Source organism: Lissotriton helveticus, chromosome 5_1, assembly GCF_964261635.1.
Source record: "Lissotriton helveticus chromosome 5_1, aLisHel1.1, whole genome shotgun sequence".
NCBI classification, from domain to species: Eukaryota; Metazoa; Chordata; class Amphibia; order Caudata; family Salamandridae; genus Lissotriton; species Lissotriton helveticus.
The window spans coordinates 178,593,220-178,665,308 of record NC_136065.1 but is presented as its reverse complement, the minus strand read 5'-3'; positions in this window follow the sequence as shown (position 1 = coordinate 178,665,308).

The following is a 72,089-nucleotide window of genomic DNA, read 5'->3' as shown; positions in this document are numbered from 1 at the left end:
TCAGCTGATTAAAGTCGACGTCAGGAGAAACCGGTCCGCAGAGACACAAATCAATGGCCCAATCGAAATCACAGGTCAGGCAGTGAAATACAGGCTGGACACAGGTGAAGTAGGAGAATCGAAAAGATAATCCATATGCCGTACTTAATATCGCCAACGGCATTGTGCCATAATATTCAAGCATGCGATTGCGGAACAGCGTCAGCAGCTGCAGGGCGGGACCTTGCACAGGAAGGACATCCATATTTAAAAATGTAAAAAAGCACAAGAGCGTCCGCTGCTAATGCAAGTAAAACTGGGAATCCACCAAACAAAGTGGAAAAAATAGAATGAAAGAAAGCAGGGATGACTCCAAAGATTTTCTCAAATGAAGTCACGAGACCACTGCTAACAACTTTAAAAAAATGTGCCAGGTCCTTTGTGGAGGACGCGTTAAAGATAGTCCGAACCATCTCGCTGAAATGCAAAGGCGAATCAGTATTTAAAAGGGCCTGCACCTCTGTACGGGTGTTCGCTATGTGAAGCACGAAAGTTTCACGGGCCGAACTCAAGGCCACCTCTCTCTGAGACAAAAGAGCCCTTATTCTTGCCATGCCGTTGAAATCTGCACCCAAGGTTGGTATTTGTGGCCAGATTGAAAACTCCCTATGTTCATGTGTGGGAGGAAATAGAACATTTCTGCAGCAAATAACCCGTTCACTTACTGTTACGATAAAAGGAATACTTGTAATTAACCCACAACAATCTTCATTATTGAGCATCAAATAACTACCATTTTCCAACAACTTGAACGTGGGGATGATAGCAGGAACTGGCGTGCCTTGCAACACGCAAGCCATATTTGGTCGGTCTTTGTTGTATGAAGCGTGTAACTGTATGTGCCTACACATTAGTGAATGATCTGGCGTCTCAGTGCATTCCTCTCCATTCAGATAAACTTCTTGGTCATCTTTGAAACATCTGTATGTGTATGGAAGCGACCAGACCTCATGAAGAAAACCACTACCTAAAGGTTCATAACGACCTATTGGTACATAACTCATACAATTTGAAAACTTATATAAAGCAAAAGGCAGCGTTATTAAACCGTGGATAAGGCACGTTGCAGCATTGGCCTCTGCCACTGAAAAAGGCAAAGATTCTAACCTTTCAATATGTAACATAGAAAAGGAAGCATCACGCATTGACAGCAAGCGTTGTTTGTTAGTCAAATTGAATGGGGCAAATAAAGAAGAAACGTTCATGTATCCCCAGGGAACTTTACCATTTTTCAGAGTTTGAAGGGTCCAAGCAAATTGCAAGAATCTGAACTACGTTGCCAAAGCAGCCAACCTTTTGGATTTATACTGGAAATGTTAAAGGAAGAATTACGGAGTAGGGCCTGTAAATCACTAATGGACAACCGAGTAAAATTACTCCAACCATCATATTCCTCTAACTCCGGGATAGTAGGGGTGTTTAATTTTTTAGAAGTAGCCAATCCAAAGCATGTGGTCTGGGAAATTGTTTCATTCAGAAACAACATATGATTTGGGATGAGACATGCACGGTGCAAAGCCTCAGTGCCTTGTACCTGCCAGGTTTGTGAACCCCAAACTGATGTAGATCCTGGATATCTTTACACCGTGTTAAGTTAGCATGGGCTCATTACCGGTTTAAACGCCATTTTTCCTTTTTTGCAACTTCTGCACACGACACTTAGTTGTTGCTTTAGCTTTCAGCCTACGTGCGTCAAGACGTATGCCTGCTTCAACCAGGCGCAGGGTTTTGACGCAGCTTTGTCCTATCTGATTGTAAATACGGCACACCATGGGTGGCAGAGCAGCGGTGCACGTTAACTGGTGCATTCCTGGGGATGTGCTAGTTAACATCAATCTGCCCCTTTACATTTAAGTATGTGCAGGGGACACAGAGTCGGTGAGGCTTATCCAAGGTTAAGAAGAGATGAGTCCTGTTCACTGAAAAATTGGACATAGGCTTCACCTCCTCAGCATCGCTGGACATGGCTAAATAATAGCTGCAAAATGTTACTCTTGTTAAACAATTTTACTATTATAATCTCTGAGATTTGTCTCTTACTCTGCAACATCTCATTGTTGTTATCTTTCTTTAAAGATAAAGACAACATCAACATGAGCGACAATCAGCAATCAGTTGATTTCGACCTCATCATTGAACTCGTAATTGAAACATCAGTGGATGTTGATCCCTTGGATGATTTAAATCCTGAGGATGAAGAAGAACGTGATGAGGATGCAGATTTGTCAGAATTGTATGACATAGGATGGGAAGCTGACGTGCTTGAGCCTATGGAACTATAAACATTTATTTAAAAAATTTATAACAAATAAAAAGTAAAAATGTAAACCGTTTAATTTAAAAATAAAGACACCTTCAAAAACAGGTTATGTGTAGTGTCTTCAATAAAATATTAAAATATGCTCATAAAATTAGATCAGATTCACATATAAAACAGCACAGGTAAAATTAATATAAATTCCATTTCTTTTCTGCTATTTCTGTATTCTAAATTTGCCAAGCACTAAAAAATCTTCTATGTAAAAATGTTAAGTAGTGTGTTAAGTTTTTGATGACTGTTATTGATTTACTGTTGGGTAATAGTGGTTAATAACATTTTTTATTATATTTTACCACAGATTCAACTGCAGATCATTTGAAGATTTCAGCATGCCAACCAAAGAAAGACTGAGAAAGGCTGCAAAACGTCAAAGACAGCAGGTCAATGAAAAAAAGCAGCAGTCCTCTAACAAAAATATTTGTCAAGTCACCAAGAAAGCACCGGGTAAGAGTACAAAAACATTCATAAGAAATATCTGTAGTAAAAAAAATATTACTACAGAAAATGTTTCAGTCCAGAAAAGGAGAAGCAATTCAAACGGAAAGGAAAGGCCAATGAAAAATGTTACTGCTAGAGCAAGAGATAACTCTGTGCATGATAGTAGAAGGAAACAACAGTTTAGGGACATTCGTAAACGAATGTTCCGCAACAGGATAATTGGCAATTTGTTAAAAAATATTAAGAAAGGTGAACAGAAAGTGGTTTTTTATAAGGAAAAAAAATAGTTGAGAAAGTCATTGATCAGGCATTTGAAATTAAACGTAAGTTATTTATTTTGATAATCAATATAATTAGGAAGCTAAACAAGGCAATTTATGATTTCAAAAGAAATAGTAGATGGAAGAGAATAGTTAATCGTAGTAATTTTTGTGAAGTTTTTTCTGGAGAATGGATGCATAGTTCAAGCTCTGAGGCATTTTTTAATGAGGAGAGTTATTTCCAGGATAATGATTTGGTGCATGCAGTTGACACCAGTGGTCGAGCTTATGAAGTGAAAGATGGTTGTCCAGTTGAAAAAGAAAAACTTGTGACAACAGAGATAGAAGAGGTGTTAGGTAATGAGGTTTTAGGAAGACGTCCTAAGGGTCCTGTGTACACCTGGAAGTGTAGTAGTATTTGCAGTGTACGACAGGATTCCATCAATTTGCTTTGTGATTTTATACGGTCATTTAATAAGAAAAGTTTGAAGCAGAAAATGAAGTTGTTGCAAGAATTAGATCCTTGCAGAGTGAGAGAAGTGACACGTTTGCATGGGCATTTACTGGCTTGTCTTTCCAGGAGAGTATGCCAGAGTGTTTTTCATCATTTCAGGATGCTAGCAGTGCATCATAATAAAGTGAGGAAATTACTTAGAATGTTGTATTATGCTAAGAGTCCAGCAATTATGCTTAAACAATTATGCGCTGCTCTTTTGCATGGTTCTGAAATAGATGTGAAGAATATATGTGAAGAAATTGAGTTTTGTTACTTTGGAAGTAAAGAGGAGAATGTTGAAATTGACCAAGAAGAAGAGAGTAATGTGGAAGATAGTGTACAGGTTTCCAGTACAGATAATTTCCAGAGGGAAATTGCAACGTTTGAGGTGAAATCAAGTGAGAGGCCAAATTTCACTTGTGTGTGTTGTCGACGCACTTATTATAAGAATCAGACTAAGTTAGTGGATTTATATGCAAAAAGTGAAAGGGAAAATAATAGTGAATGGAAGGATTTTACAACATACTTGATGGTAGAAAATTGTTTTGATTTGGGATTGGATCAACGTGTGTGTACTTATTGTTGTAACAAATTAAATCAAAACCAGATGCCTGCTAGAGCAGTTCATAATAATCTGGAATTGGTTGAGATTCCTTCTGAATTGAAGGATTTAAATACTTATGAATCTATTTTGATTCAAAGTATCCATCCCTTTCAGGCTATTGTAAGAATGGAGCCAAAGACAGGGAAATTGCCTCCATCAGATTTACAGAGAGGATTAAAGGGAAGAGTTGTTTATTTGCCTCTAGATTTGAAGAAAAACATTAACACAATTGGAGTAGAAAAAGTGGAAGAGGAACCTCTGGTTATCTTAGTTAATGGGGTTCCGACAAAGAATAAGAAAATATGGCAAGATTTAGTGGATGTTAGGAAAGTCAAAAAGGCAACATTGTATTTGAAAAAAAAATAATAAATACTATAAAAATGTATATGTTGCAGAAGAGGAAGTAAGTGAGGAAGAGGATAGCGATTTGTGTGCTGGTCAAATTGAGAAAGTAGAACCCTGTACTAGTGAAGAAATATATGAACATTATAGTGTTCATCCTTTGCATTCCAAGGAAGTCATGGGGAATGCTATTGAGTTGTTTCAAATGAAACAAGCCAAAGGGAGTCCCATTAGTGTTTGGGAGGAAAGTTTGGAAGCTCGGTGTTTCCCACAGCTTTTTACAACAGGTCAGGGAGGAAGATATGATGAGCGACCTCATCAAATTCCTGCTTCTGAATACCGGACTTTGCGATTGTATGCAGGAGATGCTAGGTTTCGACAATGCATTCCCTATTTGTTTCATCTCCTGTTTGAAAGCGATCTGTCTGGACTGTCATATGCAGTGAACCACATCTTGAAAAGTGGTATACACATGCAAAACATCTCGGCAAGTGACTTTATGGATAAAGTCAATGTCCAAGACAGTATTTTGGATTCTCACCTGATTAATCTCATGGCGTGTCAGCGTTGTACTAATGAGTACTGGTACCGTCGTCATGGTGATTTAAAATGTATGCTGAGGAACTTAGGAACTCCCACATGGTTCCTCACTCTGAGCTGTGCCGAGTATGCCTGGGAAGACTTACTTGAATTTCTACGAGAGGCAAATGCAAACATCGAAAACATCGAATTCAAGACACCCGGAGAACTGTGCTCTTTGGATCCAGTCAATGTATGCAGGTACTTCAATCATAGATTTGAAGCTATGATGTCTTTCATCATGAATAAGAAGAATCCACCTCTTGGAGAGGTGTTGGATTTCTTCTGGAGAAAGGAGTACCAAGCAAGAGGTGCTCCTCATATACATATTCAGCTGTGGATCAAGGATGCACCTAAATTTGGAACGGATCCAGAAGAGTCAGTGATGAGTTTCATACAACAGTATTCTACGTGTGCTGTTCCAAACGCAAAGGAGAAGAAAAGCCTAAGAGAAAAAGTTCTACGTTTCCAAAGCCATCGATGTGGAAAGTACTGTCGTCGTAAATTCCGAAACAAGGACAAGTTCTACACCAAATGTCGTTTCGGCTTTCCACGACCGGTGATTTCTAAAGGAAGAGTAAACAGTTTGATGTCTTCGCTGCGACATAATGTGATGAAGAAATCACCTAAAAACACATACAATTTGAAGAGGAACGAAGAGTCCAAGTACATCAACGACTACAACCCGGTGATTTTGTCCATGTGGAATGCTAACATGGATATACAGTTTGTGGCTGATAACTGTATGGCTGTGGCTCGGTATGTGACATCTTACATCACCAAAAAAGAGAAGACAGAATTGAAGGATATGTGGGAGGACATTTCACATGAAAAGAGCCTCAGCAAGAAGTTGTACAGTTTCAGTCTGAAGATGTTGTCGCATCGAGAAATCGAGCTTACGAATGCTCTGACCGGTTGTCTTCAGCAAGTCTCTATGCCAAGTCCAGGAGTATTGTTTGGGCGAGTCTTGGTCTTGCTGCAACGCGTAATCGAGTTCTGAAACCTGTGCGGGAAATTGAGTATTTGGCGGAAAAGGAGCCAAACAGTACCGACATTTTGAAGACCAACATGTTGGATACATATTATCCAAATCGAAGCAAACACCTCGACAATGTTTGTCTGTATGAGGTTCTTCAAAATTACATATTCAAGAGGAACATCAAAGAAGATAAGGAGTGTATGCTGTAATAGGAAGTGAGGGATGTCTGGTCAAGCAAAGAATATGTATTATCAAGAGGGTAGGGAGGTAGAGAGAAGATCCTTTCAGTCTCCGGAGTATACTCTTATAATCAAAGAATGGGAAAGGATCACTTGTCCTGCTTAAACCTTAGGTTTCACAAGTCGAGGAACTGGTATCTCCCAAACAAATATAACTCTCATACACGTGTATTTTAGTTGGTTCTTTAGCGGTATATACTGGGTACCCGCTTTTTTACACGTGTGTGCGTAATCATCGAGTTATTTTTTTTATTGTGCACCCTCCACCAGGAGGTTTTGCCTTTGGTTTAAGGCAGTAGTGATCGTGGAAAGTTGGGGAGGGGTTGTGGTGATGGTATAGTTAAAAAATCCGGACAGCCAGACTGAGACAATTTTAATAGGTCTGGATTCGGACTTGGTTAAAAAAGTTATTGGTGCACTTTTTGAATTTGTAAGGGGTTCAAGTGCATTTCAAGTCTAAAAAGAGGTCAACATGTTTCAGCCTTTGGTAGTCAGAGGATCTTAGGCTTTCGTCAGGACCAATAGGGGTGAATAAATAGTGATAAAGCAAACGATGTGAGAAGAAAAAAGGTAAATTGACCTGATCCTTCGTGATTCAAGGTTTCATTGTACCTGAAAAATAAAGAAACACACACACAAACGACAACAAAAAGGGAGATGGGGTGCGGGAAAACACGTATTGTGTACAATAGTACCTTTTGGTTATTAAGGAACTAATGAATGGCAATGCTTTACCTCATACTCATTTCAGGCGTCAACTCTTCCTTTGTCATACTTCGATAGGTAGGGAGGGCTAGTACTGTATTGTGGTGCCCATACTTTTATCATAGTACTGTCTCAGTGCGTGGTTTATAGTGAGAACTATAAATTGTGGCTGGTTCGTAGTTGCATTCATACTACATTCACACCATGCTTACTATCGCATATCAATCGTGTGGTTTTTAATTTTAAATTGTAATCATGCTCTTTTCATGGTCAAAAATAGCATCTACGAGTCGTTGTTGCGAAGTGCATTGTGCGTGACTGTGATAGTGCCTAATGCGCTGCGTGCGCTTTTGCATACCTTGTTATGGATGAAGAATTACTTCATCGGGGATTGAGGCTGGTCGAGAGAGGTTACTAGGAGGGTATTGAGAACAGTTTGTTACAATGCGTAGTTTATACTTGCAGTTTTGGTTCTCGTGCTCCAGACGGATTACGCGTCGCGTTACCTGAGTGCCTTCTAGCTCGGTCTTTGCCGCATGTGCTGGCTCTGCCTCTAATCCACCGGAACTGCTGGGAGGTGCGGTTCCGGGTGGGATTTTACACTCTGTTGCTGGAAATGGAAGAGTTACTTCCCGCATTACTAGTAACTGGTTATCCTCATCGGATTTCAAAGGAAAAATTGAATTAAAAGTATTTATATGAATGTGATTCTTCATATTGGATTATAATGAACAAAAGCCAAAATGAATTAATAAAACGAGTTGTTAAAACAAATTGGTCAGGTCAGTTCTGTATGGATGTAAATCGGCCGGTTGGCATTGATAAATGAGTGTGACGTCAGAAAATCGTAATTGATGTCATTTTAAGAAATGTTATCATTGATTTTATCCAGATTAGTTCTGGAGACATTACGTGGCGCTGTGTCCACTCATTCCTGAGTAATTAGTTATGCTGAGTGTAGGCTAATTTGGTAGAGAGCATATATTATAAATGGGCATGAGCGTGGCAAACGTATGTGAAGGCACTTGGGTGGTTACTCCTTTGGTAACATGTCGTGAGACTATGAATGAGTTGGTTTGAGAGGGCCACTTGAGTTCTCACTTGAGGTACTATGATCCAATGGGGCTTCGGTTGTGTTTCATCTGTTGAGGGACAACCAAGGGACAGAATCGTTAAGGCCCTGGGTATCTGTTTTGAGCCTATGGACCCAGCGTTGTTCCTTTTCGAATAGTATTCTTGTAGCATTTCTATCTACTGTGTCTAGGCTTTCTAGGATTACCCAGTGCAGGTCATTGGCTGTATGTTGTTTTTCTTTGTAATGTGACGACATCTTTGTCGTTGTTCTCTTGCAGTTCACATTACTCCTGTGTTCACAGAGTCTCTGTTTAGCTTTTCGGCAGGTCATCCCAATGTATCTCATGTCACAGGGACACGTGATCATGTATACAACATGACTGGTGTTGCAATTAGTGTGCTTTCTTAATTTCCATGGAAAGTTTGGGAGTAATTGCAATTCTTTTGTAGGTTCTGTGGTTGCACACATGACACAGGTTCCACATGGGTAGTGACCGGTGATAGGGGGATTGTTCCATAGTCCTGGTTGTTGCTTTTTCTTTTTTGGAGGTGGTCGTGTGTGGACCAGGAGGTCTTTTATGTTGCTACTCCTCTTGTTAGCAAATCTGGGTTTTGACCAGGTCAGGGTGTTAGATGTTATGATTCTCCAATTCCGGTTGATAATCTTTTTCACCTGGTTTGTGATTGGACTGTATGTTGTAACGCAGGTGGTCCTATCGTCGGTCTGTTTTGGGTGGCTTTCAAGGAGAGATTCTCTAGGTTGGTTTCTCGCTCGTTTGGCACAGGAGTTGATAATCCTTTTGGGGTAATCTCTAGCTGTTAATTTTGCACAGAGATCATTCGCTTGCAGTTTGTAGTCTTTTATGGAACTGCAATTTCTCCTCAGTCGCAAAAATTGACTGTATGGGAGATTTTCTCTCAAAGGGCGTGGGTGGAAACTGTTGAAGGACAGCAGGCTGTTCTTAGCGGTAGGTTTAAAATATGTTCTTGTTTTTAGAATGTTTCCTTCAGCAAATATAGTTATGTCTAGGAAATCGAGGCATTGTGCATGGGATGTGTAGGTGAAGTTGAGACATTCATCTTGAGTGTTCAACCACCTGTGAAATTCTGTCAGAGATTCATTGTCTCCTTCCCAAATTAGCAGGATGTCGTCAATATACCTCTTCCAAAAGAGTATATGACGAGAGAAGGGGTTATGTACATTATGGACGTAAGTCTGTTCGAAAGTGCTCACGTAGAGTCCTGCCACGCTGGGAGCAAAGGCACTACCCATAGATGTCCCATGTTGCTGGAGATAGAGGGTGTCTTTATATTGAAAAAAGTTTTCCATCAGGGCCATTCTGCAGCACTCCAGTACAAAATGTCTTGGAGTTCGATGGTGCCATTCATTGTCGAACAATATTGATTCTAGAGTCTCTAAGGTCTTCTGTTGTGGTAGGCTTGTGTAGAGGCTCTCCACGTCTAAACCTACTAAGAGCATGCTGGTCATTGAGTACTCAAAATTCTCCAACTTGTTAATTAGGTCTCGTGTGTCTTTTAGGTAGGTAGGCGTGGCTTGGACCAGTGGTCTTAGGTATTGGTCCGCGAATTGTGACAATGGTTCTAGAATGGAATTTATCCCCGAGACAATCGGTCTTCCTGGTGGGGGCATTTTGTTTTTGTGTGTCTTGGGTAGAGAGTAAAAATAGGGCGTGACTGGTTCTTTTGTTATCAGATAGTCTGCTTCTTTTTTTGATACCCAGTTGTTGCACTCTGCTTCTTCAACCATTAAGGCTATTGTCCTTTGTAAACGTGGAGTTGGGTCTGTCGTGATAATTTGGTAGAATTTCTGGTCTGCTAGTAGGGTCAAGCATTGCTGGTCATAACCTTCTGCTGATAGTAGGACTATGCCACCGCCTTTGTCCGCGGGCTTAATGACTATATCATGATTGTCTTTCAATTCATTTAAAGCGATATTTTCAGCTTTAGTTAGGTTCTGGAAAGGTTTTGGGGGGTGTTGATTTAGTTCTTCAACCTCCTTCATGATGGCTTGTTCAAAAGTACTGATCTCAATGGGTACTTGCGAGTTAAGTGGGCAGAATGTCGACTTGTTTCTTAAAGAAGTGTCCCCTTCTTGAGGTTGTTGTTCTCCTTTGAAAAACGCTTTCAATTTTAGGGTGCGACAGAAATTTGCCAGTTCGCACTTCGTTCTGAAAATGTCTGTTTTTGGTGTCGGCACATAGCCTAGTCCTTTGTTCAGTACACTTGTTTGGTTCTCTGTCAATTCTAGTCCTGTTAAATTGACTATTAGACTGTCGGGCCTTGGTTCGTGTTGGCTTTGGTGACGCTTCTGGTTTGAACCTGTCGTGTCTGATCGGACCAGGTTATTCCTTTCTGCCTGGACCTTCGGTTGTTCTGGCCATTCCCTAAAAAAGGACGGCCTTGTTGGTAATTTTGGGCACCTTGTGGGGGCATTTGGTGGTTCATGGGTATCGGGAAATATGGGTTTGGCCAACCTTGGAACTGGGGGTTGAATGGGTGGAATGGTATTCCTTGTCCATTGTTATGGAAAAAATGGGGGCGCCATTGGTTGCTACGACCTCTTTGTTGTCCTCTTTTGTTCCTAAAGTAGCCACGGCCTCGTGGTGTGGTATCATCCCCACTCTGGTTTGAACTGTTATCTGATGACATGCTGTTTGTATCTGAGTTGTCATTTGATTTGTAGTCTTTGCTACTGTAAGGGTGAATGCGTTCTAGGGAGAATCTCTTTAATTCTTTTGCAAGTTTCTGCAGTTTTGTTTGGGTTAGGTATTCTTGGGTGTCTTTCATTTCTTTATTTATCTCGTCAAGGCGGGTTTTGTAGATGGTAATGTTAATTGTATTGTTCATTTTTGTTTCCAGAATTTCGATTTTGATTGCGAGTTCATCAGTGAGTCTCGTTGCGGTTTTAATTATGAGCACTAGATAGTCTCTGGTACACTTCCATGATATGGAGGACCAGTCTTTTCTGAACGCAAGATCTTTCAAAAAAATGCGTGGTGCATTCGTCACCCAAAGGCCTTTGGGTGCAGCGTTGACTCAGAGATACTCGGTCATGATTATGCCATGTACTGCTGTTCGTACCTGTTCTTTCTTGACCTCTGTTAGTTCGTCCCATTCTGCTGTCGAAGATAGAGTCTGGTTGAGGTCACCTTCCATGAGTAGAGGCGGTCTTGCCAAGATTTCATCGATGTCCTCAGTTGTGTAGCTGAGACCAAAGCTTCCTGCCATAATTGCAATTCTTGTTAGGCAGTATGATGTCACAGGCTTTTAGTACCTATGAGATGTATCTCCCACAGCTGTGCGCTGCTGAATATGTATTATCAAGAGGGTAGGGAGGTAGAGAGAAGATCCTTTCAGTCTCCGGAGTATACTCTTATAATCAAAGAATGGGAAAGGATCACTTGTCCTGCTTAAACCTTAGGTTTCACAAGTCGAGGAACTGGTATCTCCCAAACAAATATAACTCTCATACACGTGTATTTTAGTTGGTTCTTTAGCGGTATATACTGGGTACCCGCTTTTTTACACGTGTGTGCGTAATCATCGAGTTATTTTTTGTATTGTGCACCCTCCACCAGGAGGTTTTGCCTTTGGTTTAAGGCAGTAGTGATCGTGGAAAGTTGGGGAGGGGTTGTGGTGATGGTATAGTTAAAAAATCCGGACAGCCAGACTGAGACAATTTTAATAGGTCTGGATTTGGACTTGGTTAAAAAAGTTATTGGTGCACTTTTTGAATTTGTAAGGGGTTCAAGTGCATTTCAAGTCTAAAAAGAGGTCAACATGTTTCAGCCTTTGGTAGTCAGAGGATCTTAGGCTTTCGTCAGGACCAATAGGGGTGAATAAATAGTGATAAAGCAAACGATGTGAGAAGAAAAAAGGTAAATTGACCTGATCCTTCGTGATTCAAGGTTTCATTGTACCTGAAAAATAAAGAAACACACACACAAACGACAACAAAAAGGGAGATGGGGTGCGGGAAAACATGTATTGTGTACAATAGTACCTTTTGGTTATTAAGGAACTAATGAATGGCAATGCTTTACCTCATACTCATTTCAGGCGTCAACTCTTCCTTTGTCATACTTCGATAGGTAGGGAGGGCTAGTACTGTATTGTGGTGCCCATACTTTTATCATAGTACTGTCTCAGTGCGTGGTTTATAGTGAGAACTATAAATTGTGGCTGGTTCGTAGTTGCATTCATACTACATTCACACCATGCTTACTATCGCATATCAATCGTGTGGTTTTTAATTTTAAATTGTAATCATGCTCTTTTCATGGTCAAAAATAGTATCTACGAGTCGTTGTTGCGAAGTGCATTGTGCGTGACTGTGATAGTGCCTAATGCGCTGCGTGCGCTTTTGCATACCTTGTTATGGATGAAGAATTACTTCATCGGGGATTGAGGCTGGTCGAGAGAGGTTACTAGGAGGGTATTGAGAACAGTTTGTTACAATGCGTAGTTTATACTTGCAGTTTTGGTTCTCGTGCTCCAGACGGATTACGCGTCGCGTTACCTGAGTGCCTTCTAGCTCGGTCTTTGCCGCATGTGCTGGCTCTGCCTCTAATCCACCGGAACTGCTGGGAGGTGCGGTTCCGGGTGGGATTTTACACTCTGTTGCTGGAAATGGAAGAGTTACTTCCCGCATTACTAGTAACTGGTTATCCTCATCGGATTTCAAAGGAAAAATTGAATTAAAAGTATTTATATGAATAATGTACATAACCCCTTCTCTCGTCATATACTCTTTTGGAAGAGGTATATTGACGACATCCTGCTAATTTGGGAAGGAGACAATGAATCTCTGACAGAATTTCACAGGTGGTTGAACACTCAAGATGAATGTCTCAACTTCACCTACACATCCCATGCACAAAGCCTCGATTTCCTAGACATAACTATATTTGCTGAAGGAAACATTCTAAAAACAAGAACATATTTTAAACCTACCGCTAAGAACAGCCTGCTGTCCTTCAACAGTTTCCACCCACGCCCTTTGAGAGAAAATCTCCCATACAGTCAATTTTTGCGACTGAGGAGAAATTGCAGTTCCATAAAAGACTACAAACTGCAAGCGAATGATCTCTGTGCAAAATTAACAGCTAGAGATTACCCCAAAAGGATTATCAACTCCTGTGCCAAACGAGCGAGAAACCAACCTAGAGAATCTCTCCTTGAAAGCCACCCAAAACAGACCGACGATAGGACCACCTGCGTTACAACATACAGTCCAATCACAAACCAGGTGAAAAAGATTATCAACCGGAATTGGAGAATCATAACATCTAACACCCTGACCTGGTCAAAACCCAGATTTGCTAACAAGAGGAGTAGCAACATAAAAGACCTCCTGGTCCACACACGACCACCTCCAAAAAAGAAAAAGCAACAACCAGGACTATGGAACAATCCCCCTATCACCGGTCACTACCCATGTGGAACCTGTGTCATGTGTGCAACCACAGAACCTACAAAAGAATTGCAATTACTCCCAAACTTTCCATGGAAATTGAGAAAGCACACTAATTGCAACACCAGTCATGTTGTATACATGATCACGTGTCCCTGTGACATGAGATACATTGGGATGACCTGCCGAAAAGCTAAACAGAGACTCTGTGAACACAGGAGTAATGTGAACTGCAAGAGAACAACGACAAAGATGTCGTCACATTACAAAGAAAAACAACATACAGCCAATGACCTGCACTGGGTAATCCTAGAAAGCCTAGACACAGTAGATAGAAACGCTACAAGAATACTATTCGAAAAGGAACAACGCTGGGTCCATAGGCTCAAAACAGATACCCAGGGCCTTAACGATTCTGTCCCTTGGTTGTCCCTCAACAGATGAAACACAACCGAAGCCCCATTGGATCATAGTACCTCAAGTGAGAACTCAAGTGGCCCTCTCAAACCAACTCATTCATAGTCTCACGACATGTTACCAAAGGAGTAACGACCCAAGTGCCTTCACATACGTTTGCCACGCTCATGCCCATTTATAATATATGCTCTCTACCAAATTAGCCTACACTCAGCATAACTAATTACTCAGGAATGAGTGGACACAGCGCCACGTAATGTCTCCAGAACTAATCTGGATAAAATCAATGATAACATTTCTTAAAATGACATCAATTACGATTTTCTGACGTCACACTCATTTATCAATGCCAACCGGCCGATTTACATCCATACAGAACTGACCTGACCAATTTGGTTTAATAACTCGTTTTATTAATTCATTTTGGCTTTTGTTCATTATAATCCAATATGAAGAATCACATTCATATAAATACTTTTAATTCAATTTTTCCTTTGAAATCCGATGAGGATAACCAGTTACTAGTAATGCGGGAAGTAACTCTTCCATTTCCAGCAACAGAGTGTAAAATCCCACCCGGAACCGCACCTCCCAGCAGTTCCGGTGGATTAGAGGCAGAGCCAGCACATGCGGCAAAGACCGAGCTAGAAGGCACTCAGGTAACGCGACGCGTAATCCGTCTGGAGCACGAGAACCAAAACTGCAAGTATAAACTACGCATTGTAACAAACTGTTCTCAATACCCTCCTAGTAACCTCTCTCGACCAGCCTCAATCCCCGATGAAGTAATTCTTCATCCATAACAAGGTATGCAAAAGCGCACGCAGCGCATTAGGCACTATCACAGTCACGCACAATGCACTTCGCAACAACGACTCGTAGATACTATTTTTGACCATGAAAAGAGCATGATTACAATTTAAAATTAAAAACCACACGATTGATATGCGATAGTAAGCATGGTGTGAATGTAGTATGAATGCAACTACGAACCAGCCACAATTTATAGTTCTCACTATAAACCACGCACTGAGACAGTACTATGATAAAAGTATGGGCACCACAATACAGTACTAGCCCTCCCTACCTATCGAAGTATGACAAAGGAAGAGTTGACGCCTGAAATGAGTATGAGGTAAAGCATTGCCATTCATTAGTTCCTTAATAACCAAAAGGTACTATTGTACACAATACGTGTTTTCCCGCACCCCATCTCCCTTTTTGTTGTCGTTTGTGTGTGTGTTTCTTTATTTTTCAGGTACAATGAAACCTTGAATCACGAAGGATCAGGTCAATTTACCTTTTTTCTTCTCACATCGTTTGCTTTATCACTATTTATTCACCCCTATTGGTCCTGACGAAAGCCTAAGATCCTCTGACTACCAAAGGCTGAAACATGTTGACCTCTTTTTAGACTTGAAATGCACTTGAACCCCTTACAAATTCAAAAAGTGCACCAATAACTTTTTTAACCAAGTCCGAATCCAGACCTATTAAAATTGTCTCAGTCTGGCTGTCCGGATTTTTTAACTATACATCCACCACAACCCCTCCCCAACTTTCCACGATCACTACTGCCTTAAACCAAAGGCAAAACCTCCTGGTGGAGGGTGCACAATACAAAAAATAACTCGATGATTACGCACACACGTGTAAAAAAGCGGGTACCCAGTATATACCGCTAAAGAACCAACTAAAATACACGTGTATGAGAGTTATATTTGTTTGGGAGATACCAGTTCCTCGACTTGTGAAACCTAAGGTTTAAGCAGGACAAGTGATCCTTTCCCATTCTTTGATTATAAGAGTATACTCCGGAGACTGAAAGGATCTTCTCTCTACCTCCCTACCCTCTTGATAATACATATTCAGCAGCGCACAGCTGTGGGAGATACATCTCATAGGCACTAAAAGCCTGTGACATCATACTGCCTAACAAGAATTGCAATAATGGCAGGAAGCTTTGGTCTCAGCTACACAACTGAGGACATCGATGAAATCTTGGCAAGACCGCCTCTACTCATGGAAGGTGACCTCAACCAGACTCTATCTTCGACAGCAGAATGGGACGAACTAACAGAGGTCAAGAAAGAACAGGTACGAACAGCAGTACATGGCATAATCATGACCGAGTATCTCCGAGTCAACGCTGCACCCAAAGGCCTTTGGGTGACGAATGCACCACGCATTTTTTTGAAAGATCTTGCGTTCAGAAAAGACTGGTCCTCCATATCATGGAAGTGTACCAGAGACTATCTAGTGCTCATAATTAAAACCGCAACGAGACTCACTGATGAACTCGCAATCAAAATCGAAATTCTGGAAACAAAAATGAACAATACAATTAACATTACCATCTACAAAACCCGCCTTGACGAGATAAATAAAGAAATGAAAGACACCCAAGAATACCTAACCCAAACAAAACTGCAGAAACTTGCAAAAGAATTAAAGAGATTCTCCCTAGAACGCATTCACCCTTACAGTAGCAAAGACTACAAATCAAATGACAACTCAGATACAAACAGCATGTCATCAGATAACAGTTCAAACCAGAGTGGGGATGATACCACACCACGAGGCCGTGGCTACTTTAGGAACAAAAGAGGACAACAAAGAGGTCGTAGCAACCAATGGCGCCCCCCTTTTTTCCATAACAATGGACAAGGAATACCATTCCACCAATTCAACCCCCAGTTCCAAGGTTGGCCAAACCCATATTTCCCGATACCCATGAACCACCAAATGCCCCCACAAGGTGCCCAAAATTACCAACAAGGCCGTCCTTTTTTAGGGAATGGCCAGAACAACCGAAGGTCCAGGCAGAAAGGAATAACCTGGTCCGATCAGACACGACAGGTTCAAACCAGAAGCGTCACCAAAGCCAACACGAACCAAGGCCCGACAGTCTAATAGTCAATTTAACAGGACTAGAATTGACAGAGAACCAAACAAGTGTACTGAACAAAGGACTAGGCTATGTGCCGACACCAAAAACAGACATTTTCAGAACGAAGTGCGAACTGGCAAATTTCTGTCGCACCCTAAAATTGAAAGCGTTTTTCAAAGGAGAACAACAACCTCAAGAAGGGGACACTTCTTTAAGAAACAAGTCGACATTCTGCCCACTTAACTCGCAAGTACCCATTGAGATCAGTACTTTTGAACAAGCCATCATGAAGGAGGTTGAAGAACTAAATCAACACCCCCCAAAACCTTTCCAGAACCTAACTAAAGCTGAAAATATCGCTTTAAATGAATTGAAAGACAATCATGATATAGTCATTAAGCCCGCGGACAAAGGCGGTGGCATAGTCCTACTATCAGCAGAAGGTTATGACCAGCAATGCTTGACCCTACTAGCAGACCAGAAATTCTACCAAATTATCACGACAGACCCAACTCCACGTTTACAAAGGACAATAGCCTTAATGGTTGAAGAAGCAGAGTGCAACAACTGGGTATCAAAAAAAGAAGCAGACTATCTGATAACAAAAGAACCAGTCACGCCCTATTTTTACTCTCTACCCAAGACACACAAAAACAAAATGCCCCCACCAGGAAGACCGATTGTCTCGGGGATAAATTCCATTCTAGAACCATTGTCACAATTCGCGGACCAATACCTAAGACCACTGGTCCAAGCCACGCCTACCTACCTAAAAGACACACGAGACCTAATTAACAAGTTGGAGAATTTTGAGTACTCAATGACCAGCATGCTCTTAGTAGGTTTAGATGTGGAGAGCCTCTACACAAGCCTACCACAACAGAAGACCTTAGAGACTCTAGAATCAATATTGTTCGACAATGAATGGCACCATCGAACTCCAAGACATTTTGTACTGGAGTGCTGCAGAATGGCCCTGACGGAAAACTTTTTTCAATATAAAGACACCCTCTATCTCCAGCAACATGGGACATCTATGGGTAGTGCCTTTGCTCCCAGCGTGGCAGGACTCTACGTGAGCACTTTCGAACAGACTTACGTCCATAATGTACATAACCCCTTCTCTCGTCATATACTCTTTTGGAAGAGGTATATTGACGACATCCTGCTAATTTGGGAAGGAGACAATGAATCTCTGACAGAATTTCACAGGTGGTTGAACACTCAAGATGAATGTCTCAACTTCACCTACACATCCCATGCACAAAGCCTCGATTTCCTAGACATAACTATATTTGCTGAAGGAAACATTCTAAAAACAAGAACATATTTTAAACCTACCGCTAAGAACAGCCTGCTGTCCTTCAACAGTTTCCACCCACGCCCTTTGAGAGAAAATCTCCCATACAGTCAATTTTTGCGACTGAGGAGAAATTGCAGTTCCATAAAAGACTACAAACTGCAAGCGAATGATCTCTGTGCAAAATTAACAGCTAGAGATTACCCCAAAAGGATTATCAACTCCTGTGCCAAACGAGCGAGAAACCAACCTAGAGAATCTCTCCTTGAAAGCCACCCAAAACAGACCGACGATAGGACCACCTGCGTTACAACATACAGTCCAATCACAAACCAGGTGAAAAAGATTATCAACCGGAATTGGAGAATCATAACATCTAACACCCTGACCTGGTCAAAACCCAGATTTGCTAACAAGAGGAGTAGCAACATAAAAGACCTCCTGGTCCACACACGACCACCTCCAAAAAAGAAAAAGCAACAACCAGGACTATGGAACAATCCCCCTATCACCGGTCACTACCCATGTGGAACCTGTGTCATGTGTGCAACCACAGAACCTACAAAAGAATTGCAATTACTCCCAAACTTTCCATGGAAATTAAGAAAGCACACTAATTGCAACACCAGTCATGTTGTATACATGATCACGTGTCCCTGTGACATGAGATACATTGGGATGACCTGCCGAAAAGCTAAACAGAGACTCTGTGAACACAGGAGTAATGTGAACTGCAAGAGAACAACGACAAAGATGTCGTCACATTACAAAGAAAAACAACATACAGCCAATGACCTGCACTGGGTAATCCTAGAAAGCCTAGACACAGTAGATAGAAACGCTACAAGAATACTATTCGAAAAGGAACAACGCTGGGTCCATAGGCTCAAAACAGATACCCAGGGCCTTAACGATTCTGTCCCTTGGTTGTCCCTCAACAGATGAAACACAACCGAAGCCCCATTGGATCATAGTACCTCAAGTGAGAACTCAAGTGGCCCTCTCAAACCAACTCATTCATAGTCTCACGACATGTTACCAAAGGAGTAACCACCCAAGTGCCTTCACATACGTTTGCCACGCTCATGCCCATTTATAATATATGCTCTCTACCAAATTAGCCTACACTCAGCATAACTAATTACTCAGGAATGAGTGGACACAGCGCCACGTAATGTCTCCAGAACTAATCTGGATAAAATCAATGATAACATTTCTTAAAATGACATCAATTACGATTTTCTGACGTCACACTCATTTATCAATGCCAACCGGCCGATTTACATCCATACAGAACTGACCTGACCAATTTGGTTTAACAACTCGTTTTATTAATTCATTTTGGCTTTTGTTCATTATAATCCAATATGAAGAATCACATTCATATAAATACTTTTAATTCAATTTTTCCTTTGAAATCCGATGAGGATAACCAGTTACTAGTAATGCGGGAAGTAACTCTTCCATTTCCAGCAACAGAGTGTAAAATCCCACCCGGAACCGCACCTCCCAGCAGTTCCGGTGGATTAGAGGCAGAGCCAGCACATGCGGCAAAGACCGAGCTAGAAGGCACTCAGGTAACGCGACGCGTAATCCGTCTGGAGCACGAGAACCAAAACTGCAAGTATAAACTACGCATTGTAACAAACTGTTCTCAATACCCTCCTAGTAACCTCTCTCGACCAGCCTCAATCCCCGATGAAGTAATTCTTCATCCATAACAAGGTATGCAAAAGCGCACGCAGCGCATTAGGCACTATCACAGTCACGCACAATGCACTTCGCAACAACGACTCGTAGATACTATTTTTGACCATGAAAAGAGCATGATTACAATTTAAAATTAAAAACCACACGATTGATATGCGATAGTAAGCATGGTGTGAATGTAGTATGAATGCAACTACGAACCAGCCACAATTTATAGTTCTCACTATAAACCACGCACTGAGACAGTACTATGATAAAAGTATGGGCACCACAATACAGTACTAGCCCTCCCTACCTATCGAAGTATGACAAAGGAAGAGTTGACGCCTGAAATGAGTATGAGGTAAAGCATTGCCATTCATTAGTTCCTTAATAACCAAAAGGTACTATTGTACACAATACGTGTTTTCCCGCACCCCATCTCCCTTTTTGTTGTCGTTTGTGTGTGTGTTTCTTTATTTTTCAGGTACAATGAAACCTTGAATCACGAAGGATCAGGTCAATTTACCTTTTTTCTTCTCACATCGTTTGCTTTATCACTATTTATTCACCCCTATTGGTCCTGACGAAAGCCTAAGATCCTCTGACTACCAAAGGCTGAAACATGTTGACCTCTTTTTAGACTTGAAATGCACTTGAACCCCTTACAAATTCAAAAAGTGCACCAATAACTTTTTTAACCAAGTCCGAATCCAGACCTATTAAAATTGTCTCAGTCTGGCTGTCCGGATTTTTTAACTATACCATCACCACAACCCCTCCCCAACTTTCCACGATCACTACTGCCTTAAACCAAAGGCAAAACCTCCTGGTGGAGGGTGCACAATACAAAAAATAACTCGATGATTACGCACACACGTGTAAAAAAGCGGGTACCCAGTATATACCGCTAAAGAACCAACTAAAATACACGTGTATGAGAGTTATATTTGTTTGGGAGATACCAGTTCCTCGACTTGTGAAACCTAAGGTTTAAGCAGGACAAGTGATCCTTTCCCATTCTTTGATTATAAGAGTATACTCCGGAGACTGAAAGGATCTTCTCTCTACCTCCCTACCCTCTTGATAATACATATTCAGCAGCGCACAGCTGTGGGAGATACATCTCATAGGCACTAAAAGCCTGTGACATCATACTGCCTAACAAGAATTGCAATTATGGCAGGAAGCTTTGGTCTCAGCTACACAACTGAGGACATCGATGAAATCTTGGCAAGACCGCCTCTACTCATGGAAGGTGACCTCAACCAGACTCTATCTTCGACAGCAGAATGGGACGAACTAACAGAGGTCAAGAAAGAACAGGTACGAACAGCAGTACATGGCATAATCATGACCGAGTATCTCCGAGTCAACGCTGCACCCAAAGGCCTTTGGGTGACGAATGCACCACGCATTTTTTTGAAAGATCTTGCGTTCAGAAAAGACTGGTCCTCCATATCATGGAAGTGTACCAGAGACTATCTAGTGCTCATAATTAAAACCGCAACGAGACTCACTGATGAACTCGCAATCAAAATCGAAATTCTGGAAACAAAAATGAACAATACAATTAACATTACCATCTACAAAACCCGCCTTGACGAGATAAATAAAGAAATGAAAGACACCCAAGAATACCTAACCCAAACAAAACTGCAGAAACTTGCAAAAGAATTAAAGAGATTCTCCCTAGAACGCATTCACCCTTACAGTAGCAAAGACTACAAATCAAATGACAACTCAGATACAAACAGCATGTCATCAGATAACAGTTCAAACCAGAGTGGGGATGATACCACACCACGAGGCCGTGGCTACTTTAGGAACAAAAGAGGACAACAAAGAGGTCGTAGCAACCAATGGCGCCCCCCTTTTTTCCATAACAATGGACAAGGAATACCATTCCACCCATTCAACCCCCAGTTCCAAGGTTGGCCAAACCCATATTTCCCGATACCCATGAACCACCAAATGCCCCCACAAGGTGCCCAAAATTACCAACAAGGCCGTCCTTTTTTAGGGAATGGCCAGAACAACCGAAGGTCCAGGCAGAAAGGAATAACCTGGTCCGATCAGACACGACAGGTTCAAACCAGAAGCGTCACCAAAGCCAACACGAACCAAGGCCCGACAGTCTAATAGTCAATTTAACAGGACTAGAATTGACAGAGAACCAAACAAGTGTACTGAACAAAGGACTAGGCTATGTGCCGACACCAAAAACAGACATTTTCAGAACGAAGTGCGAACTGGCAAATTTCTGTCGCACCCTAAAATTGAAAGCGTTTTTCAAAGGAGAACAACAACCTCAAGAAGGGGACACTTCTTTAAGAAACAAGTCGACATTCTGCCCACTTAACTCGCAAGTACCCATTGAGATCAGTACTTTTGAACAAGCCATCATGAAGGAGGTTGAAGAACTAAATCAACACCCCCCAAAACCTTTCCAGAACCTAACTAAAGCTGAAAATATCGCTTTAAATGAATTGAAAGACAATCATGATATAGTCATTAAGCCCGCGGACAAAGGCGGTGGCATAGTCCTACTATCAGCAGAAGGTTATGACCAGCAATGCTTGACCCTACTAGCAGACCAGAAATTCTACCAAATTATCACGACAGACCCAACTCCACGTTTACAAAGGACAATAGCCTTAATGGTTGAAGAAGCAGAGTGCAACAACTGGGTATCAAAAAAAGAAGCAGACTATCTGATAACAAAAGAACCAGTCACGCCCTATTTTTACTCTCTACCCAAGACACACAAAAACAAAATGCCCCCACCAGGAAGACCGATTGTCTCGGGGATAAATTCCATTCTAGAACCATTGTCACAATTCGCGGGCCAATACCTAAGACCACTGGTCCAAGCCACGCCTACCTACCTAAAAGACACACGAGACCTAATTAACAAGTTGGAGAATTTTGAGTACTCAATGACCAGCATGCTCTTAGTAGGTTTAGACGTGGAGAGCCTCTACACAAGCCTACCACAACAGAAGACCTTAGAGACTCTAGAATCAATATTGTTCGACAATGAATGGCACCATCGAACTCCAAGACATTTTGTACTGGAGTGCTGCAGAATGGCCCTGACGGAAAACTTTTTTCAATATAAAGACACCCTCTATCTCCAGCAACATGGGACATCTATGGGTAGTGCCTTTGCTCCCAGCGTGGCAGGACTCTACGTGAGCACTTTCGAACAGACTTACGTCCATAATGTACATAACCCCTTCTCTCGTCATATACTCTTTTGGAAGAGGTATATTGACGACATCCTGCTAATTTGGGAAGGAGACAATGAATCTCTGACAGAATTTCACAGGTGGTTGAACACTCAAGATGAATGTCTCAACTTCACCTACACATCCCATGCACAAAGCCTCGATTTCCTAGACATAACTATATTTGCTGAAGGAAACATTCTAAAAACAAGAACATATTTTAAACCTACCGCTAAGAACAGCCTGCTGTCCTTCAACAGTTTCCACCCACGCCCTTTGAGAGAAAATCTCCCATACAGTCAATTTTTGCGACTGAGGAGAAATTGCAGTTCCATAAAAGACTACAAACTGCAAGCGAATGATCTCTGTGCAAAATTAACAGCTAGAGATTACCCCAAAAGAATTATCAACTCCTGTGCCAAACGAGCGAGAAACCAACCTAGAGAATCTCTCCTTGAAAGCCACCCAAAACAGACCGACGATAGGACCACCTGCGTTACAACATACAGTCCAATCACAAACCAGGTGAAAAAGATTATCAACCGGAATTGGAGAATCATAACATCTAACACCCTGACCTGGTCAAAACCCAGATTTGCTAACAAGAGGAGTAGCAACATAAAAGACCTCCTGGTCCACACACGACCACCTCCAAAAAAGAAAAAGCAACAACCAGGACTATGGAACAATCCCCCTATCACCGGTCACTACCCATGTGGAACCTGTGTCATGTGTGCAACCACAGAACCTACAAAAGAATTGCAATTACTCCCAAACTTTCCATGGAAATTAAGAAAGCACACTAATTGCAACACCAGTCATGTTGTATACATGATCACGTGTCCCTGTGACATGAGATACATTGGGATGACCTGCCGAAAAGCTAAACAGAGACTCTGTGAACACAGGAGTAATGTGAACTGCAAGAGAACAACGACAAAGATGTCGTCACATTACAAAGAAAAACAACATACAGCCAATGACCTGCACTGGGTAATCCTAGAAAGCCTAGACACAGTAGATAGAAACGCTACAAGAATACTATTCGAAAAGGAACAACGCTGGGTCCATAGGCTCAAAACAGATACCCAGGGCCTTAACGATTCTGTCCCTTGGTTGTCCCTCAACAGATGAAACACAACCGAAGCCCCATTGGATCATAGTACCTCAAGTGAGAACTCAAGTGGCCCTCTCAAACCAACTCATTCATAGTCTCACGACATGTTACCAAAGGAGTAACCACCCAAGTGCCTTCACATACGTTTGCCACGCTCATGCCCATTTATAATATATGCTCTCTACCAAATTAGCCTACACTCAGCATAACTAATTACTCAGGAATGAGTGGACACAGCGCCACGTAATGTCTCCAGAACTAATCTGGATAAAATCAATGATAACATTTCTTAAAATGACATCAATTACGATTTTCTGACGTCACACTCATTTATCAATGCCAACCGGCCGATTTACATCCATACAGAACTGACCTGACCAATTTGGTTTAACAACTCGTTTTATTAATTCATTTTGGCTTTTGTTCATTATAATCCAATATGAAGAATCACATTCATATAAATACTTTTAATTCAATTTTTCCTTTGAAATCCGATGAGGATAACCAGTTACTAGTAATGCGGGAAGTAACTCTTCCATTTCCAGCAACAGAGTGTAAAATCCCACCCGGAACCGCACCTCCCAGCAGTTCCGGTGGATTAGAGGCAGAGCCAGCACATGCGGCAAAGACCGAGCTAGAAGGCACTCAGGTAACGCGACGCGTAATCCGTCTGGAGCACGAGAACCAAAACTGCAAGTATAAACTACGCATTGTAACAAACTGTTCTCAATACCCTCCTAGTAACCTCTCTCGACCAGCCTCAATCCCCGATGAAGTAATTCTTCATCCATAACAAGGTATGCAAAAGCGCACGCAGCGCATTAGGCACTATCACAGTCACGCACAATGCACTTCGCAACAACGACTCGTAGATACTATTTTTGACCATGAGAAGAGCATGATTACAATTTAAAATTAAAAACCACACGATTGATATGCGATAGTAAGCATGGTGTGAATGTAGTATGAATGCAACTACGAACCAGCCACAATTTATAGTTCTCACTATAAACCACGCACTGAGACAGTACTATGATAAAAGTATGGGCACCACAATACAGTACTAGCCCTCCCTACCTATCGAAGTATGACAAAGGAAGAGTTGACGCCTGAAATGAGTATGAGGTAAAGCATTGCCATTCATTAGTTCCTTAATAACCAAAAGGTACTATTGTACACAATACGTGTTTTCCCGCACCCCATCTCCCTTTTTGTTGTCGTTTGTGTGTGTGTTTCTTTATTTTTCAGGTACAATGAAACCTTGAATCACGAAGGATCAGGTCAATTTACCTTTTTTCTTCTCACATCGTTTGCTTTATCACTATTTATTCACCCCTATTGGTCCTGACGAAAGCCTAAGATCCTCTGACTACCAAAGGCTGAAACATGTTGACCTCTTTTTAGACTTGAAATGCACTTGAACCCCTTACAAATTCAAAAAGTGCACCAATAACTTTTTTAACCAAGTCCGAATCCAGACCTATTAAAATTGTCTCAGTCTGGCTGTCCGGATTTTTTAACTATACCATCACCACAACCCCTCCCCAACTTTCCACGATCACTACTGCCTTAAACCAAAGGCAAAACCTCCTGGTGGAGGGTGCACAATACAAAAAATAACTCGATGATTACGCACACACGTGTAAAAAAGCGGGTACCCAGTATATACCGCTAAAGAACCAACTAAAATACACGTGTATGAGAGTTATATTTGTTTGGGAGATACCAGTTCCTCGACTTGTGAAACCTAAGGTTTAAGCAGGACAAGTGATCCTTTCCCATTCTTTGATTATAAGAGTATACTCCGGAGACTGAAAGGATCTTCTCTCTACCTCCCTACCCTCTTGATAATACATATTCAGTAGCGCACAGCTGTGGGAGATACATCTCATAGGCACTAAAAGCCTGTGACATCATACTGCCTAACAAGAATTGCAATTATGGCAGGAAGCTTTGGTCTCAGCTACACAACTGAGGACATCGATGAAATCTTGGCAAGACCGCCTCTACTCATGGAAGGTGACCTCAACCAGACTCTATCTTCGACAGCAGAATGGGACGAACTAACAGAGGTCAAGAAAGAACAGGTACGAACAGCAGTACATGGCATAATCATGACCGAGTATCTCCGAGTCAACGCTGCACCCAAAGGCCTTTGGGTGACGAATGCACCACGCATTTTTTTGAAAGATCTTGCGTTCAGAAAAGACTGGTCCTCCATATCATGGAAGTGTACCAGAGACTATCTAGTGCTCATAATTAAAACCGCAACGAGACTCACTGATGAACTCGCAATCAAAATCGAAATTCTGGAAACAAAAATGAACAATACAATTAACATTACCATCTACAAAACCCGCCTTGACGAGATAAATAAAGAAATGAAAGACACCCAAGAATACCTAACCCAAACAAAACTGCAGAAACTTGCAAAAGAATTAAAGAGATTCTCCCTAGAACGCATTCACCCTTACAGTAGCAAAGACTACAAATCAAATGACAACTCAGATACAAACAGCATGTCATCAGATAACAGTTCAAACCAGAGTGGGGATGATACCACACCACGAGGCCGTGGCTACTTTAGGAACAAAAGAGGACAACAAAGAGGTCGTAGCAACCAATGGCGCCCCCCTTTTTTCCATAACAATGGACAAGGAATACCATTCCACCCATTCAACCCCCAGTTCCAAGGTTGGCCAAACCCATATTTCCCGATACCCATGAACCACCAAATGCCCCCACAAGGTGCCCAAAATTACCAACAAGGCCGTCCTTTTTTAGGGAATGGCCAGAACAACCGAAGGTCCAGGCAGAAAGGAATAACCTGGTCCGATCAGACACGACAGGTTCAAACCAGAAGCGTCACCAAAGCCAACACGAACCAAGGCCCGACAGTCTAATAGTCAATTTAACAGGACTAGAATTGACAGAGAACCAAACAAGTGTACTGAACAAAGGACTAGGCTATGTGCCGACACCAAAAACAGACATTTTCAGAACGAAGTGCGAACTGGCAAATTTCTGTCGCACCCTAAAATTGAAAGCGTTTTTCAAAGGAGAACAACAACCTCAAGAAGGGGACACTTCTTTAAGAAACAAGTCGACATTCTGCCCACTTAACTCGCAAGTACCCATTGAGATCAGTACTTTTGAACAAGCCATCATGAAGGAGGTTGAAGAACTAAATCAACACCCCCCAAAACCTTTCCAGAACCTAACTAAAGCTGAAAATATCGCTTTAAATGAATTGAAAGACAATCATGATATAGTCATTAAGCCCGCGGACAAAGGCGGTGGCATAGTCCTACTATCAGCAGAAGGTTATGACCAGCAATGCTTGACCCTACTAGCAGACCAGAAATTCTACCAAATTATCACGACAGACCCAACTCCACGTTTACAAAGGACAATAGCCTTAATGGTTGAAGAAGCAGAGTGCAACAACTGGGTATCAAAAAAAGAAGCAGACTATCTGATAACAAAAGAACCAGTCACGCCCTATTTTTACTCTCTACCCAAGACACACAAAAACAAAATGCCCCCACCAGGAAGACCGATTGTCTCGGGGATAAATTCCATTCTAGAACCATTGTCACAATTCGCGGACCAATACCTAAGACCACTGGTCCAAGCCACGCCTACCTACCTAAAAGACACACGAGACCTAATTAACAAGTTGGAGAATTTTGAGTACTCAATGACCAGCATGCTCTTAGTAGGTTTAGACGTGGAGAGCCTCTACACAAGCCTACCACAACAGAAGACCTTAGAGACTCTAGAATCAATATTGTTCGACAATGAATGGCACCATCGAACTCCAAGACATTTTGTACTGGAGTGCTGCAGAATGGCCCTGATGGAAAACTTTTTTCAATATAAAGACACCCTCTATCTCCAGCAACATGGGACATCTATGGGTAGTGCCTTTGCTCCCAGCGTGGCAGGACTATACGTGAGCACTTTCGAACAGACTTACGTCCATAATGTACATAACCCCTTCTCTCGTCATATACTCTTTTGGAAGAGGTATATTGACGACATCCTGCTAATTTGGGAAGGAGACAATGAATCTCTGACAGAATTTCACAGGTGGTTGAACACTCAAGATGAATGTCTCAACTTCACCTACACATCCCATGCACAAAGCCTCGATTTCCTAGACATAACTATATTTGCTGAAGGAAACATTCTAAAAACAAGAACATATTTTAAACCTACCGCTAAGAACAGCCTGCTGTCCTTCAACAGTTTCCACCCACGCCCTTTGAGAGAAAATCTCCCATACAGTCAATTTTTGCGACTGAGGAGAAATTGCAGTTCCATAAAAGACTACAAACTGCAAGCGAATGATCTCTGTGCAAAATTAACAGCTAGAGATGACCCCAAAAGGATTATCAACTCCTGTGCCAAACGAGCGAGAAACCAACCTAGAGAATCTCTCCTTGAAAGCCACCCAAAACAGACCGACGATAGGACCACCTGCGTTACAACATACAGTCCAATCACAAACCAGGTGAAAAAGATTATCAACCGGAATTGGAGAATCATAACATCTAACACCCTGACCTGGTCAAAACCCAGATTTGCTAACAAGAGGAGTAGCAACATAAAAGACCTCCTAGTCCACACACGACCACCTCCAAAAAAGAAAAAGCAACAACCAGGACTATGGAACAATCCCCCTATCACCGGTCACTACCCATGTGGAACCTGTGTCATGTGTGCAACCACAGAACCTACAAAAGAATTGCAATTACTCCCAAACTTTCCATGGACATTAAGAAAGCACACTAATTGCAACACCAGTCATGTTGTATACATGATCACGTGTCCCTGTGACATGAGATACATTGGGATGACCTGCCGAAAAGCTAAACAGAGACTCTGTGAACACAGGAGTAATGTGAACTGCAAGAGAACAACGACAAAGATGTCGTCACATTACAAAGAAAAACAACATACAGCCAATGACCTGCACTGGGTAATCCTAGAAAGCCTAGACACAGTAGATAGAAACGCTACAAGAATACTATTCGAAAAGGAACAACGCTGGGTCCATAGGCTCAAAACAGATACCCAGGGCCTTAACGATTCTGTCCCTTGGTTGTCCCTCAACAGATGAAACACAACCGAAGCCCCATTGGATCATAGTACCTCAAGTGAGAACTCAAGTGGCCCTCTCAAACCAACTCATTCATAGTCTCACGACATGTTACCAAAGGAGTAACCACCCAAGTGCCTTCACATACGTTTGCCACGCTCATGCCCATTTATAATATATGCTCTCTACCAAATTAGCCTACACTCAGCATAACTAATTACTCAGGAATGAGTGGACACAGCACCACGTAATGTCTCCAGAACTAATCTGGATAAAATCAATGATAACATTTCTTAAAATGACATCAATTACGATTTTCTGACGTCACACTCATTTATCAATGCCAACCGGCCGATTTACATCCATACAGAACTGACCTGACCAATTTGGTTTAACAACTCGTTTTATTAATTCATTTTGGCTTTTGTTCATTATAATCCAATATGAAGAATCACATTCATATAAATACTTTTAATTCAATTTTTCCTTTGAAATCCGATGAGGATAACCAGTTACTAGTAATGCGGGAAGTAACTCTTCATTTCCAGCAACAGAGTGTAAAATCCCACCCGGAACCGCACCTCCCAGCAGTTCCGGTGGATTAGAGGCAGAGCCAGCACATGCGGCAAAGACCGAGCTAGAAGGCACTCAGGTAACGCGACGCGTAATCCGTCTGGAGCACGAGAACCAAAACTGCAAGTATAAACTACGCATTGTAACAAACTGTTCTCAATACCCTCCTAGTAACCTCTCTCGACCAGCCTCAATCCCCGATGAAGTAATTCTTCATCCATAACAAGGTATGCAAAAGCGCACGCAGCGCATTAGGCACTATCACAGTCACGCACAATGCACTTCGCAACAACGACTCGTAGATACTATTTTTGACAATGAAAAGAGCATGATTACAATTTAAAATTAAAAACCACACGATTGATATGCGATAGTAAGCATGGTGTGAATGTAGTATGAATGCAACTACGAACCAGCCACAATTTATAGTTCTCACTATAAACCACGCACTGAGACAGTACTATGATAAAAGTATGGGCACCACAATACAGTACTAGCCCTCCCTACCTATCGAAGTATGACAAAGGAAGAGTTGACGCCTGAAATGAGTATGAGGTAAAGCATTGCCATTCACTAGTTCCTTAATAACCAAAAGGTACTATTGTACAGAATACGTGTTTTCCCGCACCCCATCTCCCTTTTTGTTGTCGTTTGTGTGTGTGTTTCTTTATTTTTCAGGTACAATGAAACCTTGAATCACGAAGGATCAGGTCAATTTACCTTTTTTCTTCTCACATCGTTTGCTTTATCACTATTTATTCACCCCTATTGGTCCTGACGAAAGCCTAAGATCCTCTGACTACCAAAGGCTGAAACATGTTGACCTCTTTTTAGACTTGAAATGCACTTGAACTCCTTACAAATTCAAAAAGTGCACCAATAACTTTTTTAACCAAGTCCGAATCCAGACCTATTAAAATTGTCTCAGTCTGGCTGTCCGGATTTTTTAACTATACCATCACCACAACCCCTCCCCAACTTTCCACGATCACTACTGCCTTAAACCAAAGGCAAAACCTCCTGGTGGAGGGTGCACAATACAAAAAATAACTCGATGATTACGCACACACGTGTAAAAAAGCGGGTACCCAGTATATACCGCTAAAGAACCAACTAAAATACACGTGTATGAGAGTTATATTTGTTTGGGAGATACCAGTTCCTCGACTTGTGAAACCTAAGGTTTAAGCAGGACAAGTGATCCTTTCCCATTCTTTGATTATACAAGCAAAGAATATGCCACTTGGTAAACCATCGAAAATTGAGTGGCGAATCTTCTGAAAAAAAGGAGTTTTTCTATTTAGCACTTTTGCAACTTTTCAAGCCTTGGCGTGCAGAAGAGGAACTGCTTGGAGATTTCCTCTGTTACGAAGACTCTTTCAATGCTGCCAAGGAGACCATAGAATGTCCTGCTTTTCCCAAATATGTAGAAATGTTGAATGCGGAAATTGAGCAGGAAGCAACGATTGCAGCCGAGATTGCCAGAGACAGTTCTCAGGACAGTCAGAGTTCTGCTTCATTGAGTCAGGATCCACTAGGAGGACCTGTTATCGAAAATGAAGCTGCAACTGCTATGAATGAAGTGGAAAGAGCCATGGCACATGCTCAGGAGGATGCGGTTAACTTAGAAGAGTTGGAAAGACAACTCAACGTTGAGCAGAGGAAAATATATGACGAAGTTACCATGCAAATTGATCATGGATTAAGTCATGACAAGAAAGAGTGTTCATGTACGTCGTTGAAGCCTGTCCGACTGTACGTGAGTGGAGAAGCGGGAACTGGAAAAAGTTTCCTTATTAAAGCAATTTCATGCTATTTGCAGGAAAGGACAGAGTCATCGCTGTCTTGTGTTGTCACCGCTCCAACTGGACTGGCAGCACATAACATTAAAGGGATTACTTTACATCGTTTACTGATGCTGCCAGTGGAGCATGACAACAAATTACAATATCACAAGCTATCTGGAGATGCTTGTTTTGAAGTTTCAAGAATCTTGAGGAAAATGAAACTTCTTATCATTGACGAAGTAAGCATGGTTTCCAATGTCATGCTTGCGTTTGTGCATTTGAGAATGCAAGAAGTTCTCAAAACAGAGTATGATGTGTTATTTGGTGGCAAACACATCATTGTTTTCGGAGATCTTCTGCAGCTGACACCAGTGAAAGGGCAACCTGTGTTCAAAATGCTCACGCATGAAGATACCAGGAAGTGCCTAGGGAGCATTGGCAACGTCAATATATGGTTAAACTTCAATTATGCTGAACTGCATCAAAATATGCGTCAGGCGAAGGATGAAGTTTACAAGAGTATTCTACAAGATGTTAGAATTGGAAAAGTGACCGAGCATGGGAAAGAAGCTTTACATGCACGATTACTGTCAAATTTATATCCAGAACAAGATGTTGTGCCTGAGAATATTTTTCAGAAAATTACTGAGAAGAAATCTGGAATATGTTTGATGCCAACTCTTGCAGAATGTGCCAAATTCAACAACAAAATGTTGCATTTGGAAAAGCAGGAGATTGTGAAACTAGAAGCTATTGACAGAGTAGAGCATATGGGATCAACAATTATTTTGTCTGAGAATTTGAAATCAAAATTGGATTCATTAGAGAAGACTATATCTAAAACTGCAGGTTTTGAAAAGACTCTGAATGTGTGCTTGAACTGCCGTATAATTTTAAGAAGGAATTTACATGTTGAAAGAGGTCTGGTAAATGGATCAATGGGTAATGTTGTTGATTTTGTGAAATACAGAAATAGAGATGGAATAGAATTTTTAAAAATTAAATTTGATGGCATTGAGGAAGTACAGCTAATTGGTCGTTGCTCTGCTAGATTTTTGCTTGTAAAAGACTTATATGTTCGCCGTAAGCAGTTTCCTGTTTGCTTGGCATATGCGGTGACAATCCATAAATCGCAAGGTTTAAGTGTAGACAGTGCATTGGTGAATATTGGCAGTTCTGTGTTCAAGGAGGGTATGGCATATGTGGCATTGTCACGAGTTAGAACTTTATCGGGATTGTACTTGATTGAGTGTGATGTCACAAACATTTGTGCGGATCTAGATTGTGTTAAGGAATACAATAGGTTAAGAAGAGAGTATGCGCCACATTTGCCTCAATATCCTTTGTTTGAGAAACGTGTGGTAGGCCGGAAACGAAGAAATGTGACAAATACTAGGGAGGTTGCAGCAAAAAGACGAAAAGTCGATGAACCTGAAATTATAAGCAGAAACAAAAAGGATTCTGTTGAAGATGTTGTTGGTTTTCAATTTGAAAACAGTTCTGGTGTCAACTGCTATGCTAATGTAGTGGTTAATGTTTTGTTTTCTCTAGAAAATGTAAAAGAAGAGATTGTGGTCAATTCTGATCAAAGATTTTGCAGTTTGTTAAATTCTGTGTTAGAGAAATGTAGCACAGATAGAACAAAAATAGAAAGTGTGTCTGAAATTCGAAATCTGTTAGACAGATGTTCAGGCCAAACACAATTCTCTCAAAATATTCAGCAAGATTGTCAGGAGTTTTTAATGTATATACTTGATGTATTGCATGCTGAAGGTGTAGATGTAGATCACCTGTTTGGGCTTTCTTATCAATGGCAGCATGACTGCGAGAACTGTAGGGTATCAAGTAGTACTAGTGTAGACTCAGAAAGATTTATATATTTAACTTTGCCAGACAGTAAATCAGTCTCTTTTAATAAACTAGTAAAAGCAGCTGATCACAACATGGAGTGTAGCCAATGTAAATCTGAAATGATGTCCACATTATTTATACGAACATATGGCCAGTATGTTATTTTAATGTTCCAACGATGTAGGCCTGATGGAACAAAATTGACAACTTTAATTAAAAATTTTGTGGCTTCACAGTTGTCAATATCAGGAAGGACTTTTGTAACTGCAGCAATTATATATCATGACGGTCCTTCAATAACATCAGGACATTACACAGCTTATTTAAAGTCTAGAAACGGCTGGTCATTCTGCAATGATTCTGTTTTAATTTTCACAAAAAAAATTGCCGTATGACCTTAAAAACTCTTACCTGGTGTTTTTAAAACCAAAATTTTAGGGAAAGAATCTCGGGATGTGCTCTGAGGAATTTCAAGAAGTTCTAATGGCTCCTACACAATTTGCCTTGAGGATAAGTGTAGTACAGAGACATAACTTCTTACCATAACACTGGACGTCATGTTGAAATAACTGCACTTTGAATGAATTCAGAAAAACTGTTTCTTTTTATAAGCAAATTCAAGCAGCCAATCAAAACATGGAGTAGAGGGAATGTAAGTCTGCAATGCTGTCTACTGTTTTATATTGCTTTGTGATTAAAAGTGATGTAGAGAATTTAATAATTGTAGTAGTCATAGAGATAGTGTAAGTCTGCTTCATAGTAAGCAGTATCAGTGTCATAGGAAATGTAGAACATGAGTGAGCAAGAAAGGTAAGATATTAGTAATCCAGGATTGTGAAATGATCTTCAACATTTTAATTCTGAAAGTTGCGGAAATACAACATGACGGGATTGGCTTACAAGAATTCCAAGAGTTATAAATGGCTCTGACACGATTTGGCCTTGTGGAAACGTGTGGTAGAGAGCGAGAAGTCATTTATTGTATGTAACATGTTTTTGAAAACGATGGAGGTTTTCTTTCAGAAAGTGGCGGGTTGAAAGTAATAACAGCACAACAGAGTGTAAGCTGTTCATAGGACATCCTTCGCCGTCATGGAAAGTAAGTTAACTTTAAGGAGTTCTGAATTCTGATTTGTTATGTTGTATGGGTTTTTTAAACACAATCATTTTGATTGTGTTTTTTTTTCCCCGCTGTTATATGATGAATACCTTCAAGTCACTGTTTTTAGTGAAATTTGATACATTCTGAGAACAGCAAAAATAAACCATTTAACATGTATAATTAATTCTGTTCTGTTTGCATTTATGATGTACATGTAGAACTGTGTAGGAGGCATGGAGAAGGTGAGGCTTCTGTAAGTGTCAAAGTTGTTGCATACAGTGCTCATATTCTACGTAGTCTTTCATATGATAGACTACATTTCCACAATGAGATACCTAAGCAAAGGAAACACAGGTGATATGATTGTGGAATGAGGAAAAAAAATTGCACGTTTTTCAATTATATTACCTGTGTTTCTTAACATTACACATCACATTGTGTAGATGAGGTTTAGGCCTGTTCCTGGAGACAGAGGAGGTCTAACATTTGTCCAAGAGTGCAGTCGACATGACACACTTGGTTGGTAGGCCTGCACATGTATTTTCTTCTCTGTATTCTTCAACAAACCTAAATTTCATCTGCAACTCTGAGTAGGACTTACCTGAAACAAATCTGTGAATAGGTTACACCTTATCGGCATCTTGAAACAATGATTTAAAATGTTAGGCTGAGATTTATGATGACCGTGCGCCTCATTTGCTCCGCTGTGGGTCACTTTTGTGTAAAACATGCACCATGTTGCAAGATAGGTTTCAGTTCATCTCCAGCAAGATACCATCACTTTGAAATGTATATAATTAGCACTGTGTAGGGGACATGCAGAAGCTGAAGCTTTTCTAAGTGTCAAAATTGTTGTATACACTGCTCAACTTCTGTGTACTGTTTGATATGCTAGACTCCATCTGCACTATGAGATACCTAAGCAAAGGCAACACAGGTGATGTGATTGTGAAATGAGGAAAATAAACTCCACATTTTTCAATTACATCACCTGTGTTTCCTAAGTTTACGAATGACATTGTGCAGATGAAGTTTAGGTCTGTCCACGGACACAGAAGAGGTCTAGCCTTTGTTCAAGAGTGAAGTGGACATGACTTACTTCATTAGTAGGCGTTCACATGTATTATCTCCTCTGTATTCTTCAATAAGTGTAAATTTGATCTGCAACCCTGAGTAGGCCTCACCTTAAACAAACCTCTGGATAGGCCACACCTTATTGTCATCCTGAATCAATTATTTAACATGTTAGGGACAGATTTATGATAGGTGTATGCCTCTTTTGCGCCACTGTGCGTCACTTTTGTGACGCAGTCGCGGTTGAAAAGATTTGCTATGAGGGGACAAAATTATAAAATGATGAATCTAGGCAGATGTGTCATGCTGTAAAAAAACAATGCCACACGAAACCGATGCAGCAGTCATGCAAAAGATGCACAATGTTGCAAGATAGGACTCACTTCATCTGCATCAAGATACTATTAGTTTAAAATGTATATTTTTAGGACTGTGTAGGGCATGGAGAAGCAGAGGCTTCTGTGAGTGTCAAAGTTCTTGAAAAACTATTTGTCCTTCAATCTTTTCCCTTGTTTTTTCTAATTTATTAAAAACATGTTTTAATATTTTTCAAATGTTTGTTCTCTCTTTCACAGATTTTTTAGTATAAAAAGAACAAATGACTAACTTAACGACAATTATAAGGTAAATGTTTTGTACTCTTTTTGTTATATTTCTATCACATTTAACTTCTATTACTTCCACTGCTTCATTTCTTTAAGAATCACTTTCCTGCCTTTGCTACTTCCCTCATTCCTTTCTCTATTACTTAATTACTCTACTCCTTCACTATTTTTCTTAGTCCCTCTCTTCTCATACTTCTTCACTCTTGGTCACTCACTCTGTCTCTATTACTTTCACTGTTTCTGACTGATCTAAAAATTTTTTTTTAAAAAGAACAGTAAGTATAAGGGAAGGAAACAGACAGTTATGTTAAAAGAAAGACAGCTATAGGGAGTAAACTAGGGATACTGTTACCCGCAATCCTCTGCTGATGATGTCACTGACCATGTCATGAATGATGTAATATGTGACATCATCAGCAGTGGATTACGGGTAATATTATCTCTAGTTTACTCCCCTATAGCTGTCTTTCTTTTAACATAACTGTCTGTTTCCTTCCCTTATACTTACTGTTCTTTTTTTAAAAAAAAATTTTTGGGTTCGCTCCCGGTTCGCGTACCGGCGAGCGAACTGGGAAGCGAACCAAGAGAAATAGAGGTTGGCAGAGTTCCAAATATTCTACCAATTTTTTAATAACGGGGAGGTAGTTCTGAAAAGAACTTCTTTTTTTATTGTTTTTGTTGTTTTATATTTTTTTTATTATTTTTCTGAACATTTTTTTACTTTTTTTGAATTTTTCTGAACGGTTTTATATATATATTTTTTTTTTGGGGGGGGGAAACGAAAACGATTCATTGTAAAGGGCTCAACAGGAGCAACAAAAAAAAAAGAATTTATTGTTTGGGGCGTTTCGGACAAACTGGAAGATGATTGTCAATAGCTCTGTTGATCAGAGTGATGCTACTTTCTCTGTAGCAAATGAATCCATTGCAATGTACGCAGATTTGTTTTACTTCCCCAAATCTCATTTGTATATTTGGCACCATCTCCCTGCCCTCTGGTCCCGTCACTTCCGGTACAACAGATCTTCTGGCCATAATAGGGGGATTATCTAGATCGTTACGAAACTGTGCAGCACTGTAGTTGTTAGGATGCCACCTAGTCATATGGCGATGCATTGTGTAGTTTCCGTAACTGTATTTCTTCTCGGTCCCTCTGGACAGTCTATCTTGACATATAAGGCAAGTTACGTATCTTGCATTTACTTTTTTCTGGCCTTTGGGAATTTAAAAAAATTGCCAAATGAAGTTTTCTTTCCGGTGAGACCTCCTGGGCTCCTCAGGCAAAAACTGCCTCTCTTCCTGCTCTTCCTCCTCTTCCTCTTCTTCCTCTTCTTGCTGAATTATAACTTCAGCAGGTGGTCCTCTCTTCCTTGGATGTGGTGGAGGTGGTGGGGAAGCACCAGCTGAAGCTACTAAAGAAGCCATTGCTCACTGGTAACAAAGGGTCTTTCTCTCACAAAGATGAAAGTCAGAGTGAGGAAAGAAGGAGGGGTTTTCATCATTTGGGAAAAGCAATAGTTCTCAACCAATGAAAAGTGTTAATTTTAGATTACATGACCTAGTCTTACATCATTAGTAAACCAAAAGTGAAATGAACCAATGAAAAGTGTTATTACCAAGTCACATGACCTGCTGTGTTTACGTTACGCGCTTTGCGCCGCCTCCCGGTTTGCTTCCTTGAACCTGCGCTTCGCGCCTCGGTTCGCGTACCAGTTCGCTTTCGGGTACGCTAACGTAGCACGTCATATGACGTATCACGCGACAACGCGAAACGTCAAGCGGACGCGAGGCGTCACGATGTTGTTTTCCAACGCGGCAGTTGCGCTAAAGGAACGTTTACCGGTTCGCGGACTATTTCGCGGCATCAAGGTCAGCTAACGGGAAGCTTCCCGATTCGCGAAGCGGGAGGGAAGAAAAAAACATATTTAAAAAAAAAATTATTAATAAACATATAAAATATATTTTTGGATTTAAAGAAGAATACATTTTACAGCTACAGATATTAGCTTTTAAAAAACCAATGAAATTCACTGAAAAAACCATAGGTTATAGACCATATATAGTTAGGAATTAGCATTTACAAAACCTTGAAAATTCACTGAAAAAACCATAGGTTATAGACCATATATAGTTAGGAATTAGCATTTACAAAACCTTATTTTACTCACACAAAACCATTGAAATTCCATATATAGTTAGTTGCACTAACTATATATTGCGCACCCGCAATCCACTGCTGATGATGTCACATATTACATCATTCATGACATGGTCAGTGACATCACTTATGACATCACTGATGACATCTCAAATGACATCACTGATGACATCACTGATGATATCTCAAATGACATCACTGGATGATTCAGCACGACGAGGCTCAGAGCTCTGAACTGTTCAGAACTCAGGAAGCACAGGACTCCATATGAAATTGACATGCCAAACCGCAACACAGCCTAGTGAAGGCTTATGATGACAGTGCGATATAAATGCCAGAAAACTCGACCTTACTGAAAGGACATTAACACTTACCTGCATCTTTATGGACCACAAGTCCCACAATTCACAGCAGGACGATGCACTGAGCATACGCCCTCCTGGGGGCTTGTTTTGAATAAAAAGGTCATCAATTGGTAAAGGTGCACCTCGAGTGATTTCTAGCAGCAGCCCATGAGGAAGGGGGTGTGTCCCCCGAAACGCGTCGGGCAAACGATTGTATGTGGAGCGGCAAAGCATGTAATACTGAAGCTCGGAGGGCGGAGGACTGTCGCGTGCCTCTCGAATGCTTCAGGGCACTTTGGTGGAAAAAATTGCTACACGGCGGCCTGGCCGTGGAGAGTGCACCATCGCCGGCTGACAGTAAGATGGATGATTCAGCACGACGAGCTCAGAGCTCTGAACTGTTCAGAACTCAGGAAGCACAGGACTCCATATGAAATTGACATGCCAAACCGCAACACAGCCTACTGAAGGCTTATGATGACAGTGCGATATAAATGCCAGAAAACTCGACCTTACTGAAAGGACATTAACACTTACCTGCATCTTTATGGACCACAAGTCCCACAATTCACAGCAGGACGATGCACTGAGCATACGCCCTCCTGGGGGCTTGTTTTGAATAAAAAGGTCATCAATTGGTAAAGGTGCACCTCGAGTGATTTCTAGCAGCAGCCCATGAGGAAGGGGGTGTGTCCCCCGAAACGCGTCGGGCAAACGATTGTATGTGGAGCGGCAAAGCATGTAATACTGAAGCTCGGAGGGCGGAGGACTGTCGCGTGCCTCTCGAATGCTTCAGGGCACTTTGGTGGAAAAAATTGCTACACGGCGGCCTGGCCGTGGAGAGTGCACCATCGCCGGCTGACAGTAAGATGGATGATTCAGCACGACGAGGCTCAGAGCTCTGAACTGTTCAGAACTCAGGAAGCACAGGACTCCATATGAAATTGACATGCCAAACCGCAACACAGCCTAGTGAAGGCTTATGATGACAGTGCGATATAAATGCCAGAAAACTCGACCTTACTGAAAGGACATTAACACTTACCTGCATCTTTATGGACCACAAGTCCCACAATTCACAGCAGGACGATGCACTGAGCATACGCCCTCCTGGGGGCTTGTTTTGAATAAAAAGGTCATCAATTGGTAAAGGTGCACCTCGAGTGATTTCTAGCAGCAGCCCATGAGGAAGGGGGTGTGTCCCCCGAAACGCGTCGGGCAAACGATTGTATGTGGAGCGGCAAAGCATGTAATACTGAAGCTCGGAGGGCGGAGGACTGTCGCGTGCCTCTCGAATGCTTCAGGGCACTTTGGTGGAAAAAATTGCTACACGGCGGCCTGGCCGTGGAGAGTGCACCATCGCCGGCTGACAGTAAGATGGATGATTCAGCACGACGAGGCTCAGAGCTCTGAACTGTTCAGAACTCAGGAAGCACAGGACTCCATATGAAATTGACATGCCAAACCGCAACACAGCCTACTGAAGGCTTATGATGACAGTGCGATATAAATGCCAGAAAACTCGACCTTACTGAAAGGACATTAACACTTACCTGCATCTTTATGGACCACAAGTCCCACAATTCACAGCAGGACGATGCACTGAGCATACGCCCTCCTGGGGGCTTGTTTTGAATAAAAAGGTCATCAATTGGTAAAGGTGCACCTCGAGTGATTTCTAGCAGCAGCCCATGAGGAAGGGGGTGTGTCCCCCGAAACGCGTCGGGCAAACGATTGTATGTGGAGCGGCAAAGCATGTAATACTGAAGCTCGGAGGGCGGAGGACTGTCGCGTGCCTCTCGAATGCTTCAGGGCACTTTGGTGGAAAAAATTGCTACACGGCGGCCTGGCCGTGGAGAGTGCACCATCGCCGGCTGACAGTAAGATGGATGATTCAGCACGACGAGGCTCAGAGCTCTGAACTGTTCAGAACTCAGGAAGCACAGGACTCCATATGAAATTGACATGCCAAACCGCAACACAGCCTACTGAAGGCTTATGATGACAGTGCGATATAAATGCCAGAAAACTCGACCTTACTGAAAGGACATTAACACTTACCTGCATCTTTATGGACCACAAGTCCCACAATTCACAGCAGGACGATGCACTGAGCATACGCCCTCCTGGGGGCTTGTTTTGAATAAAAAGGTCATCAATTGGTAAAGGTGCACCTCGAGTGATTTCTAGCAGCAGCCCATGAGGAAGAGGTGTGTCCCCCGAAACGCGTCGGGCAAACGATTGTATGTGGAGCGGCAAAGCATGTAATACTGAAGCTCGGAGGGCGGAGGACTGTCGCGTGCCTCTCGAATGCTTCAGGGCACTTTGGTGAAAAAAATAAATAAAAAATATATATATATATATAATTTCTATGGCAAAATGAAACCCCTCATTTTGTTCCTTTTCAAATTAAATGTATTAAGTGTTACCACTTTATTCCAATCAAGATGACTTCAGGTGTGCCATACTTTTGTCATAAGTAAGACTGTTAGCGTTCTAGTTGTTCTTTAGAACACTCTGGGACATTCTGTCATTGGGCTACATCTGGCTGATATTTGGGCTACATTTGGGCTCTTTTGTCTCTGGTGGCCATCTTGGGAGACTGCATATCAGAATTTTTTTAATGAAATATAAGAGGATTTGAGAAGTCACTCAAAATGTGCCCTAATTTTTCTTTCTTCAGCACTAATCATAATTTCTATGGCAAAATGAACCCCCTCATTTTGTTCCTTTGCAAATTAAATGTTTTAAGTGTTAACACTTTATTCCAATCAAGATGACTTCAGGTGTGCCATACTTTTGTCATAAGGAAGACTGTTAGCGCTCTAGTTGATCTTTAGAACACTCTGGGACATTCTGTCATTGGGCTATAGTTGGGCTACATCTGGCTGATATTTGGGCTACATTTGTTTTTTTTGTCTCTGGTGGCCATATTTGGGCTACATTGGGCTACATTGGGCTACATTTGGGCTCTAACATATATATAGCCCAATGTAGCCCAATATATAGTTTTTCAAAGTTAATTTTCTCAGCAACTACTGAACAGATTTACACCATTCAAAGAAAAGCGTAATCTGCGAGCCAGACTCTACCTTCCTACCAAATTTCGTATAAATCCATTCAGCCGTTCGAGCTCTAGCCGTGTCTAAACGTCCTATGGAAAATAACATGGGGAAAACATGTTTTGGGACCCCCTTTTATCTCAGCCCCCACTTGACGAATCCCCCCCAAACTTTCAGGGAAGGAGCGGAGCGGAGCAGGCCATCTTCTTCGAGAAATTCGCAAAGATTCGTCCAACGGCGCCAAAGTTATTCTCAATAGAATGTTGCGGATTTCCTATGGAAACTAGGTCCTAACTATAACTACCTACTGGCGACCGCCAGTAGGTAATATATATATATATATAAAATTCTTTACTCAGTCACTGGAGGATGTCATCAGTGATGACAAGTGATGTCATTTGAAATGTCATCAGTTATGTCACTGACCATGTCATGAGTGATGTAATATGTGACGTCATCAGCAGTGCATTGCGGGGCGCGAGTTATAGTTAGCTCAACTAACAATCACGGCCGAATTTCTCGGGTTTGGTATGAGTGAAATGTCCAACTAACTATAACGTCCCAGAAACCTACGTTTTTTTCAGTGAATTTCTAAGGATTTTTACATGCTAATCTCTAACTATAACGTCCCTGAAACCTCTGTTTTTTTCAGTGAATATATATATATATATATATTTATATATATATATATATTTATATATAATATATATATATATATATATATATATTTGTAATTCAAAGAAAACACCGCACTCTTCTCGGATGATTAAAGCAATTTAATCCAGTTTTGTAAAACTTCCTTCACCTACGCGTTTCGAACAGTAAATGTTCTTGATCACGGTAGTAACAAGTCCGTTTTTACTTTCTATTATTTATACCCTCCTTCCCACTTAGACAGTTAAGATGCATTGTGGGGGGGGTAGTTTGTTGCATGATTACAATTCAATCTTGTATCAATTTCTTATCTACATTATTATTCGGCCACTGGTTATTATCAACCTTAACATTATCACTGCATAAATAAAGCTTGTAGTGATGGGCTAAGTGCCCCATTTTGAAAACAATTTGGTTTCAATCTTTTTAAATTGTATATATATCTATACATTATTCATAGCTGAGTGCTTATAACTTATAGCATTTTTGTGGCTGATGTATTGAAAAAGAAAATTGATAATAAAATATACATGTCAAATTACACTTTGCAGGCAGTCCAAAATTCTAACGTAAATATTTCATTACTTCAATATTGACCCATAGTTCATTACTTATTTTCTACAAAATGTACTCCGTAGAACAGTCAAAGGTGCAAGGAAAAAACAAAAAAGAAGAAATTATTAATTGTATTCGCTTAGTTTAGTCTCCCAATTTATCTAATTTCTTACATTTCAGTTTTTGTATCCAGAAGATGTTTTGTGAAGATATAACTTGTCTTTGTCATTATAATGTCTTTCCTTTTGGTATATGAGATTGTTCATAAATGTACATACAGTTCTTCGTCCCCATTAAGACCGATCGGGATCTTGGTCTTGAATCTTATTATCAATTTTGATTCCAACCGTCTCAATTTTTGTAGGCGATTCCCTCCTCTTACATTTTCTGGTATCATTGCGATCCCTGAGTATCTGACATTCTGCCAAGTTTTGTTGTTATGAGTCATAAGATGTTTAGCCATTGCGTATGATTGATCTTTGTTTTGTATGGCTTTAATGTGCTCCAACATCCGTTTTTTGAGAGCACATATGGTGGAGCCTATATATCGTTTGCCGCAATCACACTCAAGTAGATACACGACATAGTGTGATTCACATGTTATCTTGTGTTTTATTTCGAATGGTTGGCCTTTAGGATCAGTCAAAGATTTTAAGTTTTTTCCGATTTTACACGCTTTGCATGATATGCATTTGGTGAATCCTTTTTGCCTTTTCTGTAGCCAAGTTTCTTCTTTTTTGTCTACGAAATGGCTGTTAACTAGGGTGTCACCAAGAGATGGTGCTTTTCTAAAAGAAATCAGCGGTGCATCTCCAATAATTTTACCAATCTCCGGATCTTTTTTCAGCACACCCCAGTGTTTGGTAACCATTTTCCGAATTTGTACACTTTCCTTGGAATATGTCAGTATGAGGCGTGGTTTGTCCTCTGTATCTTTTGTTGAGTCTTTCTTTTTGTTAATCAATGTTTCCATTCTTGTCTTTTTTCTTGCTCTTTTCTCTCGTAGTTTGATTGTTTTCATACTGTATCCTCTTTGTGAGAATCGTTGTGCTGTTTCCACAAATTTTGCTTCCATTTCAATAGGTTCAGAGCAATTTCGTTTCATACGTAGAAATTCCCCATAGGGGACATTTTGTTTTAAAGATACAGGGTGGAAACTGGTCCCGTGAAGAATGCTGTTACTAGAAGTCTTTTTACGAAAAAGGGTCGTATGTATCTTGTTGTCTTTTACATATACCTTGGTATCAAGAAAGTCAATTTCCTTTTCTTGGATGTTGAAAGTGAATTGCAACCCTACGTTGTTGGTATTCAGGATCAAAATATACTGAAGTAGTTCTTCCCTTGTGCCCTTCCATAATAGGAAGAGGTCGTCGATGAACCTCAACCATAAGACCACTTTAGTGGTGTATGGATCGTTTTCCTCTCTCCAAGCTATGTGTTTCTCCCACCAACCCATGGTGAGATTAGCATAGCTTGGAGAGAAGGAAACTCCCATGGCAGTTCCACGATTCTGAGAGTATATCTCATTGTTGAAAAGGAACACATTGTTTGTTAGACACGTCTGTATCATGTCCAAAAGCATAGCTGAATGATTGAGTTCCCCTATTGGTCTTTGTTTGAGAAAGTAAGCGACTGCTTGTAAGCCCAATGTATGTTCAATAGATGTATAAAGTGATACCACATCTATTGTGGCTAGTAAATACGTCGGTTGCCATTCAGTTTCCATGATGATGCGCAAAAAGTCTCCAGTGTCCTTAATAAAGGAATTGAGGGTGGGTACAATTGGGGCTAGGAAATAATCCACATATGAAGCAATATTTTCGTACAGCGATCCACAGCTTGATATTATTGGCCGGGCCGGTGGTTTATGCAGAGTCTTGTGAACTTTCGGTAGAAAGTAAATAGTTGGTACGGTTGGATTGTGGACTGTTAGGAAGTTTGTCAACATGAGAAATACCAATAACCAACAAAGAGAAAACCTCTCCTGGGGAGAACGTCAAGCGTTAAAGTCCTTAAAAGAGAACCTAAAGATTGAAATCAAACCGGCTGACAAAGGCGGAAATATAGTGATTCTCAACAAATCAGACTACATAGAAGAAGCATATCGACAACTTAACGAAGCGAATAACTACACTAAATTGACAGACAATCCCATGGCAAAAATGACTGTAACAATACATCAACAAATAAAACATTGGCAATCAGAGGGCCTACTTAATCAGGAAGAAACAAACTTCCTAACAGTCCACAATCCAACCGTACCAACTATTTACTTTCTACCAAAAGTTCACAAGACTCTGCATAAACCACCAGCCCGGCCAATAATATCAAGCTGTGGATCGCTGTACGAAAATATTGCTTCATATGTGGATTATTTCCTAGCCCCAATTGTACCCACCCTCAATTCCTTTATTAAGGACACTGGAGACTTTTTGCGCATCATCATGGAAACTGAATGGCAACCGACGTATTTACTAGCCACAATAGATGTGGTATCACATTATACATCTATTGAACATACATTGGGCTTACAAGCAGTCGCTTACTTTCTCAAACAAAGACCAATAGGGGAACTCAATCATTCAGCTATGCTTTTGGACATGATACAGACGTGTCTAACAAACAATGTGTTCCTTTTCAACAATGAGATATACTCTCAGAATCGTGGAACTGCCATGGGAGTTTCCTTCTCTCCAAGCTATGCTAATCTCACCATGGGTTGGTGGGAGAAACACATAGCTTAGAGAGAGGAAAACGATCCATACACCACTAAAGTGGTCTTATGGTTGAGGTTCATCGACAACCTCTTCCTATTATGGAAGGGCACAAGGGAAGAACTACTTCAGTATATTTTGATCCTGAATACCAACAACGTAGGGTTGCAATTCACTTTCAACATCCAAGAAAAGGAAATTGACTTTCTTGATACCAAGGTATATGTAAAAGACAACAAGATACATACGACCCTTTTTCGTAAAAAGACTTCTAGTAACAGCATTCTTCACGGGACCAGTTTCCACCCTGTATCTTTAAAACAAAATGTCCCCTATGGGGAATTTCTACGTATGAAACAAAATTGCTCTGAACCTATTGAAATGGAAGCAAAATTTGTGGAAACAGCACAACGATTCTCACAAAGAGGATACAGTATGAAAACAATCAAACTAGGAGAGAAAAGAGCAAGAAAAAAGACAAGAATGGAAACATTGATTAACAAAAAGAAAGACTCAACAAAAGATACAGAGGACAAACCACGCCTCATACTGACATATTCCAAGGAAAGTGTACAAATTCGGAAAATGGTTACCAAACACTGGGGTGTGCTGAAAAAAGATCCGGAGATTGGTAAAATTATTGGAGATGCACCGCTGATTTCTTTTAGAAAAGCACCATCTCTTGGTGACACCCTAGTTAACAGCCATTTCATAGACAAAAAAGAAGAAACTTGGCTACAGAAAAGGCAAAAAGGATTCACCAAATGCATATCATGCAAAGCGTGTAAAATCGGAAAAAACTTAAAATCTTTGACTGATCCTAAAGGCCAACCATTCGAAATAAAACACAAGATAACATGTGAATCACACTACGTCGTGTATCTACTTGAGTGTGATTGCGGCAAACGATATATAGGCTCCACCATATGTGCTCTTAAAAACGGATGTTGGAGCACATTAGAGCCATACAAAACAAAGATCAATCATACGCAATGGCTAAACATCTCATGACTCATAACAACAAAACTTGGCAGAATGTCAGATACTCAGGGATCGCAATGATACCAGAAAATGTAAGAGGAGGCAATCGCCTACAAAAATTGAGACGGTTGGAATCAAAATTGATAATAAGATTCAAGACCAAGATCCCGATCGGTCTTAATGGGGACGAAGAACTGTATGTACATTTATGAACAATCTCATATACCAAAAGGAAAGACATTATAATGACAAAGACAAGTTATATCTTCACAAAACATCTTCTGGATACAAAAACTGAAATGTAAGAAATTAGATAAATTGGGAGACTAAACTAAGCGAATACAATGAATAATTTCTCCTTTTTTGTTTTTTCCTTGCACCTTTGACTGTTCTACGGAGTACATTTTGTAGAAAATAAGTAATGAACTATGGGTCAATATTGAAGTAATTAAATATTTACGTTAGAATTTTGGACTGCCTGCAAAGTGTAATTTGACATGTATATTTTATTATCAATTTTCTTTTTCAATACATCAGCCACAAAAATGCTATAAGTTATAAGCACTCAGCTATGAATAATGTATAGATATATATACAATTTAAAAAGATTGAAACCAAATTGTTTTCAAAATGGGGCACTTAGCCCATCACTACAAGCTTTATTTATGCAGTGATAATGTTAAGGTTGATAATAACCAGTGGCCGAATAATAATGTATAAGAAATTGATACAAGATTGAATTGTAATCATGCAACAAACTACCCCCCCCACAATGCATCTTAACTGTCTAAGTGGGAAGGAGGGTATAAATAATAGAAAGTAAAAACGGACTTGTTACTACCATGATCAAGAACATTTACTGTTCGAAACGCGTAGGTGAAGGAAGTTTTACAAAACTGGATTAAATTGCTTTAATCATCCGAGAAGAGTGCAGTGTTTTCTTTGAATTACAAATAATTTACGAGCCTTGTCCTTGACTCGTCACCTGCACCAGCTGGCTGGCCGCTCCTTCTCCAACAAGGGACGTTTGCTTTTGACATATATATATATATATATATATATATATATATATATATATATATATATATTACCTACTGGCGGTCGCCAGTAGGTATATATAGTTAGGATTTTTTCTCTATGGGATTTTTGAAAATTCTATGTCTAATAACTTTGCCGTTTGTGGACGGAATTGGCTGAAATTTTCAGGAAAATGGCACATTTTGTTTCTGAGCAGCCTTTGAAAATTTGGGGGGGGTTCGTCAAGGGGGGGCCGAGAAAAAAGGGGGGTCCCAAAACGCGTTTTTCCCATGTTAATTTCCATAGGGCGGTTGGCCTCACTTTTAGCCCGAACGGCTGAATGGATTTGCACGAAACTTGGCAAAATTGTAGGGACTGGTAGCCCGATGTGCCTTTTGTAGGTCTCAATATATGTGCTCCAGTGGATTTTGAGAAATTAACGTTTAAAAAAAGATATATATCTGTAAGCGCGGACCGGGCAGCGGCCTAGGACGCGTACTTTTCGCGCAACGGAGCTTTGTGAAGCGAAGCTGATTGGTTCTCCGGCGTCTGTCAACATTCCAAACAGTCCGTAGTGGCCGCAAACAGTCCGTAGTGGCCGCCATCTTGTCTCTCGGTAGGATCGAGAGACAAGAGGAGGCCAAAGCGAAGGGGCAAATGACCATAAGGGGGAATAGTAGATACTCGCTGACCCCCTAGGTTTGATGTGGAGGTTTTAAAAGGGCCCCGCGGGGCAAAAAAAAAAAATTATAATAATAATCTTACGGCTGAATGGATTTGCACGAAACTTGGCAAAATTGTAGGGACTGGTAGCCCGATGTGCCTTTGCTAGGTCTCAATATATGTGCTTCAGTGGATTTTGAGAAATTAACGTTCAAAAAAAGATATATATCTGTAACAGCGCACCGCTTCGCGTACTTTTCGCGTTACGGAGCTTTGCGAAGCGAAGCTGATTGGCTCTCCGGTGTCTGTAAACATTCCAAACAGTCCGTAGCGGCCGCCATCTTGTCTCTCGGTAGGATCGAGAGACAAGAGGAGGCCAAAGCGAAGGGGCAAATGACCATAAGGGGGCATAGTAGATCCTCGCTGATCCCCTAGGTTTGATGTGGAGGTTTTAAAAGGGCCCCGCGGGGCAAAAAAAATAAATAATAATAATAATCGAACGGCTGAATGGATTTGCACGAAACTTGGTAAAATATTAGGGACTGGTAGCCCGATGTGCCTTTGCTAGGTCTCAATATATGTGCTTCAGTGCATTTTGAGAAATTAACGTTCAAAAACAAGATATATATCTGTAACAGCGCTCCGCTTCGCGGAGATAAAATTATATCTGTATTACCTAGCTGTTGCTAACACCAGTTAGCGACGGCTAGTAGGAGATAGCGACCATCTTGGGCCCCACTTTGCATGTGAGTGATATTTATCACTAATGACATGCAAAGTGGGCATGCCAAGATGTTAGCGACTGGAAACAGTCGCTAACATCGCTATCTCCTATTATCAACTTTTGGAAATATTCGAGATAAGCGCGAATATCTCCAAAAAGTAACAGCTGCCCTGAGCAGTTCTTAGCCATGTTATCCTATGGGAGGTGGATAACATGGCTAAGAGGATTAGCTCGGTAATGCATGAATATCGCTGAGTTTTCAGCGATATTAATGCATTGCGGTCGGTTTTTATCGTATTTGCGATAAACTTTGATAATAGCAAGGTTTATCTGCGATAATTTCTGACGGTAAAAAAATCTTTGCAATGCATCGTTAGGGATAAATATCGCTTAACTTTGGTAATATGCCCCAACGTCTGTTAACGTTCGATTCGAAGGAAATCAGGAAGTGTTGAAAAACATTGTCTGCGCCATCTTGTCTTTTTTCAAATGCCACACTTTTGTCGTGCACGGCAGCCATTTTAGATGCCTTGACCAGACCCACTCTGTGCACGCTGTCGATCCTTAGCATGGCTCCCCACCCTCGCAAGCATCTCCCCCAGCCAGTGGTCACCCCCGCTCTCTGTCTTATGCATGGGTAATAAACCTCCCCCCATCTGCGCTGCTCTTTCCTGAGAATCACACCCTGTGCCCGCCCGACACCTCCCTTTCGCCCTATTCACTACTGCACCCTCTGACACTCCTTTTCCTCTGTGTCCGATTGTCCAGGCTGGTCCTAGGGTATCAGCTAGCCCTGCAGATGTAGTTTATGGCCACAGCTGTAAAGATTCACCCCTCTTCAAAGGAGTTATAGTAGATCAAGGCCCACACTCGATGAGATCCGTCACAGCAGAAGCGTTGCTATTATCTGAAAACCATCCTGTATTGTGATTGGGGAGGGGACCGAGCGTGAAGCGGAAGATTCCAGGGATGACTCTTTGTACATCAAAGTTTTTACAATTATGTGTCACATTAAAAATATATAGCACTCCGACAAAGTAGTAAGATTATAAAACTTTAATAATTTATAAATATATACAAGAAAACAAAAATAGTAATAACATATAAACATTTTTAGGGAAAAACAACGAAGTAGCGGTCGGCTGTGCGAATAGTCCCAACGCAGCACAACGTCCAGATTTCCGGCGTGGGGCGGGTCATCAGTAGCAAACTGTTGTGCGAATAGTTCCAAGGCAGCAGAACGCGCTGAAATCTAGATGACACGAAAGTGATGTCTAGTAAGTTGCCACCCAGCAAATAACGGCGTGGGGCGTCGCGGGGGGTGGGTCTTCAGTAGCAAACTGTTGTGCGAATAGTTCCAAGGCAGCAGAACGATGGCACCAAGGTGATGTCCAGTAAGTTGCCGCACTGGTTTTGGTATCCTACAATGCTGCTCCGAGTAACGGCGTGGGGCGCCCCGGGGGAGGCGGCGTGAACGGGCCTCTCCAGGTGGAGTGTCATCTGTTGTAGTGGGGCGCCCCTTTACCGTTTCAGTTGCCATTCCGTCCGTTTTTGGTCCACTGTGTCAAAAGCCGCAATTCAGCTGAGTTGCGCCCACTCTTGCGGTGCAGCGATAGGCGGCTGTCACAGGACTCTCAAAATGGCGGCAGGCTCTTTCCTTTTTGGGCCTGGTCCACTGAAATGGCCCTGGGACACCTTGGAAATCGGACGCTTGTGTGCTAGGTCTTGGACCCCATTCTCGAAAGCGTCCCCTCCGCCTTGAGAATTCATCAAAAGTTTTGGGGGCCCCGACTCCTGCAGGCTTCTGGTGGGGAGCGGCTGCCATGATTGCTCGCGGAATGACTACGACGGAGCTACGAGATGGTGGTGCTCTCATGCTAACGCCAGCTTCAGTCTGAAACATCCAGAAACAAGGTGGGGCTTTCATCGTTTGAAAAAAAAAAAAGTTTTCATCCAATGAAAAGTGTTGTTTTTAGGTCATATGATCAAGCCTTCCATCATTAGGAAACCAAAAGTAAAATGAACCAATGAAAAGTTTTATAAACAAGTCACATGACCTGTTATGCGGCATAGGGTATAAAATGCGGAGAAAATACGTTGGCACGTGAGGCGGCGTCAGTAGCGGACCGATGTGCGAATAGGCCGAAGGCAACACAGCGCGCCAAGATCCGGATGGCACCGAGGTGGTGTCCAGCAAGTTGCAGCACTGGTGTGGCCATCCTACAATGTTGAAAGTCGGCGTGGGGCGCCCCGTTGGCCTGTGAGTTTGCGTCAGTAGCGGACCGATGTGCGAATAGGCCGAAGGCAGCACAACGCGCCAAGATCCGGATGGCACCGAGGTGGTGTCTAGTAAGTTGCCGCACTGGTGTGGCCATCCTACAATGCTGAAAGTCGGCGTGGGGCGCCCTGTTGGCCTGTGAGATGGTGTCAGTAGCGGACTGATGTGCGAATGGGGCCAAAGGCAGCGCAACAATATTTTCTGACTGACACCACAAGGCGCTGAGATGCCAAGATCCGGATGGCACCGAGGTGATGTCTAAGTTGCGGACTGATGTGCGAATGGGGCCAAAGGTAGCGTAACAATATTTTCTGTATGGAAGATACCACTAGGCGTTGAGATGCCAAGATTCGGATGGCACCGAGGTGATGTCTAGCAAGTTGCTGCACTGGTGTGGTCATCCTACAATGCTGAAACTCGGCGTGGGTCGCCCCATTAGCCTGTGAGATGGCGTCAGTAGCGGACCGATGTGCGAATAGGCCGAAGGCAGCACAACGCGCCAAGATCCGGATGTCACAGTGGTGGTTTCATAGTTGAGAGGCACTTCATCTGCAGTGGGGCGCCGAGATCCGGATGGCACCGAGGTGATGTCTAGCAAGTTGCTGTACTGGTGTGGTCATCCTACAATGCTGAAAGTCGGCGTGGGGCGCCCCATTAGCCTGTGAGATGGCGTCAGTAGCGGACTGATGTGCGAATGGGGCCAAAGGCAGCACAACGCGCCAAGATCCGGATGGCACCGAGGTGGTGTCCAGCAACTTGCCGCACTGGTGTGGCCATCCTACAATGCTGCGCCGAAAGTCGGCGTGGGGCGCCCCGTTGGCCTGTGAGTTCGCGTCAGTCAGTGGGGGCTGTTTGAGGATCTGACTGCATTGGAAAGCAATGTGATGCTGTGCGTCGCCCCCAAGATGGAGGTTCCTCGGCTGCAGTGGGGCGCCCCTTGGTGTTTCACTCGCTATGCAGCTGAGTTGCGTGCGCACTTGTGGCGAATAGGCCGAAGGCAGCACAACGCGCCGAGATCTGGATGGCACCGAGGTGGTGTCCAGCAATTTGCCGCACTGGTGTGGCCATCCTACAATGCTGCGCCGAAAGTCGGCGTGGGGTGCCCCGTTGGCCTGTGAGGTGGCGTCAGTAGCGGACCGATGTGTGAATAGGCCGGAACCAGCACAAGGCGCCAAGATCCGGATGGCACCGAGGTGGTGTCATAGTTGAGAGTTCTGAGCAGCGCTTGTAACACTGTCTGAAGCTTATTTGCACCTGCTGCAGCTTCACTATTGCCCTGGTGTGGCCTAAGATCGCCCATGACATAGGCGGCTACCTCCCGGGGTCCGGCGGAACTTTTTTCCTTTTCCTTTGTGCATCTTGTCCCACAATCCGTTTGACCTGAAGACACGACCAGGTCCCTGAATGTGTGCAGGGGGACGCTATTGATTGAATCAAAATGGCGGCTTCACACAAAGCTGACTCAAGCGTTGCTGCTGATGCTATACAGAGAAAAACTGGTTTTCAGTTTGTACATTCTTCAGGATTTTTCCATCCAAGGCTGGTTGAGAGTTTGTATAACAATGGCTTCAGATTTTCAACATACTACTCTTCAACATTCTTCCTAAATGTAACAATGTGAGACTCACTAGGAGAACGGTGTAGTGAGGGCCACAAACGGCTGTTTGTCTTTCCTTTCAAAATGCTGCCAACAATATTTTCGGAATGGAAGACAACACAAGGCGCTGAGATTCGGTTGGCACCGAGGTGGTGTCCAGCAAGTTGCCGCACTGGTGTGGCCATCCTACAATGCTGCGCCGAAAGTCGGCGTGGGGTGCCCGAAGGGGGGGGGGGAGGCGGCGCAAACGAGCCTCTCCCGCTTCTCCATGTGGAGGCAGTTCATCTGCAGTGGGGCGCCGAGATCCGGATGGCACCGAGGTGGTGTCTAGCAAGTTGCCGCACTGGTGTGGCCATCCTACAATGCTGCGCCGAAAGACGGCGTGGGGTGCCCGAAGGAAGTGTCCTTATCCAGGGCATTATCGCTGTATCATGTCCTCCACTAAAATGGCCCTGGGACACCTTAGAACTCGGACGCTCGATTTTTTTTTCCTTTCCTGTACATGCAAAAAAAGGTAAATGCCCGGTACGTTACACGCTTCATCTGCCACGATGAACTCTCCAGAGGAACCGAAAAAAAATATAGTTGTGGTAACTATACCATGCATCGTCATATGGAGAGGTGGCACCAATTAATTATAGTGCTGCATAAAAGAGAGATTTGGAGGAGAACCCCTGACCTGCTAGTACATTCATCAAAGAAGTGGCACTGAGAGCTTCAGAGGCAAGGGAAACGGTCCCAAATTTTTAGAAGAACTTTGGAAAGATTAAAATGACATGTTTAGATTGTGGCAAATTAATTTCATGTGGACAGATGAGTGTTACTCTAATAAATACAGCATATGAACATCATCATAGTCGATGGTTGGTAGAGACATTTTGACTATATCCTGGACCTGCCCGTCCTCGCCCAAAATGGCGCCGGAATAAATGGGACTCGTAACTCCTTGTTGTGTACTGGTTGCAGAACCTTGAAATCACGAGATACGTATGCAGTTTTGAAGCACATGGCGGGCGGGGACGAGAATTGATTGAATATTTCGACATCCCTATTGATATTAAGTTCTGATGTGTTATTGATTACTGTACTGTTGAAAGTTCGAATTAACGTCACCCATGGTACTTGCCCGCAAATGTATATCTAGATAATTTTATTGTAACTGGCCCTGTCGTATTTTAATTATAAAATGTACGTCCACCGATTCCGTAACTGTTAGACACCTTAGTTCTTGCAACCTAATGGCCCGCCCGTTACGTTCCTCTACAGTGTAAATGTCTACTCATCACATACGATTACAGTTTGCTCCGTGGCCGGCCCACGTGGTTATAGGCTCGTATTTGTATAATGAAATTTTCACAATAAAGGTTTTTAAAAGAAAACATGGTAGTAGTATATACATTGGTAAAGTTTGTAATAATAGTCACTGTTTTAGAATCATTAAAAGGCAAGTGAAATAAAGCAGACCAATTACATGAAGGGTAAAAGGTATAATACGAAGGAACGCAGTAAAGATAAATGGTCAAGGGCTGTTGTGTTTTCTATTCCTGCAACATAAAGTGATCGATAAGAATCTCATATTCAGGCGTATCGGCGACTAAGACAGCAGGTCGACCCTCTTTTGCTCAACGGCTCCATCATGGGACGAAGAAACGCTCTTTTTCTCGAAAAAAGAATATATTTTACTTGCAGGACAGTTGTAAAATTTCCGGGAAAGTACATTAGTCTGGAACATTATAACATATATTTAAGAAAAAATAATGTTCGGAAGTAATGAAAAGCGTAATTTTTAGGTCATATGACCAAGCCTTTCATCATTACAATAAGAAAAGTAAAATGAACCAATGAAAAGTTTTATTAACAAGTCACATGACTTGTTATGCTTACGTTACGCGCTGCGCGCCCCGGATGACTTCCGGATGCGCTAACGCGGCGCGTCATATGACGCATTACGCGACAACGCAGGTCCAGAATATAGTCAAAATGTCTCCACCAACCAGCGGTCGGAACACAACCCCTTTCAGCAGGCTAAATAGTTCTGTTAAATGACAACAGAAGGGACAGGCAACAAGAACCATCAGTCAAAGAGGGGAGGGCTAGTTCTTCTCTACCGGGTTACATTGGGGCGCTACCGGAACTGATCGAATTGGTAGTCTACAGTGTTTCTGGATGTTTCAGACTGAAGCTGGGGTTAGCATGAGAGCAGCATCATTTCGTAGCTCCGTCGTGGCCATTCCGCAACCAATCATGGCAGCCGCTCTTTATCGTTATTTTGGGCGGGGTGGGTGGCGGAGCCGAGCTGTTTTGCAGCCATCATTGTGTGGAGTTCAGTTCATCTCACTAGTTTTGTATTTGTCATGAGGGGTTGTTCCTAATGTTTCTATTTTAGCGAGGTCAAAAAGAGATCCCATTAGTGGCCTACTGATTTTGCTCGATTCCTTTTCTTTTTTTTACACGATTTTTCGTTATCTGCAAAGACTAAACAGAGTATTGCGACTCTGTGTTTGTTTGTAAATAGAGAATGAACCAAAGAGAACTAATTCTAAAACAGTAAATACTTGGATAACAATCAATCAAATGGAGAGAGAAGCAGGCACGACGGATTACAACGGGGGCAAAGGCCTGCGTTAACTACCTTTCACTATCTGCAAAGAGAGAGTACTCCTAATAGAAATGAGGGGGGGGGGCACCATTCAAAGCAGATCAGTGTGCATAAACACGAAAATGTTTTCACTTACCACGTACTTGACATTCGACAGCTTATGATATTTGCTATTAAAAAACCATTGAAATTCACTGAAAAAACCATAGGTTATAGACCATATATAGTTAGGAATTAGCATTTACAAAACCTTGAAAATTCACTGAAAAAACCATAGGTTATAGACCATATATAGTTAGGAATTAGCATTTAAAAAACCTTATTTTACTCACACAAAACCATTGAAATTCCATATATAGTTAGTTGCACTAACTATATATTGCGCACCCGCAATCCACTGCTGATCATGTCACATATTACATCATTCATGACATGGTCAGTGACATCACTGATGACATCACTGATGACATCTCAAATGACATCACTGATGACATCACTGATGACATCTCATTTGACATCAATGACCACATCACTGATGATATTATTCATGTGACAATACAATGCATCTCTTCACATTTTAATATAACCTCTGTTTCACCCAGTGTTAAAAACAGAGTATAATTTTTGAAACCATTGACACACCAATACTAGTTACTACATACGTACTCACTGATTCCTACGTCTACACACACATTCACTCATTCACCCATACAATCATTCATACATACAATCACTCATCTTTACAACACAATCATATGCACTCATACACCTATACAGACACTCACACTCTGCCACTCATCCATGGAGTTACTCACACACCTAGTCAGTCCTGTAAAGAATCAATCACACTTCCATTTTCTACTCTATACAGTTAAACATAGAGCACCTTACGTTTTCAACCATATACTAACACATACTTACTCTCTTATACAATCATTGATACAAGTACACATTGATCTGTACAGAGTCACACACCTCCCATCCAGCCACACACACACTCAGTCTCCCATGCAAATACTTGGGCAATCAATCAATAACCCATATAGTTACTCATATAGCTACTGATCAACACATGCAGCAGTTTACAGAACAACAGACATAATGATGCACAAATTAAGACAGTTTAGTCACTAACCCATGCACTCAGTGAGACACATTTAATCACTCACTCATACATTCAGTCATGCACCTACTAAATCCTTCGTCCAGACACTTATACATCCACTCATTCTTCAATATGTAAGACATATTTTAACTTTACAGAAACATAGTCACTGGATGTTGTCATCAGTGATGTCATCAGTGATGTCATTTGAGATGTCATCAGTGATGTCATCAGTGATGTCACTGACCATGTCATGAATGATGTAATATGTGACATGATCAGCAGTGGATTGCGGGTGCGCAATATATAGTTAGTGCAACTAACTATATATGGAATTTCAATGGTTTTGTGTGAGTAAAATAAGGTTTTTTAAATGCTAATTCCTAACTATATATGGTCTATAACCTATGGTTTTTTCAGTGAATATATATATATATATATACACACATACATACATATATATCAATGTAAAACAAATGTCTGAAGCTTATTTATAGTTAGGAAAACTTTATTTATTCCTTCAATTCAAAACCCAACTTATACTACACAAATATTAGAAATTGTAATTATGGTCATAACTTTAATTTATTATTTATAATTCGGATACAAACCCAACTTAAATTACACAAACATTTGAAAGTCTATATACTTATAACTTAAATGTGTAATTTTTGTACTATCTTCAAATTACTGTCAATCACACGCCTTTGCAGAGAGTTGTTAACTCGCTAGCAACACTACATTAACCATAACTCGTACCTTTACGATTCACTGCATATACCTTTTTTATATTACATCACTTACACCATGTGAAATCATAGTAGCATGTCATAGAGTGGATTGGGGTTTTGTAGAGTGGAGTGGCATGCGCGATATCATAAATCTCTTTTTTGTGTTGCATCGCTCATGTGTGGAGAGTGGTGTAAGACCAACGCAACAGGGGTCGTAAATATGCCTTCAGATTTCCCTAGAGATTCCAGGACACCATTGGCTTGGTCCTTTCATGCCTAGTCCATGCTAATAGATTGTACCATGGACTCCTCTCTGACAACTCTGTAAATTCCAGAAAACCCAAATAAGGACTACAACCAAAATTACTTCAGCCCACAAGCTCTGGACATATTCCCTATAGGCAACTTCATCCTATTTACCACATATTAGGCTATGCAAGGTCCTGTATATATTGTCCTCCAAATACAATTCAAGACACACAATCAAATAATGACATTCCAGTCCAGACAGGCAGTCCTGACCATCACTTTCTGTGGAACATCTGACACTGAAGGTACTTCCTTTTCCTTTACATATGAATAAACTCCGGAACTCTATTCTGGCAACAGTTTGAATCATTCATAATAATTTTGAAGCCCAGAAGGCAACAAAACTTGGCTGTTCAGAAAGAAGTGACCAGCTCATATGTACACTATACTATATGAGAATGGTATATCTACCTACATAGCTCAATCTGTCTTATTACTTCTTTTCTGCCCTCAAAGTATAAGCGCAGCTGCAAGATTGTGAGGTCTTGATTGAACTATCTATCCAACCTCAGTCATGACCTTACAAACCCAACTCTCCCAATTAAACACAACCCTGAGGATGGCTTCGCACCCAACCATTCAGAACATTATATATATCTGTTATAACTTTCCCCCTTTTATGTGACCCTGTATATTCTGCCTTCACTGCTCCTTTCCTCCCCTCCTCCTCTTCCCCTCTTGGTTCATTCCCCTGGAAGGTTAATTCGAACGTTCACTCTTGTGGTACTGCGCTATCACTGAGTGTTCAGAGGAGCATGAAACTGGTTGGTGAATAAAGTTTTCCCTTTCACCTTACTTGGAGTGGACTTCCATTCATAACAATTTGGCGACGAGGGTCCCAGCCGTGAGGGGGACGGCACCAGTTTCACCCCCACCTTCTTCGACTCCTCTGAAATCCTTTTATTCCCCTGTGATTTCTGGAGCTTTCGGCGCTATTTGGATGACACCCTTCTGATCGTCACTATCACCTTTTTAAGGTCGGTCCTGTTACCTTCATTATTCTAAGTTTCACCTGTGACCGCAACCTTGAGTCTCACCTGAGCGCTGCTTCTAGAAATTCCTCAGCGGAGATTGTGTCTGGTCTCCGTGCACCTTCCGCCTCTATTATGAAGCTTCTTCCTCTTCAGTGAAGTGTCGCTTGACAGCCGCCTTCAGGTTCTCCGTGCGGATGTAGTGTCTTGCCTTGACACACCCTGTAGGCATCGTTTTTCAGCAGTGATTCCGGTCCTGCGCAGTGTTCTCCTAAGGCAGTGTGCTTCAGGGGATGAGGCATCTTCTTCATTACTTCGGCAGTGCTGTTTTCCGCGCATGAGCCGTCGTCTCTTCAGCAGTGATTCCGGTCCTGCGCAGTGTTCTCCTAAGGCAGCGTCCTTCAGGGGATGAGGCATCTTCTTCATTACTTCGGCAGTACTGTTTCCCGCGCATGAGCCGTCGTCTCTTCAGCAGTGATTCCGTTCCTGCGCAGTGTTCTCTTAAGGCAGCGTCTTTCATTCTTTCCATCATGACGCCGATCCTGGAGGTTGGAATGCGCATTTCTTGGAGGTAGTGTTTGCAGTCTTCTTAGCAACGCTGACCCCATGAGTCCTGATATCTCTACAGTTGGAGGTAGTGTTTCATTGCTGTGCCAGCGTTTTCCAATCAGAGAACATTTCTAGTCAAGAAGAGCTCTACAGACATTTCTCAGTATATTCTCAGCTTCCGTGTTTCTTCGAGTTTTTTCAGCATTTTCAGCATTATTTATATACTCTCCTTTTATGTATGGCAGTATTTCTAGAAATTATTTTGTGAGTTTTTCAATGCTGATGTTTTCACTTGGCTATTTACAGTGATTTTTTTTACACAAGGTTGTTCGAACTGACATTTCAAAGGAATTTATGTGTTGTTCTCTTTATTGTATAGGAAAGTTGAATGTTCTATACTGCACGCTTCCTCAGTGTTACACTTATTTTCGCCTCTGGTCTCTTTTTCTCCTTCTCTTATTTTTCTTCGTTTTTCCTGTATTTTCCTTTCTCCTTCTCACATTTTCTTGATCGTTCTCTTTTTCTTGTCTTCCTTTCCATATTTCTTGTTTGTTTTGCTTTGACTTAATCTCCTGGTTACATTCTGAAGCACAATGTCAGTAACAAACATGAACCAACCTCCTCCATTTCTTAATGAGGAAGGTGAACCAGATATACCTTGGGAGCAATGGATAAAAATGTTACACTCCTATTTAATTGCAATAGGGGGTGAAAATTTTTCAGCAGTTAGGAAACAACATATCTTGCTTCACAATTTAGGTACTCAAGCTAGAAAAGTGTATGAGGATCTAGCGATAGGTGAAGAAGAGGGTGGTGAAGGTGATGATGATGTTTTTACCACAACATTACGCAAATTAGGTGCTCACTTTAAAGATAAAATAAATGTTGTGTTGGAAAGACACAAATTTTTTAAGAGATCTCAAGGAAAAAATGAGAAAGTCACCAATTACATTGTTGCTTTGAGAGGTCTTTCTGCAACTTGTGATTTCGGGGCACTCACAGATTCTCTTATTAGAGATGAACTTGTTCGTTGCACGAATGATCACAAGGTGCAAGAAAGACCAATAACTGTAAATCCTGATTTAGAAGAAGCTATTAGCATAGCAAAGGGCATAGAGCATACTGCATTTTGTGTCAAAGAAATGAAAATGAACAAATCGGGTATATATGATGAAAACAATGTTAATGAAGTGAATGATGTGGAAGGAGTGTTAAAGGTTACAAAAGTAAATACAGCTACCAAACCTAAAGTTTTGAAGGATCAAATTAGATGTTTCCGCTGTGGTAATACAAACCATCTAGCAAACTTTCCGAAATGCCCAGCAATAAGAGTAACGTGTAAAAAATTTAATAAGTTTGGTCATATTTCTAAATGTTGTAATTCCAAAGAAAGTAGCCCTGAAGTACACCTTGTACAGCAGGAGCAAGAATCTAGAAGTTTTGAAAACAAGTTTATTTTCCAAATTAAGGATGAAGAAGAAGATTATGACACTGTTATCTATCCTAAATGTGACATTTTATTGAATGGCAAAAATGTAAATGTGTATGCTGATTCGTGTTCGCCATATACCTTGGTAGAGGAAGAAACCTTTAAAAGTTTATTTAATTCTAATGAATATGTGTTTGAAGAACCAGACATTCATCCTGGTGGTTACAACAAAGACCCCATTCCTATAAAAGGAATGGTCAAAATGCAAATATCATTTAAGGCGGCGCAAACGAGCCTCTCCCGCTTCTCCATGTGGAGGCAGTTCATCTGCAGTGGGGCGCCGAGATCCGGATGGCACCGAGGTGGTGTCTAGCAAGTTGCCGCACTGGTGTGGCCATCCTACAATGCTGCGCCGAAAGACGGCGTGGGGTGCCCGAAGGAAGTGTCCTTATCCAGGGCATTATCGCTGTATCATGTCCTCCACTAAAATGGCCCTGGGACACCTTAGAACTCGGACGCTCGATTTTTTTTTCCTTTCCTGTACATGCAAAAAAAGGTAAATGCCCGGTACGTTACACGCTTCATCTGCCACGATGAACTCTCCAGAGGAACCGAAAAAAAATATAGTTGTGGTAACTATACCATGCATCGTCATATGGAGAGGTGGCACCAATTAATTATAGTGCTGCATAAAAGAGAGATTTGGAGGAGAACCCCTGACCTGCTAGTACATTCATCAAAGAAGTGGCACTGAGAGCTTCAGAGGCAAGGGAAACGGTCCCAAATTTTTAGAAGAACTTTGGAAAGATTAAAATGACATGTTTAGATTGTGGCAAATTAATTTCATGTGGACAGATGAGTGTTACTCTAATAAATACAGCATATGAACATCATCATAGTCGATGGTTGGTAGAGACATTTTGACTATATCCTGGACCTGCCCGTCCTCGCCCAAAATGGCGCCGGAATAAATGGGACTCGTAACTCCTTGTTGTGTACTGGTTGCAGAACCTTGAAATCACGAGATACGTATGCAGTTTTGAAGCACATGGCGGGCGGGGACGAGAATTGATTGAATATTTCGACATCCCTATTGATATTAAGTTCTGATGTGTTATTGATTACTGTACTGTTGAAAGTTCGAATTAACGTCACCCATGGTACTTGCCCGCAAATGTATATCTAGATAATTTTATTGTAACTGGCCCTGTCGTATTTTAATTATAAAATGTACGTCCACCGATTCCGTAACTGTTAGACACCTTAGTTCTTGCAACCTAATGGCCTAATGGCCCGCCCGTTACGTTCCTCTACAGTGTAAATGTCTACTCATCACATACGATTACAGTTTGCTCCGTGGCCGGCCCACGTGGTTATAGGCTCGTATTTGTATAATGAAATTTTCACAATAAAGGTTTTTAAAAGAAAACATGGTAGTAGTATATACATTGGTAAAGTTTGTAATAATAGTCACTGTTTTAGAATCATTAAAAGGCAAGTGAAATAAAGCAGACCAATTACATGAAGGGTAAAAGGTATAATACGAAGGAACGCAGTAAAGATAAATGGTCAAGGGCTGTTGTGTTTTCTATTCCTGCAACATAAAGTGATCGATAAGAATCTCATATTCAGGCGTATCGGCGACTAAGACAGCAGGTCGACCCTCTTTTGCTCAACGGCTCCATCATGGGACGAAGAAACGCTCTTTTTCTCGAAAAAAGAATATATTTTACTTGCAGGACAGTTGTAAAATTTCCGGGAAAGTACATTAGTCTGGAACATTATAACATATATTTAAGAAAAAATAATGTTCGGAAGTAATGAAAAGCGTAATTTTTAGGTCATATGACCAAGCCTTTCATCATTACAATAAGAAAAGTAAAATGAACCAATGAAAAGTTTTATTAACAAGTCACATGACTTGTTATGCTTACGTTACGCGCTGCGCGCCCCGGATGACTTCCGGATGCGCTAACGCGGCGCGTCATATGACGCATTACGCGACAACGCAGGTCCAGAATATAGTCAAAATGTCTCCACCAACCAGCGGTCGGAACACAACCCCTTTCAGCAGGCTAAATAGTTCTGTTAAATGACAACAGAAGGGACAGGCAACAAGAACCATCAGTCAAAGAGGGGAGGGCTAGTTCTTCTCTACCGGGTTACATTGGGGCGCTACCGGAACTGATCGAATTGGTAGTCTACAGTGTTTCTGGATGTTTCAGACTGAAGCTGGGGTTAGCATGAGAGCAGCATCATTTCGTAGCTCCGTCGTGGCCATTCCGCAACCAATCATGGCAGCCGCTCTTTATCGTTATTTTGGGCGGGGTGGGTGGCGGAGCCGAGCTGTTTTGCAGCCATCATTGTGTGGAGTTCAGTTCATCTCACTAGTTTTGTATTTGTCATGAGGGGTTGTTCCTAATGTTTCTATTTTAGCGAGGTCAAAAAGAGATCCCATTAGTGGCCTACTGATTTTGCTCGATTCCTTTTCTTTTTTTTACACGATTTTTCGTTATCTGCAAAGACTAAACAGAGTATTGCGACTCTGTGTTTGTTTGTAAATAGAGAATGAACCAAAGAGAACTAATTCTAAAACAGTAAATACTTGGATAACAATCAATCAAATGGAGAGAGAAGCAGGCACGACGGATTACAACGGGGGCAAAGGCCTGCGTTAACTACCTTTCACTATCTGCAAAGAGAGAGTACTCCTAATAGAAATGAGGGGGGGGGGCACCATTCAAAGCAGATCAGTGTGCATAAACACGAAAATGTTTTCACTTACCACGTACTTGACATTCGACAGCTTATGATATTTGCTATTAAAAAACCATTGAAATTCACTGAAAAAACCATAGGTTATAGACCATATATAGTTAGGAATTAGCATTTACAAAACCTTGAAAATTCACTGAAAAAACCATAGGTTATAGACCATATATAGTTAGGAATTAGCATTTAAAAAACCTTATTTTACTCACACAAAACCATTGAAATTCCATATATAGTTAGTTGCACTAACTATATATTGCGCACCCGCAATCCACTGCTGATCATGTCACATATTACATCATTCATGACATGGTCAGTGACATCACTGATGACATCACTGATGACATCTCAAATGACATCACTGATGACATCACTGATGACATCTCATTTGACATCAATGACCACATCACTGATGATATTATTCATGTGACAATACAATGCATCTCTTCACATTTTAATATAACCTCTGTTTCACCCAGTGTTAAAAACAGAGTATAATTTTTGAAACCATTGACACACCAATACTAGTTACTACATACGTACTCACTGATTCCTACGTCTACACACACATTCACTCATTCACCCATACAATCATTCATACATACAATCACTCATCTTTACAACACAATCATATGCACTCATACACCTATACAGACACTCACACTCTGCCACTCATCCATGGAGTTACTCACACACCTAGTCAGTCCTGTAAAGAATCAATCACACTTCCATTTTCTACTCTATACAGTTAAACATAGAGCACCTTACGTTTTCAACCATATACTAACACATACTTACTCTCTTATACAATCATTGATACAAGTACACATTGATCTGTACAGAGTCACACACCTCCCATCCAGCCACACACACACTCAGTCTCCCATGCAAATACTTGGGCAATCAATCAATAACCCATATAGTTACTCATATAGCTACTGATCAACACATGCAGCAGTTTACAGAACAACAGACATAATGATGCACAAATTAAGACAGTTTAGTCACTAACCCATGCACTCAGTGAGACACATTTAATCACTCACTCATACATTCAGTCATGCACCTACTAAATCCTTCGTCCAGACACTTATACATCCACTCATTCTTCAATATGTAAGACATATTTTAACTTTACAGAAACATAGTCACTGGATGTTGTCATCAGTGATGTCATCAGTGATGTCATTTGAGATGTCATCAGTGATGTCATCAGTGATGTCACTGACCATGTCATGAATGATGTAATATGTGACATGATCAGCAGTGGATTGCGGGTGCGCAATATATAGTTAGTGCAACTAACTATATATGGAATTTCAATGGTTTTGTGTGAGTAAAATAAGGTTTTTTAAATGCTAATTCCTAACTATATATGGTCTATAACCTATGGTTTTTTCAGTGAATATATATATATATATATACACACATACATACATATATATCAATGTAAAACAAATGTCTGAAGCTTATTTATAGTTAGGAAAACTTTATTTATTCCTTCAATTCAAAACCCAACTTATACTACACAAATATTAGAAATTGTAATTATGGTCATAACTTTAATTTATTATTTATAATTCGGATACAAACCCAACTTAAATTACACAAACATTTGAAAGTCTATATACTTATAACTTAAATGTGTAATTTTTGTACTATCTTCAAATTACTGTCAATCACACGCCTTTGCAGAGAGTTGTTAACTCGCTAGCAACACTACATTAACCATAACTCGTACCTTTACGATTCACTGCATATACCTTTTTTATATTACATCACTTACACCATGTGAAATCATAGTAGCATGTCATAGAGTGGATTGGGGTTTTGTAGAGTGGAGTGGCATGCGCGATATCATAAATCTCTTTTTTGTGTTGCATCGCTCATGTGTGGAGAGTGGTGTAAGACCAACGCAACAGGGGTCGTAAATATGCCTTCAGATTTCCCTAGAGATTCCAGGACACCATTGGCTTGGTCCTTTCATGCCTAGTCCATGCTAATAGATTGTACCATGGACTCCTCTCTGACAACTCTGTAAATTCCAGAAAACCCAAATAAGGACTACAACCAAAATTACTTCAGCCCACAAGCTCTGGACATATTCCCTATAGGCAACTTCATCCTATTTACCACATATTAGGCTATGCAAGGTCCTGTATATATTGTCCTCCAAATACAATTCAAGACACACAATCAAATAATGACATTCCAGTCCAGACAGGCAGTCCTGACCATCACTTTCTGTGGAACATCTGACACTGAAGGTACTTCCTTTTCCTTTACATATGAATAAACTCCGGAACTCTATTCTGGCAACAGTTTGAATCATTCATAATAATTTTGAAGCCCAGAAGGCAACAAAACTTGGCTGTTCAGAAAGAAGTGACCAGCTCATATGTACACTATACTATATGAGAATGGTATATCTACCTACATAGCTCAATCTGTCTTATTACTTCTTTTCTGCCCTCAAAGTATAAGCGCAGCTGCAAGATTGTGAGGTCTTGATTGAACTATCTATCCAACCTCAGTCATGACCTTACAAACCCAACTCTCCCAATTAAACACAACCCTGAGGATGGCTTCGCACCCAACCATTCAGAACATTATATATATCTGTTATAACTTTCCCCCTTTTATGTGACCCTGTATATTCTGCCTTCACTGCTCCTTTCCTCCCCTCCTCCTCTTCCCCTCTTGGTTCATTCCCCTGGAAGGTTAATTCGAACGTTCACTCTTGTGGTACTGCGCTATCACTGAGTGTTCAGAGGAGCATGAAACTGGTTGGTGAATAAAGTTTTCCCTTTCACCTTACTTGGAGTGGACTTCCATTCATAACAATTTGGCGACGAGGGTCCCAGCCGTGAGGGGGACGGCACCAGTTTCACCCCCACCTTCTTCGACTCCTCTGAAATCCTTTTATTCCCCTGTGATTTCTGGAGCTTTCGGCGCTATTTGGATGACACCCTTCTGATCGTCACTATCACCTTTTTAAGGTCGGTCCTGTTACCTTCATTATTCTAAGTTTCACCTGTGACCGCAACCTTGAGTCTCACCTGAGCGCTGCTTCTAGAAATTCCTCAGCGGAGATTGTGTCTGGTCTCCGTGCACCTTCCGCCTCTATTATGAAGCTTCTTCCTCTTCAGTGAAGTGTCGCTTGACAGCCGCCTTCAGGTTCTCCGTGCGGATGTAGTGTCTTGCCTTGACACACCCTGTAGGCATCGTTTTTCAGCAGTGATTCCGGTCCTGCGCAGTGTTCTCCTAAGGCAGTGTGCTTCAGGGGATGAGGCATCTTCTTCATTACTTCGGCAGTGCTGTTTTCCGCGCATGAGCCGTCGTCTCTTCAGCAGTGATTCCGGTCCTGCGCAGTGTTCTCCTAAGGCAGCGTCCTTCAGGGGATGAGGCATCTTCTTCATTACTTCGGCAGTACTGTTTCCCGCGCATGAGCCGTCGTCTCTTCAGCAGTGATTCCGTTCCTGCGCAGTGTTCTCTTAAGGCAGCGTCTTTCATTCTTTCCATCATGACGCCGATCCTGGAGGTTGGAATGCGCATTTCTTGGAGGTAGTGTTTGCAGTCTTCTTAGCAACGCTGACCCCATGAGTCCTGATATCTCTACAGTTGGAGGTAGTGTTTCATTGCTGTGCCAGCGTTTTCCAATCAGAGAACATTTCTAGTCAAGAAGAGCTCTACAGACATTTCTCAGTATATTCTCAGCTTCCGTGTTTCTTCGAGTTTTTTCAGCATTTTCAGCATTATTTATATACTCTCCTTTTATGTATGGCAGTATTTCTAGAAATTATTTTGTGAGTTTTTCAATGCTGATGTTTTCACTTGGCTATTTACAGTGATTTTTTTTACACAAGGTTGTTCGAACTGACATTTCAAAGGAATTTATGTGTTGTTCTCTTTATTGTATAGGAAAGTTGAATGTTCTATACTGCACGCTTCCTCAGTGTTACACTTATTTTCGCCTCTGGTCTCTTTTTCTCCTTCTCTTATTTTTCTTCGTTTTTCCTGTATTTTCCTTTCTCCTTCTCACATTTTCTTGATCGTTCTCTTTTTCTTGTCTTCCTTTCCATATTTCTTGTTTGTTTTGCTTTGACTTAATCTCCTGGTTACATTCTGAAGCACAATGTCAGTAACAAACATGAACCAACCTCCTCCATTTCTTAATGAGGAAGGTGAACCAGATATACCTTGGGAGCAATGGATAAAAATGTTACACTCCTATTTAATTGCAATAGGGGGTGAAAATTTTTCAGCAGTTAGGAAACAACATATCTTGCTTCACAATTTAGGTACTCAAGCTAGAAAAGTGTATGAGGATCTAGCGATAGGTGAAGAAGAGGGTGGTGAAGGTGATGATGATGTTTTTACCACAACATTACGCAAATTAGGTGCTCACTTTAAAGATAAAATAAATGTTGTGTTGGAAAGACACAAATTTTTTAAGAGATCTCAAGGAAAAAATGAGAAAGTCACCAATTACATTGTTGCTTTGAGAGGTCTTTCTGCAACTTGTGATTTCGGGGCACTCACAGATTCTCTTATTAGAGATGAACTTGTTCGTTGCACGAATGATCACAAGGTGCAAGAAAGACCAATAACTGTAAATCCTGATTTAGAAGAAGCTATTAGCATAGCAAAGGGCATAGAGCATACTGCATTTTGTGTCAAAGAAATGAAAATGAACAAATCGGGTATATATGATGAAAACAATGTTAATGAAGTGAATGATGTGGAAGGAGTGTTAAAGGTTACAAAAGTAAATACAGCTACCAAACCTAAAGTTTTGAAGGATCAAATTAGATGTTTCCGCTGTGGTAATACAAACCATCTAGCAAACTTTCCGAAATGCCCAGCAATAAGAGTAACGTGTAAAAAATTTAATAAGTTTGGTCATATTTCTAAATGTTGTAATTCCAAAGAAAGTAGCCCTGAAGTACACCTTGTACAGCAGGAGCAAGAATCTAGAAGTTTTGAAAACAAGTTTATTTTCCAAATTAAGGATGAAGAAGAAGATTATGACACTGTTATCTATCCTAAATGTGACATTTTATTGAATGGCAAAAATGTAAATGTGTATGCTGATTCGTGTTCGCCATATACCTTGGTAGAGGAAGAAACCTTTAAAAGTTTATTTAATTCTAATGAATATGTGTTTGAAGAACCAGACATTCATCCTGGTGGTTACAACAAAGACCCCATTCCTATAAAAGGAATGGTCAAAATGCAAATATCATTTAAGGATAGACACACTTATGGTAAAATATATGTTACTGAGAATGGAAGTAACTTGCTGGGATGGAGACATCAAAAAGATCTGGGTATTACTCTTGATCCCAATAATAAAGAGCAAGTATTACTTGTAGACAGATCTCTTACTGGTAGCAAAATAAGCGAAGAATATCCTGAAGTGTTTCCTGATCACATAGGGGTTCTTAAGGAGTATGAACATAAAATAAATCTAAAAAAAAATGCAGTACCCATCATTCATAAAACTCGTTCAGTTCCATTGTTACTAAGAGATCCTTTAAAAACCGAATTGGAGAAATTGGTTAAACAAGGAATCATACAAGAAATTGAAGATTCAGAGTGGGTCGCCCCTATTGTCATCACATCCAAAAAGAATAGCACAGACATACGCATGTGTGTGGACCTCAGGAGCCTTAATGCTAGTATTTGGGTAGATAGATTTCCACTCCCAAAGATTAATGAAATGTTATCTGTCATAAATGGTGCCAAATTTTTCACAGTTTTAGACATCACGTCAGCCTATTACCAAGTTCCCTTACACCCAGAGTCTCCGATTCTTACAGCTTTCACTACTCCCTTCGGTACTTTTAAGTTCTTAAGATTACCATTTGGACTGGCATCGGCTGCATCAGCTTTCCAAAGAATTATGCAACATATTTAGGCTGTGGGGTTTTAGGTTTAAACCTATAATAACTGATAAAACCCCACTGAAAGAATAATAGCCCTCACCGGTGAAAACATATAAACACTGAAAAAACACCTGGACAACCACAAACTAAATGCCATTCAAAGAAAGGAAAAAGAGAGTGAAAATAATTTTTTTCTTCCTGAAGGGGTCAATACAATGTAACTTTGTTATACAAGTAGCAGTAAGAAAGACTGGCTAACATTATTCTGCTTGAGGTTTGTTTTTTAGGGATGCCACTAAAATATTGTTTCTTCTTCCTTTTACTTTTTCAGTTTTGTGGCCTTTGGTCTAAAGATGCAGGGTTTAGTTTCATGTTTTAGGTCTAGTTTAATTGTTTTATAAGCTATAGAAAATCAGGAAATATCAAACTCATATTTGATATTTTGGCTGCATTTGATTCTTTCAGCGATAGGTAAAATGGCTGGTTTCATAAAAATCTTTCCTAATATGTGTCATCACATCACAGAGAATGAGTAAAAACCCTTAATACATCAGACCATAGTTTCTAGTGGGTCAGTATTGATAGTAGGTGAATTGCCAACACCTCAGGCTTTAAACATTCAATGCAAGGTATGACAAGTATATATATCACCAAGCATCTGGGATAGTGGTGAAAACATGACACCAGACTTTTGGAAAACATGGATTGCAGTGTCACTTGTAATGCTCTGCAAAAAAGGTTCTTTCCAAGTTCAACAAAGATTGGAGTGATATTGTTTGTATTTGCAGTGATTCAGCTACTATATAAAAAATTGTGTGATGACTTGTCAAAATTGATACCCGAGCTGAAATGATTCCCTGTAGTAGATCCTTGACACTTGTTAGATGGTATGCTGAAAGCATCTTTAAAATCTTAAGAGTTATTGACGGATGCTATTGACTTTTTAGTCCATTCTCTTGCACTTGTTTCTAATGCACAGGAACTAAAATGCAAATATTTATCATTTCGTGCTTTATGTGGCATCAAAGAAAGAGTCATCCCAACCGTGTCTCTTAGCAGATGGTTCTCAGCCCAATGGGCTAAGAATGCTGAGAGGGCCTTTTCGCAGAAGTTTACATGGGAAGGAAAGAGCGAGCGCACATGACCCAAAGACTCACTGAAGAAGTATTGTATGGTGTACTACAATAAGATTAATTTGCAAAAATCTATTCAGACCTCATATACACTATAAGTACACTGTCGATATACCATGTTCTTTCAGTGCAGAAAGCAAGCAATAATAAAAGCAAAACGTTCCATAAACACCGGAAAAACACTTTTTCTGTTGTTTTTAGTGGCGCAAAAATGTGTAACCACTGATAACAACTGTTTTTTAAGATATTGAAAACACTGAAAAAACCCCACCAGAATTTACCAAAAATAGAAACTGAAAACAGGAAAGCCTAAACATATTCTAAGGAATGTTGAAAAGTCATTATGTTTTCAAGACGATATTCTTGTCTACGGATCCAATGAATCAGAACATGATGGCAACTTAAGAAAGGTGTGTGACAGACTTAAAGAAGCAGGATTAACCATAAAAAAAGAAAAATGCAAATTTGGTATGGCTTCAGTTGACTTTCTAGGACACACACTGTCATCTGAGGGTATTAGACCAAAGGTGGATCTCATTGAGGCAGTTGTTAAAGCGCCTTCCCCCCTGAACAAGGAGGAAGTCAAATCATTTCTAGGACTGGCTGAATATATGTCCAAATTCATTAAAAACTTTGCTGATTTGGTACAACCTATTAGAGATATTTTAAAAAAGGATGTTAAATACTCTTGGTCTCCAGAACATGAGCAAGTTTTTTCCAAAATCAAATTAGCCATTGCCTCAGCGCCCTGTATCGGAAATTTTGATAGCACCAAGAATACTATCCTCACCACTGATGCTAGTAAAAGGGGTCTTGGTGCCACCCTTTCCCAAATCCAAGAGGGCAAAGAAAAAATCATAGCATTTGCCTCAAGGACCTTAAAGGATGCTGAGGTAAATTACTCTACCATTGAAAAAGAAGCTCTATCATGTTTTTGGGCCACCAATCATTTCAAATACTTTTTATGGGGTATACCGTTCAAGCTTAAAGCTGATCATAAACCCCTAATTTCTTATTTTTTTGCTTCTAAAAGCATAGAGAAAACCACCCCTAGAATAGGCAAATTGTTGATTTCAACTACACCATTGAATACATTCCTGGTGAGAAAAACCTTATAGCGGATTGTCTTTCCCGCTTACCCATTGAGGCATCCATTTCTTTAGATGAGAAAAAAGAGGATTTTGTTGTTTTACAAGTTTCCATTCCATCGATCTTAGAAAAAGAATGGAAATGCTCCTATAAGAATGACAACATCCTTAAAGATGTGAGTGACAAAATCATTCATGGTTGGCCTGACAAGTGCAAAAATCTTCCCTCAAAACTTCATCCATACTGGAATGTTAGGAATGAACTGTCTATAGTGGATTCTTATGTATACAAAAATGACAAGGTTGTACCTCCAGAAAATCTCAGGAAACAAATTTGTGAATTAGCACATGAAGGACACTTAGGAAGGAGCCTCACTAAAAGTAAACTACGTGCCGGATACTGGTTTCCGGCCATGGATTCTTGTGTGGAAGAGTTAGTCAAGGGTTGCCACGCATGTGGTATAAGCGACAAAACTAAGATTACCAGGAGAACACCTTTAGAACCAGTTACTATTCCTAT